This window comes from Schistocerca gregaria, chromosome 3, assembly GCF_023897955.1.
Source record: "Schistocerca gregaria isolate iqSchGreg1 chromosome 3, iqSchGreg1.2, whole genome shotgun sequence".
In the NCBI taxonomy this organism is placed as follows: domain Eukaryota; kingdom Metazoa; phylum Arthropoda; class Insecta; order Orthoptera; family Acrididae; genus Schistocerca; species Schistocerca gregaria.
In genome coordinates this window covers 103,621,569-103,686,611 of record NC_064922.1, presented here as the reverse complement: position 1 = coordinate 103,686,611, position 65,043 = coordinate 103,621,569, and the positions used below count along the sequence as shown (strand labels likewise).

Sequence of the window (65,043 nt, the reverse complement as noted above, 5' to 3'; positions counted from 1 at the left end):
ACAATGAGCAGAATAAAGGGTTGTAGTTAAATATAACATTTGGGTTGCATTCAAAAAGTATTGATATTATCAATCAACCTTAAATAGAATAAGAAGCGAAATATTGCAGTCAGTTTCGACCTGGAAGATTGGTATGTACTACCCTTATTCTTATTAATTGAAGCCAAAAAGAGGCGTATTACTGTTAATAATATAATTGAACTATAATAGTTCCAATTAAGGAAATGTAAAGCCAATATGAAAGCTGCTAACTTTTTATATTAGCGGTTAAACTCCGTTAACATTTCTAAAATTTATATAGTTTAAATAAAACATTACATTTTCACTGTAAAAATAATATATCTATATTTATAAATACTTAAAAGTAAAAATACTTCCTTAACATCTTCAGTGTCACGCTCTAATTATAAGCTATTTAAGTAAACGAAAAACAATATTACCAAAATAAATATTCAAAAAATAAAAGTTAAAAGATAAATCTTGAAATTAGAATTCATATCAACCTTGAATATAACCAATTAAATAAATAAATAATCTATATAAACCTTGACCACCAAGTAATTCACCTCAACCATAATCAAATGACTTAGATGAATAATAACCTATTTTTAAAGGAATATATCTAATAAACTTAGTTGAAAGGAAAGGTATAAATCATATAGAACCAGCAAATCTAACAAAAGAAAGTATACTTAAAGAAAATAAATTATGAGAAAAATCAAAATTAGAAATAAGATAACCTAAATAAGCACCTAAAATAACAACTGTAATAGTTAAAAACTTTAAATAATAAGGTAAAGCAATCACATGAGGAATAGGAAAAATTAATCAAGATAAAAGACTACCACCAAAAACAGCAACAAACAATAGACCAATTATTCCAAATGAAATATAATAACCCTTATCATCAAAAGAAAATCTAGAATAAAAATTATTATCACCAGATATTGAATAATAAAACAAACGAAAAGAATAAGAAGCAGTTAAACCAGTAGAAAAAAATAAAGAAAAAAAATTAAACAATTAATTCATCTTAAACAAACCATCTCAAGAATTAAATCCTTTGAATAAAATCCCGCTAAAAAAGGTATTCCACACAAAGATAAACTAGAAACATTAAAACAAACTGAAGTTAAAGGTATGAAATTAACAATTGATCCTATAAAACGAATATCCTGAGAATCCTTCAAATTATGAATTATTGAACCTGCACATATAAATAATAATGCCTTAAATAAAGCATGAGCCAATAAATGAAAAAATGCAAGCTTCGGATAACCTATAGCCAAAATTCTTATTATTAAACCAAGTTGTCTTAAAGTAGAAAGAGCAATAATCTTCTTTAAATCAAACTCAAAATTAGCGCCCAATCCAGCCATAAATATAGTTATACAACCAATTAAAAGTAAAAATCAACCACAATTATAAGTATCCAATATTGGTCTAAAACGAATTAATAAATAAACACCAGCAGTAACAAGAGTAGAAGAATGAACTAAAGCAGAAACAGGAGTAGGAGCTGCTATAGCAGCAGGAAGTCATGAAGAGAAAGGAATCTGAGCTCTCTTAGTTATAGCTGCTAAAACAATTAATATAGTAATGAGCTTTATTTCAAAAGAATTAGAAATAAAATCATAATAATAAATATAATTTCAACCACCAAAATTTAACATTCATGCAATAGAAATTAAAATAGCAACATCACCAATACGATTAGAAAGTGCAGTTAATATACCAGCACTATAAGATTTTACATTTTGATAATAAATAACTAAACAATAAGAAACTAAACCTAAACCATCTCAACCTAATAAAATTCTAATTAAATTAGGACTAATAATTAAAAAACCTATAGAAAGAATAAATATTAAAACAATAATAATAAAACGATTTATATTCTTTTCACCAGATATATAATCCTCTCTATAATAAATAACCAAAGAAGAAATATATATAACAAAAGATATAAAAATAAGAGATATTCAATCCAAAATTAAAGTTATAACAACTATAGAACCATTTAAATTGAAAAGCTCTCACTCAACAAAAACTCTATAATCAATTATTAAATAATAAATACCTAAAATAAAAATTATAGTTCTCGAAATAAACAAAGAAAAAAAACTCAAAGAACAAATAGAAAAGAAATTCACGGCCTAAGATGAAAAACTTCATATCATTGATTCTACAAAACAATATTTTTAATTAAAATACTTAAGCAATCTAAACAAAGAAATATTCACCCTTTAAACAGAGAATATTTAAAGGCAATCAATGTAAAAGTAAAAGATGATATTCACGAAAATAACCAAGAGAACAAGTATAAACACCAGAATAATAATTCCCATGCTGAGAATAAGAATATATATACAAAGTATAAACAGCTCTAAAAAAAGATAAAAAAATCAAAGCAAAGAATCTAAAAGAAGATCAAGATATAATTCTATTTAATAATCTAATTTCACCTACCAAATTTAAAGAAGGAGGAGCAGCCATATTTGATGATCTTAAAAGAAATCATCATAAAGCCATTCTTGGCATCAAATTAATTATACCCTTGTTAATTAATAATCTTTGTCTACCTAAACGTTCATAAATAATATTAGATAAACAAAATAAACCAGAAGAACATAAACCATGACCAACCATTACAGAAAGAGAACCTACACAACCTCATCAATTCATAGTCATCAATAACCATTCTTATATGAGCAACAGAAGAATATGCAATTAAAGACTTTAAATCAACCTGACGAAAACAAATAAATCTTACAATAACACCCCCAGATAAACCTAAAGACAATCAAAAATAATTAAACTTTAAACCCAAATAAGAAATAACCTTTATAACACGAAAAATACCATAACCACCTAACTTTAATAAAACACCAGCAAGAATTATTCTACCTGAAATAGGGGCCTCTACATGAGCCTTAGGAAGTCATAAATGAACCAAAAACATAGGTATCTTAACTGAAAAAGCCAAAATTATAAATACATAAAACATAAAATAATAAGAACCAAAATCAACCAATAAAGGAAAATATAAAGTATTAGAAAAATCATAAAACTAATAATAAAACTAATAATAAATGTAATCTAGCAACCAAAGTATAAAAAATTAAATAAACACCAGCCTGCAAACGCTCAGGTTGATAACCCCAACCCAAAATTAAAAGTAAAGTAGGAACTAATCTAGCCTCAAAAAAAATATAAAAAGAAAGAAGACTTAATCTAGCAAATGAACAATAAAGCATAATTATTAAAATCAAAACCATAAAAACAAAAATATTAGAATGATATGAACTTAAATAAACTGAACCTCTAGCAGTGATTATTAAAGAACAAATCCAAAAACTAAGTAAAATTAAACTAAAAGAAAAATAATCAATACCAAAATAATATCTAATTATATTCAAATCAGCATATGAATAAACACAAATTATAAAAACAAAACCCGACAGAAACATTAAAGAATGAACCAACCATCAACAATTATTTAATAAACAAAGAGGGATCAAAAAAATAGTTATAAATAAATACTTTAACATAAAGATAAACCAAAAGAATTAAAAAAATCATTACCATGAGAACGAATTATTGAAACTAAAATAGAAAGACCTAAAGCACCCTCACAAACAGAAAAAACTAAAAAAATAACAGGAAAAAAATAATCATAATCAAACTCAATAAGAAAAACAATAACTAACATAAATAAAGAAAGAACAATATATTCTAATCTCAAAAGAACCATTAATAAATGTTTACGTTTAGAAGAAAAAACATAAACACCAGCAAAATAAATCAATAAAGAAGTAAAAATAGAGAATATAAACATTAGTTTTAATAGTTTAAAAAAAACGCCGGTCTTGTAAACCGGAAATAAGTCCAGCCCCCACTTTTAAAACTTCAGAGGTGGAAAAGCTTCCATCATCGGTCCCCAAAACCGGTATTTTAAATAAACTAACCCCTGAAATGATCAAAATAATAATTATATCATTATCAAATGTAATAAATATTAATTTTATTAAATTAAGACATCCAATATCAATAATGCTTTTTATTATCCTTCAAACCTTCCTAGTTGGATTAATAACAGGAACAATAATAGAAAGATATTGATTATCATATATTTTATTTTTAACATTTCTTGGTGGTATACTAGTATTATTTATTTACATTACAAGAATTGCATCAAACGAAATATTTCAGCCTAAATCAATCACTATAATTATTACATTAATAATGTGAGTATTTATCATATTAATATTAATTATTCTAGATATATCTATATTTATAGACTTTTTCAAAAACACCGAAACTATAAATATTGATAATTCAATCAATTATCAAGAAATAACAATATCTTTAGAAAAATTATATAATAGACCAACATTCATTATTACAATAATAATAATAATTTATTTATTTTTAGCACTACTAGCAGTTGTTAAAATCACCAATATTAATCAGGGACCCATTCGTAAAATAAGATAATTACTAATGAATAAACCCTTACGATTAAGACATCCTTTAATTAAAATTATTAATAACTCTTTAATTGACTTACCTGCCCCAACAAATATTTCATTTTGATGAAATTTTGGATCCCTATTAGGGTTATGTTTGGTATTTCAAATCGTAACTGGACTATTTTTAGCTATACATTATACATCAAATATTGAAATAGCATTCAGTAGTGTAGTACACATCTGCCGAGACGTAAATAATGGTTGAATTATCCGAACCTTACACGCAAATGGAGCATCTATATTTTTTATTTGTATTTACTTACATGTAGGACGGGGAATTTACTATGGATCTTATATATATATACATACCTGAATAATTGGTACAGTGATTTTATTTTTAGTTATAGCAACTGCATTTATAGGATATGTCTTACCCTGAGGCCAAATATCTTTTTGAGGTGCAACAGTAATTACTAATTTATTATCAGCAATCCCATACTTAGGAACAGATTTAGTCCAATGAGTATGAGGAGGATTCGCTGTTGATAATGCAACATTACATCGATTCTTCACATTCCATTTTGTATTACCATTTATTATTGCTGCTATAGCCGCAATTCATTTATTTCTTCTTCACCAAACAGGATCTAATAATCCTCTTGGACTAAATGGAGATATTGAAAAAATTCCATTCCATCCATACTTTACCTTTAAGGATTCTATTACATTTGTAATAATAACATCATTATTAATTATACTATGTTTAATTAATCCTTACCTATTAGGAGATCCAGATAACTTTGTACCTGCCAACCCATTAGTAACACCAGTTCACATTCAACCAGAATGATATTTCCTATTTGCATATGCAATTCTACGACCTATCCCTAATAAGTTAGGAGGTGTTATTGCATTATTTTTATCAATTAGAATCTTAATAATTTTACCATTTTATAATAAAACACCATTCCGAGGCATTCAATTTTACCCTATTAATCAAATTTTATTCTGAATTATAGTAGTTGTTGTATGCTTACTAACGTGAATTGGTAAACGACCTGTTGAAGAACCTTATATTATAACAGGTCAAATCTTAACAATTATTTACTTCACATATTTCTTAATTAATGTCCATGTCGCAAACGCATGAGATAAATTAATTAAGGAATAAAGTTAATTAGCTTAGGAAAAGCATATGTTTTGAAAACATAAAATTAGAAGTTTAACTCTTCTATTAACTTTTCTCAAAAAATTTCACTAAACAAATGAGATAAATAAAATCTTTAAACCAACAAAGAAAATAAAAAAATTCAAAGATAAAGGTAAAAAACTTTTTCAAGCTAAGTACATTAATTTATCATAACGGAACCGTGGTAATGTTCCACGAACCCAAATAAAACCAAAAGATATAATAGCAAGCTTAATAAAAAATATAAAAGAATAAAAATCACCGCCCAAAAAAATTTAAGCCAATAACATTCTTATGAAGACAATTCTAGTATATTCAGCTAAAAAAATTAAAGTAAAACCACCCGCACCATACTCAATATTAAATCCTGAAACTAACTCAGATTGCCCTTCAGCAAAATCAAAAGGAGTACGATTAGTTTCAGCTAAGCAAGAAGCAAAACAAGCTAAAGCTAAAGGAAAAGAAATAATAATAAATCAACAATAAAGCTGATAGTTTATAAAATCAAACATATTAAAACTACCAATTAAAATAATTAAAGACAATAAAATTAAAGCTAAACTAACTTCATAAGAAATTGTTTGAGCAACAGAACGAAGAGAACCTAATAATGAATAATTTGAATTAGAAGATCAACCAGCAATTATAACAGTATAAACACCTAATCTAGTACAACATAAAAAAAAATAAAAATCCATAAGAAAAAGAACACATATAAGTTAAATAAGGAAAAATTACTCAAACGGCTAAAGAAATCATTAAATTAAAAACAGGGGAAAAATAATAAAGTAGGTAATTAGATATAATAGGAATTGGCTGCTCCTTACAAATTAACTTAATAGCATCTCTAAATGGCTGAGGAATTCCAACAAAACCTACCTTATTTGGACCCTTTCGAATCTGAATATAACCTAAAACCTTACGCTCTAATAAAGTTAAAAAGGCAACACTAATTAAAACACAAATAACCAATAAAAGAAAATTCAAAATAAATATAAATAAATCATAAAGTATCAATACTATTTGTAGAAAAAATCTACATAAATGAATTCTAAATTCAACACATTAATCTGTCAAAATAGTAAATAAATTAATATTAATCAATATAACAAAAAATATTTTAACCATTTGGTCCTTTCGTACTAATATGGATTAACAATCTTCGGATAGAAACCGACCTGGCTCACGCCGGTCTGAACTCAGATCATGTAAGAATTTAAAGGTCGAACAGACCTAATCATTGGGCTCCTGCACCCAAAATTTTTCTTAATCCAACATCGAGGTCGCAATCTGCTTTGTCGATATGAGCTCTCAAAAACAATTACGCTGTTATCCCTAAGGTAACTTAATCTTATGATCATAAATTATGGATCAAAATAACAAACATAAATAAATGATATAATAATGAAGAGTTTATCTATTCTTCATGTCACCCCAACAAAACATCATCATTAAATATAGAAAGACAAACAAAAAACTATATAAAAGTAAAATGTTAAGCTCTATAGGGTCTTCTCGTCCTAAAGAAGAATTTAAGCCTTTTGACTCAAAAGTTAAATTCAAAAATTTATTAAGAGACAGTTGATTTCTCGTCAAGCCATTCATTCCAGCCACTAATTAAGAGACTAATGACTATGCTACCTTTGCACGGTCAAAATACCGCGGCTCTTTAAAAATACGCTCAGTGAGCAGGCCAGACCTCAAAATATAAACAAGAGGACATGTTTTTGATAAACAGGCGGAAATCAATTTTGCCTAGTTCCTTATAATAAGTTCACAAGGTAAAAATTTCATACAAATAAATATACTAATTCTATCATTATTACAAAAATTTTAAAATTAAATTAATAATCTTAATAAAAAACCTAAAATATTTATAAAATCAAAATAAAAAATAATGAACTAAAACGTAATCTTAAAGATAGCTGGTTTAAAGCTTACTATTATATTTTTATAAAATAAATTATAGGTTATTAACTTCAAAGCTTATCCCTTAAAGAATAAATAAGTTAATATTTTTACTTAAAAAATTAAATAAAAACAAATAACTTGAAAAATTAAATTTTTTCTTAAGAAACTAGATATCTTGGGAAACGATTAACATCTCATTTCTATAAATAATTTAATAATAATTATGATACATTAACTATAAATTATTTATAAATCAACCCAAATCGAGACAAGTAAAATAAATACTAAAATTTTGATAAACCCTGATACAAAAGGTACAATAAATAAAATCTACTTAAAAAAATGTAAAATAATATTTCATAAAACACTTACATTACCAATAAACTATAATTTAAAAAATCAATTCTAAAAAAAAACTAAGACAAAAATACAATAAAATTATTTATATTAAATAATTAAATAAACAAAAAATTAATATAATAAAATAAATAATCAAGATATCCTGATTTGCACAGAAAAATTTTCAGTGTAAATGAAACACTTTACTAATAAGTTATATCTTGAAACTCTTCCTAGATACACTTTCCAGTACATCTACTATGTTACGACTTATCTCATCTAAATTGAAGCTACTTTAAAATAAAATAGAATAATCAATAATGAGAGCGACGGGCGATGTGTACACATCTCAGAGCCAATATCAGTTAAATTAAATAAATTAAATTACTATCAAATCCACCTTCATTAACAGTATTTCACTATCAAATCCGTTATAAACAAAAATCTATTGTAACCCACCTCCTCTTAACTATAAGCTGCACGTTGACCTGAAATATTTTATAATTATAAATCTTGAGAATTATAACTCTAAAAAGATTCTCTGATAATGGAGATATACAAACAAATAAATTAAGTAGAGTAAATCGTGTATTATCAATCATGGGGTAGGTTCCTCTGAATGGAATGAGATACCGCCAAATTCTTTGGGTTTAAAGACCTTAACTAATAGTACCCTGGTAAATATAATTAACATTTAAAATAATAGGGTATCTAATCCTAGTTTATTATTTAAATTTCACAGATTCACAAAAAGGGCCACAAATAAATTTTAACATTTCACCTTACAAATTTATATTTCAACCCTAATAATATAAACAACTGTTTTAACCAATAATATTCACTTGTACCAATCGTATAACCACGGCTGCTGGCACGAATTATGCCGATACTAAATCAATTGCTAAATCCAAAATCACTTGATAATTAAATCAAATTACTGCAAAAAGAACATTTAGTCTAACAAAACCTACATATAATACTAAGAAAAAGTGAATAAACAAGCAAGAATAAAACTTTTAAAAATAAAAAATAAGAAAATTTTAAATCTATTAATTCAGGAAAAAATAAAAGATTCAAATACTTAAAGAAAAAAAAGAAAAAAAAAACCACAAACATTAACAAAAAAAAAAGAAACGCCCCTATGTATGACCACAACAACTTCTCTATTATATATAATTAAAGATTAATATGGAACATGTATAGCAATAAATGTATTATATTCTTTCTTATTTAATCTTTCTTTTCACTAATGAATAATCGTAATCCAATTGATACAAATTATAATTATATACCTATTATATACCTATTATAATTGGTGGATTTGGTAATTGACTTGTTCCACTAATAATTGATGCACCAGATATAGCATTTCCACGAATAAATAATATAAGTTTTTGATTACTACCACCTTCACTAACCCTTCTTCTTACATCTTCTATAGTAGATAATGGTGCTGGTACAGGATGAACAGTTTACCCTCCTCTAGCAGGAGCTATTGCACACGGGGGTGCATCTGTAGATCTAGCTATTTTTTCACTGCACTTAGCAGGTGTATCATCTATTCTTGGTGCAGTGAATTTCATTACAACAGCAATTAATATACGATCAGAAAGTATAACTTTAGATCAAACACCTTTATTTTTATGATCTGTAGCTATTACAGCATTACTTCTCCTTCTTTCACTTCCAGTTTTAGCAGGAGCTATTACTATATTATTAACAGATCGAAATTTAAATACATCATTCTTTGACCCTGCAGGAGGGGGTGACCCAATTCTATATCAACATCTATTTTGATTCTTTGGACACCCAGAAGTTTATATTTTAATTCTACCGGGGTTCGGAATTATTTCACATATTGTATGTCAAGAAAGAGGAAAAATTGAATCATTTGGAACATTAGGTATAATTTATGCTATACTATCAATTGGACTAATAGGATTTATTGTATGAGCACATCATATATTTACAGTAGGAATGGATGTTGACACACGAGCATATTTTACATCAGCAACAATAATTATTGCTGTACCTACAGGAATTAAGGTATTTAGATGATTAGCTACATTATATGGAACTAAATTCAAGTTCAATCCACCATTATTATGAGCTCTAGGATTTATTTTCCTATTTACAATTGGTGGATTAACAGGATTAGTATTAGCAAATTCATCACTTGATATTGTATTACATGATACATATTATGTTGTAGCCCACTTTCATTATGTATTATCTATAGGAGCAGTATTTGCAATTATAGGAGGTGTCATTCAATGATATCCACTATTTACAGGATTAACTATAAATAATACATGATTAAAAATCCAATTTACAATTATATTCATTGGAGTAAATTTAACATTCTTTCCTCAACACTTCCTAGGATTAGCAGGAGTACCTCGACGATACTCTGACTACCCAGACGCATATACATCATGAAATGTAGTATCAAGAATTGGGTCTACAATTTCTATTGTAGGAATCATTATATTCATTGTAATTATATGAGAAAGAATGATTACAAACCGAGCAATTATATTTAGAGCTAACATAAGAAGATCAACAGAATGACAACAAAATAACCCTCCTGCAGAACATAGTTACTCAGAATTACCATTAATCTCTAGATTCTAATATGGCAGATTAGTGCAGTAGATTTAAGCTCTACAAATAAAGGTTTGACCTTTTATTAGAAAATATTTATTAATGGCATCATGATCAAATTTATCTCTTCAAGATGGAGCTTCACCATTAATGGAGCAATTATCATTCTTTCATGATCATACTATGGTCGTATTATTATTAATTACAGTAATTGTAGGTTATGCCCTAAGTTGTATATTATTTATTGCCTATACTAACCGTAATATACTTCATGGACATTTAATTGAAACAATCTGAACAGCTTTACCAGCAATTACATTAATTTTTATTGCCCTTCCATCATTACGACTATTATATTTACTTGATGATTCAGTAGATGCAATAATTACAATTAAAACCATTGGACGACAATGATATTGAAGATATGAATATTCAGACTTCATAGACGTAGAATTTGACACTTATATAACACCAGAACAAGACCTAGAAAATGATGGATTCCGACTACTAGATGTAGATAACCGAACAATCCTACCAATAAATACAGAAGTACGAGTATTAACAAGAGCATCAGATGTTCTACACTCATGAGCAGTTCCTGCATTAGGGGTTAAAATTGATGCAACGCCAGGTCGGTTAAATCAAGGAACATTCACAATAAATCGACCTGGATTATTCTTTGGACAATGCTCAGAAATCTGTGGAGCAAACCACAGATTTATACCAATTGTAATTGAAAGAACTTCAGTAAATTTATTTATTAAGTGATTATCTAAGATAATTTAAGGAGTTAGTTAAAATAAATAACATTAGAGTGTCAATCTAAAGTAACTAAAAAAAAATTTGTACACCTAAGTAATGGTCTCTTAAACCAAATAATAGTAAATTAACGACTACTTCTGATGGGGAAATTATATCCAAATCCCTCAAATATCCCCTCTTATATGATTCTCACTATTCATTATATTTTCAGCTACATTAATCTTGTTTAATCAAATAAACTTCTTCTCATTTAAACCTAACCTTATTAAAAGAGCAGAAAAAGGAACAATTGAAATAAAAAACTTAAATTGAAAATGATAACAAATCTATTCTCAACATTTGACCCATCAACTAACATCTTTAATTTATCATTAAATTGAACTAGAACATTTCTAGGACTATTATTAATCCCATCACTATTTTGACTTACACCATCACGAATTAACATTATCTGAAATAAACTAAATTTAACCTTACATAATGAATTTAAAACACTTCTTGGACCAAAATCATTTAATGGAACAACATTCATTTTCATCTCAATTTTTATTATAATATTATTTAACAATTTCATAGGATTATTCCCTTATATTTTTACTAGAACAAGACATTTAGCATTAACATTTGCAATTGCCCTACCTATATGGCTAAGATTTATATTATTTGGATGAATTAACCATACTAATCATATATTTACACACCTTGTACCACAAGGTACACCGCCTGCATTAATATCATTTATAGTACTAATTGAAACAATTAGTAATGTTATTCGACCAGGTACATTAGCAGTACGGTTGGCAGCAAATATAATTGCAGGACACTTATTATTAACCTTATTAGGAAACACAGGACCATCTATAGCAATAAACTTAATCTCATTACTAATTATTGGACAAATACTTCTATTAATTCTAGAATCAGCAGTAGCAATAATTCAAGCCTATGTTTTCTCAATTCTAAGAACTCTATATTCTAGAGAAGTATATTAAACCTATGTTAACAACTCACTCAAACCACCCATTCCACTTAGTAGACTATAGACCTTGACCATTAACAGGAGCAATTGGAGCAATAGTCCTAGTATCAGGACTAGCAAAATGATTCCACCTATTTAATATTAACTTATTCATAATTGGATTTGGAATTACCCTACTAACTATAATTCAATGATGACGAGATGTAGTACGAGAAGGAACATATCAAGGATTACATACAGGATTTGTATCAATTGGATTACGATGAGGAATAATTTTATTTATTGCATCAGAGGTATTATTTTTCGTTTCTTTTTTTTTGAGCATTCTTTAGAAGAAGATTAGCACCAACAATTGAACTAGGATTACTATGACCTCCAATAGGAATTCAACCCTTTAACCCTATACAAATTCCATTACTTAATACAGCTATTCTTTTAGCATCAGGAGTAACAGTAACATGAGCACATCATAGTTTAATGGAATCTAATCATACTCAAGCACTACAAGGATTATTCTTCACAGTGTTATTAGGACTATACTTTACAATACTTCAAGCATATGAATATTGAGAAGCACCTTTTACCATTGCAGATGCTGTTTATGGATCAACATTCTTTGTTGCAACAGGATTCCATGGTTTACACGTAATTATTGGAACAATCTTTTTATCAACATGTCTACTTCGACACTCAATAAATCAATTTTCACCAAGACATCACTTTGGATTTGAAGCAGCAGCATGATACTGACACTTCGTAGACGTAGTATGATTATTCTTATATATCTCTATTTATTGATGAGGTAGATAATTGTTTTTCTAGTATAAATATTACATTTGACTTCCAATCAGAAAGCTTGATATAAATCAAGAAAAACAATTCTAATTCTATCAACAAGAGTTTTCATTAGATTTATTATTCCAATAATTGTTATAATCCTGGCAACAACACTATCAAAAAAATTAATTAATGATCGAGAAAAAAGATCACCATTTGAATGTGGGTTTGATCCAAAAAGATCAGCACGAATACCATTCTCAATACGATTCTTCCTAATCGCAGTAATCTTTTTAATTTTTGATGTAGAAATTGCACTAATTCTACCAATTGTAATTATTTTTAAAACTTCAGACATTATAATCTGAACAGTATCAACAATATTTTTTATTCTAGTTCTATTAGGAGGACTATACCATGAATGAAACCAAGGAGCATTACAATGAGCAGAATAAAGGGTTGTAGTTAAATATAACATTTGGGTTGCATTCAAAAAGTATTGATATTATCAATCAACCTTAAATAGAATAAGAAGCGAAATATTGCAGTCAGTTTCGACCTGGAAGATTGGTATGTACTACCCTTATTCTTATTAATTGAAGCCAAAAAGAGGCGTATTACTGTTAATAATATAATTGAACTATAATAGTTCCAATTAAGGAAATGTAAAGCCAATATGAAAGCTGCTAACTTTTTATATTAGCGGTTAAACTCCGTTAACATTTCTAAAATTTATATAGTTTAAATAAAACATTACATTTTCACTGTAAAAATAATATATCTATATTTATAAATACTTAAAAGTAAAAATACTTCCTTAACATCTTCAGTGTCACGCTCTAATTATAAGCTATTTAAGTAAATGAAAAACAATATTACCAAAATAAATAATCAAAAAATAAAAGTTAAAAGATAAATCTTGAAATTAGAATCATATCAACCTTGAATATAACCAATTAAATAAATAAATAATCTATATAAACCTTGACCACCAAGTAATTCACCTCAACCATAATCAAATGACTTAGATGAATAATAACCTATTTTTAAAGGAATATATCTAATAAACTTAGTTGAAAGAAAAGGTATAAATCATATTGAACCAGCAAATCTAACAAAAGAAAATATACTTAAAGAAAATAAATTATGAGAAAAATCAAAATTAGAAATAAGATAACCTAAATAACCACCTAAAATAACAACTGTAATAGTTAAAAACTTTAAATAATAAGGTAAAGCAATCACATGAGGAATAGGAAAAATTAATCAAGATAAAAGACTACCACCAAAAACAGCAACAAACAATAGACCAATTATTCCAAATGAAATATAATAACCCTTATCATCAAAAGAAAATCTAGAATAAAAATTATTATCACCAGATATTGAATAATAAAACAAACGAAAAGAATAAGAAGCAGTTAAACCAGTAGAAAAAAAATAAAGGAAAAAAATTAAACAATTAATTCATCTTAAACAAACCATCTCAAGAATTAAATCCTTTGAATAAAATCCCGCTGAAAAAGGTATTCCACACAAAGATAAACTAGAAACATTAAAACAAACTGAAGTTAAAGGTATGAAATTAACAATTGATCCTATAAAACGAATATCCTGAGAATCCTTCAAATTATGAATTATTGAACCTGCACATATAAATAATAATGCCTTAAATAAAGCATGAGCCAATAAATGAAAAAATGCAAGCTTTGGATAACCTATAGCCAAAATTCTTATTATTAAACCAAGTTGTCTTAAAGTAGAAAGAGCAATAATCTTCTTTAAATCAAACTCAAAATTAGCGCCCAATCCAGCCATAAATATAGTTATACAACCAATTAAAAGTAAAAATCAACCACAATTATAAGTATCCAATATTGGTCTAAAACGAATAAATAAATAAACACCAGCAGTAACAAGAGTAGAAGAATGAACTAAAGCAGAAACAGGAGTAGGAGCTGCTATAGCAGCAGGAAGTCATGAAGAGAAAGGAATCTGAGCTCTCTTAGTTATAGCTGCTAAAACAATTAATATAGTAATGAGCTTTATTTCAAAAGAATTAGAAATAAAATCATAATAATAAATATAATTTCAACCACCAAAATTTAACATTCATGCAATAGAAATTAAAATAGCAACATCACCAATACGATTAGAAAGTGCAGTTAATATACCAGCACTATAAGATTTTACATTTTGATAATAAATAACTAAACAATAAGAAACTAAACCTAAACCATCTCAACCTAATAAAATTCTAATTAAATTAGGACTAATAATTAAAAAACCTATAGAAAGAATAAATATTAAAACAATAATAATAAAACGATTTATATTCTTTTCACCAGATATATAATCCTCTCTATAATAAATAACCAAAGAAGAAATATATATAACAAAAGATATAAAAATAAGAGATATTCAATCCAAAATTAAAGTTATAACAACTATAGAACCATTTAAATTGAAAAGCTCTCACTCAACAAAAACTCTATAATCAATTATTAAATAATAAATACCTAAAATAAAAATTATAGTTCTCGAAATAAACAAAGAAAAAAAACTCAAAGAACAAATAGAAAATAAATTCACGGCCTAAGATGAAAAACTTCATATCATTGATTCCACAAAACAATATTTTTAATTAAAATACTTAAGCAAACTAAACAAAGAAATATTCACCCTTTAAACAGAGAATATTTAAAGGCAATCAATGTAAAAGTAAAAGATGATATTCACGAAAATAACCAAGAGAACAAGTATAAACACCAGAATAATAATTCCCATGCTGAGAATAAGAATATATATACAAAGTATAAACAGCTCTAAAAAAAGATAAAAAAATCAAAGCAAAGAATCTAAAAGAAGATCAAGATATAATTCTATTTAATAATCTAATTTCACCTACCAAATTTAAAGAAGGAGGAGCAGCCATATTTGATGATCTTAAAAGAAATCATCATAAAGCCATTCTTGGCATCAAATTAATTATACCCTTGTTAATTAATAATCTTCGTCTACCTAAACGTTCATAAATAATATCAGATAAACAAAATAAACCAGAAGAACATAAACCATAAGAGAAAGAGAACCTACACAACCTCATCAATTCATAGTCATCAATCCACCAATAACCATTCTTATATGAGCAACAGAAGAATATGCAATTAAAGACTTTAAATCAACCTGACGAAAACAAATAAATCTTACAATAACACCCCCAGATAAACCTAAAGACAATCAAAAATAATTAAACTTTAAACCCAAATAAGAAATAACCTTTATAACACGAAAAATACCATAACCACCTAACTTTAATAAAACACCAGCAAGAATTATTCTACCTGAAATAGGGGCCTCTACATGAGCCTTAGGAAGTCATAAATGAACCAAAAACATAGGTATCTTAACTAAAAAAGCCAAAATTATAAATACATAGAACATAAAATAATAAGAACCAAAATCAACCAATAAAGGAAAATATAAAGTATTAGAAAAATCATAAACCTTAAATAAAACTAATAATAAAGGTAATCTAGCAACCAAAGTATAACAAATTAAATAAACACCAGCCTGCAAACGCTCAGGTTGATAACCCCAACCCAAAATGAAAAGTAAAGTAGGAACTAATCTAGCCTCAAAAAAATTATAAAAAGAAAGAAGACTTAATCTAGCAAATGAACAATAAAGCATAATTATTAAAATCAAAACCATAAAAACAAAAAAATTAGAATGATATGAACTTAAATAAACTGAACCTCTAGCAGTGATTATTAAAGAACAAATCCAAAAACTAAGTAAAATTAAACTAAAAGAAAAATAATCAATACCAAAATAATATCTAATTATATTCAAATCAGCATATGAATAAACACAAATTATAAAAACAAAACCCGACAGAAACATTAAAGAATGAACCAACCATCAACAATTATTTAATAAACAAAGAGGGATCAAAAAAATAGTTATAAATAAATACTTTAACATAAAGATAAACCAAAAGAATTGAAAACATCATTACCATGAGAACGAATTATTGAAACTAAAATAGAAAGACCTAAAGCACCCTCACAAACAGAAAAAACTAAAAAAATAACAGGAAAAAAATAATCATAATCAAACTCAATAAGAAAAACAATAACTAACATAAATAAAGAAAGAACAATATATTCTAATCTCAAAAGAACCATTAATAAATGTTTACGTTTAGAAGAAAAAACATAAACACCAGCAAAATAAATCAATAAAGAAGTAAAAATAGAGAATATAAACATTAGTTTTAATAGTTTAAAAAAAACGCCGGTCTTGTAAACCGGAAATAAGTCCAGCCCCCACTTTTAAAACTTCAGAGGTGGAAAAGCTTCCATCATCGGTCCCCAAAACCGGTATTTTAAATAAACTAACCCCTGAAATGATCAAAATAATAATTATATCATTATCAAATGTAATAAATATTAATTTTATTAAATTAAGACACCCAATATCAATAATGCTTTTTATTATCCTTCAAACCTTCCTAGTTGGATTAATAACAGGAACAATAATAGAAAGATATTGATTATCATATATTTTATTTTTAACATTTCTTGGTGGTATACTAGTATTATTTATTTACATTACAAGAATTGCATCAAACGAAATATTTCAGCCTAAATCAATCACTATAATTATTACATTAATAATGTGAGTATTTATCATATTAATATTAATTATTCTAGATATATCTATATTTATAGACTTTTTCAAAAACACCGAAACTATAAATATTGATAATTCAATCAATTATCAAGAAATAACAATATCTTTAGAAAAATTATATAATAGACCAACATTCATTATTACAATAATAATAATAATTTATTTATTTTTAGCACTACTAGCAGTTGTTAAAATCACCAATATTAATCAGGGACCTATTCGTAAAATACGATAATTACTAATGAATAAACCCTTACGATTAAGACATCCTTTAATTAAAATTATTAATAACTCTTTAATTGACTTACCTGCCCCAACAAATATTTCATTTTGATGAAATTTTGGATCCCTATTAGGGTTATGTTTGGTAATTCAAATCGTAACTGGACTACTTTTAGCTATACATTATACATCAAATATTGAAATAGCATTCAGTAGTGTAGTACACATCTGCCGAGACGTAAATAATGGTTGAATTATCCGAACCTTACACGCAAATGGAGCATCTATATTTTTTATTTGTATTTACTTACATGTAGGACGGGGAATTTACTATGGATCTTATATATATATACATACCTGAATAATTGGTACAGTGATTTTATTTTTAGTTATAGCAACTGCATTTATAGGATATGTCTTACCCTGAAGCCAAATATCTTTTTGAGGTGCAACAGTAATTACTAATCTATTATCAGCAATCCCATACTTAGGAACAGATTTAGTCCAATGAGTATGAGGAGGATTCGCTGTTGATAATGCAACATTAAATCGATTCTTCACATTCCATTTTGTATTACCATTTATTATTGCTGCTATAGCAGCAATTCATTTATTTTTTCTTCACCAAACAGGATCTAATAATCCTCTTGGACTAAATGGAGATATTGAAAAAATTCCATTCCATCCATACTTTACCTTTAAGGATTCTATTACATTTGTAATAATAACATCATTATTAATTATACTATGTTTAATTAATCCTTACCTATTAGGAGATCCAGATAACTTTGTACCTGCCAACCCATTAGTAACACCAGTTCACATTCAACCAGAATGATATTTCCTATTTGCATATGCAATTCTACGATCTATCCCTAATAAGTTAGGAGGTGTTATTGCATTATTTTTATCAATTAGAATCTTAATAATTTTACCATTTTATAATAAAACACCATTCCGAGGCATTCAATTTTACCCTATTAATCAAATTTTATTCTGAATTATAGTAGTTGTTGTATGCTTACTAACGTGAATTGGTAAACGACCTGTTGAAGAACCTTATATTATAACAGGTCAAATCTTAACAATTATTTACTTCACATATTTCTTAATTAATGTCCATGTCGCAAACGCATGAGATAAATTAATTAAGGAATAAAGTTAATTAGCTTAGGAAAAGCATATGTTTTGAAAACATAAAATTAGAAGTTTAACTCTTCTATTAACTTTTCTCAAAAAATTTCACTAAACAAATGAGATAAATAAAATCTTTAAACCAACAAAGAAAATAAAAAAATTCAAAGATAAAGGTAAAAAACTTTTTCAAGCTAAGTACATTAATTTATCATAACGGAACCGTGGTAATGTTCCACAAACCCAAATAAAACCAAAAGATATAATAGCAAGCTTAATAAAAAATATAAAAGAATAAAAATCACCGCCCAAAAAAATTAAAGCCAATAACATTCTTATGAAGACAATTCTAGTATATTCAGCTAAAAAAATTAAAGTAAAACCACCCGCACCATACTCAATATTAAATCCTGAAACTAACTCAGATTGCCCTTCAGCAAAATCAAAAGGAGTACGATTAGTTTCAGCTAAGCAAGAAGCAAAACAAGCTAAAGCTAAAGGAAAAGAAATAATAATAAATCAACAATAAAGCTGATAGTTTATAAAATCAAACATATTAAAACTACCAATTAAAATAATTAAAGACAATAAAATTAAAGCTAAACTAACTTCATAAGAAATTGTTTGAGCAACAGAACGAAGAGAACCTAATAATGAATAATTTGAATTAGAAGATCAACCAGCAATTATAACAGTATAAACACCTAATCTAGTACAACATAAAAAAAATAAAAATCCATAAGAAAAAGAACACATATAAGTTAAATAAGGAAAAATTACTCAAACGGCTAAAGAAATCATTAAATTAAAAACAGGGGAAAAATAATAAAGTAGGTAATTAGATATAATAGGAATTGGCTGTTCCTTACAAATTAACTTAATAGCATCTCTAAATGGCTGAGGAATTCCAACAAAACCTACCTTATTTGGACCCTTTCGAATCTGAATATAACCTAAAACCTTATGCTCTAATAAAGTTAAAAAGGCAACACTAATTAAAACACAAATAACCAATAAAAGAAAATTCAAAATAAATATAAATAAATCATAAAGTATCAATACTATTTGTAGAAAAAATCTACATAAATGAATTCTAAATTCAACACATTAATCTGTCAAAATAGTAAATAAATTAATATTAATCAATATAACAAAAAATATTTTAACCATATGGTCCTTTCGTACTAATATGGATTAACAATCTTCGGATAGAAACCGACCTGGCTCACGCCGGTCTGAACTCAGATCATGTAAGAATTTAAAGGTCGAACAGACCTAATCATTGGGCTCCTGCACCCAAAATTTTTCTTAATCCAACATCGAGGTCGCAATCTGCTTTGTCGATATGAGCTCTCAAAAACAATTACGCTGTTATCCCTAAGGTAACTTAATCTTATGATCATAAATTATGGATCAAAATAACAAACATAAATAAATGATATAATAATGAAGAGTTTATCTATTCTTCATGTCACCCCAACAAAACATCATCATTAAATATAGAAAGACAAACAAAAAACTATATAAAAGTAAAATGTCAAGCTCTATAGGGTCTTCTCGTCCTAAAGAAGAATTTAAGCCTTTTGACTCAAAAGTTAAATTCAAAAATTTATTAAGAGACAGTTGATTTCTCGTCAAGCCATTCATTCCAGCCACTAATTAAGAGACTAATGACTATGCTACCTTTGCACTGTCAAAATACCGCGGCTCTTTAAAAATACGCTCAGTGAGCAGGCCAGACCTCAAAATATAAACAAGAGGACATGTTTTTGATAAACAGGCGGAAATCAATTTTGCCTAGTTCCTTATAATAAGTTCACAAGGTAAAAATTTCATACAAATAAATATACTAATTCTATCATTATTACAAAAATTTTAAAATTAAATTAATAATCTTAATAAAAAACCTAAAATATTTATAAAATCAAAATAAAAAATAATGAACTAAAACGTAATCTTAAAGATAGCTGGTTTAAAGCTTACTATTATATTTCTATAAAATAAATTATAGGTTATTAACTTCAAAGCTTATCCCTTAAAGAATAAATAAGTTAATATTTTTACTTAAAAAATTAAATAAAAACAAATAACTTTAAAAAATTAAATTTTTTCTTAAGAAACTAGATATCTTGGGAAACGATTAACATCTCATTTCTATAAATAATTTAATAATAATTATGATACATTAACTATAAATTATTTATAAATCAACCCAAATCGAGACAAGTAAAATAAATACTAAAATTTTGATAAACCCTGATACAAAAGGTACAATAAATAAAATCTACTTAAAAAAATGTAAAATAATATTTCATAAAACACTTACATTACCAATAAACTATAATTTAAAAAATCAATTCTAAAAAAAAACTAAGACAAAAATACAATAAAATTATTTATATTAAATAATTAAATAAACAAAAAATTAATATAATAAAATAAATAATCAAGATATCCTGATTTGCACAGAAAAATTTTCAGTGTAAATGAAACACTTTACTAATAAGTTATATCTTGAAACTCTTCCTAGATACACTTTCCAGTACATCTACTATGTTACGACTTATCTCATCTAAATTGAAGCTACTTTAAAATAAAATAGAATAATCAATAATAAGAGCGACGGGCGATGTGTACACATCTCAGAGCCAATATCAGTTAAATTAAATAAATTAAATTACTATCAAATCCACCTTCATTAACAGTATTTCACTATCAAATCCGTTATAAACAAAAATCTATTGTAACCCACCTCCTCTTAACTATAAGCTGCACGTTGACCTGAAATATTTTATAATTATAAATCTTGAGAATTATAACTCTAAAAAGATTCTCTGATAATGGAGATATACAAACAAATAAATTAAGTAGAGTAAATCGTGTATTATCAATCATGGGGTAGGTTCCTCTGAATGGAATGAGATACCGCCAAATTCTTTGGGTTTAAAGACCTTAACTAATAGTACCCTGGTAAATATAATTAACATTTAAAATAATAGGGTATCTAATCCTAGTTTATTATTTAAATTTCACAGATTCACAAAAAGGGCCACAAATAAATTTTAACATTTCACCTTACAAATTTATATTTCAACCCTAATAATATAAACAACTGTTTTAACCAATAATATTCACTTGTATCAATCGTATAACCACGGCTGCTGGCACGAATTATGCCGATACTAAATCAATTGCTAAATCCAAAATCACTTGATAATTAAATCAAATTACTGCAAAAAGAACATTTAGTCTAACAAAACCTACATATAATACTAAGAAAAAGTGAATAAACAAGCAAGAATAAAACTTTTAAAAATAAAAAATAAGAAAATTTTAAATCTATTAATTCAGGAAAAAATAAAAGATTCAAATACTTAAAGAAAAAAAATGAAAAAAAAACCACAAACATTAACAAAAAAAAAAAGAAACGCCCCTATGTATGACCACAACAACTTCTCTATTATATATAATTAAAGATTAATATGGAACATGTATAGCAATAAATGTATTATATTCTTTCTTATTTAATCTTCCTTTTCACTAATGAATAATCGTAATCCAATTGATACAAATTATAATTATATACCTATTATATACCTATTATAATTTGTGGATTTGGTAATTGACTTGTTCCACTAATAATTGATGCACCAGATATAGCATTTCCACGAATAAATAATATAAGTTTTTGATTACTACCACCATCACTAACCCTTCTTCTTACATCTTCTATAGTAGATAATGGTGCTGGTACAGGATGAACAGTTTACCCTCCTCTAGCAGGAGCTATTGCACACGGGGGTGCATCTGTAGATCTAGCTATTTTTTCACTGCACTTAGCAGGTGTATCATCTATTCTTGGTGCAGTGAATTTCATTACAACAGCAATTAATATACGATCAGAAAGTATAACTTTAGATCAAACACCTTTATTTGTATGATCTGTAGCTATTACAGCATTACTTCTCCTTCTTTCACTTCCAGTTTTAGCAGGAGCTATTACTATATTATTAACAGATCGAAATTTAAATACATCATTCTTTGACCCTGCAGGAGGGGGTGACCCAATTCTATATCAACATCTATTTTGATTCTTTGGACACCCAGAAGTTTATATTTTAATTCTACCGGGGTTCGGAATTATTTCACATATTGTATGTCAAGAAAGAGGAAAAATTGAATCATTTGGAACATTAGGTATAATTTATGCTATACTATCAATTGGACTAATAGGATTTATTGTATGAGCACATCATATATTTACAGTAGGAATGGATGTTGACACACGAGCATATTTTACATCAGCAACAATAATTATTGCTGTACCTACAGGAATTAAGGTATTTAGATGATTAGCTACATTATATGGAACTAAATTCAAGTTCAATCCACCATTATTATGAGCTCTAGGATTTATTTTCCTATTTACAATTGGTGGATTAACAGGATTAGTATTAGCAAATTCATCACTTGATATTGTATTACATGATACATATTATGTTGTAGCCCACTTTCATTATGTATTATCTATAGGAGCAGTATTTGCAATTATAGGAGGTGTCATTCAATGATATCCACTATTTACAGGATTAACTATAAATAATACATGATTAAAAATCCAATTTACAATTATATTCATTGGAGTAAATTTAACATTCTTTCCTCAACACGTCCTAGGATTAGCAGGAATACCTCGACGATACTCTGACTACCCAGACGCATATACATCATGAAATGTAGTATCAAGAATTGGGTCTACAATTTCTATTGTAGGAATCATTATATTCATTGTAATTATATGAGAAAGAATGATTACAAACCGAGCAATTATATTTAGAGCTAACATAAGAAGATCAACAGAATGACTACAAAATAACCCTCCTGCAGAACATAGTTACTCAGAATTACCATTAATCTCTAGATTCTAATATGGCAGATTAGTGCAGTAGATTTAAGCTCTACAAATAAAGGTTTGACCTTTTATTAGAAAATATTTATTAATGGCATCATGATCAAATTTATCTCTTCAAGATGGAGCTTCACCATTAATGGAGCAATTATCATTCTTTCATGATCATACTATGGTCGTATTATTATTAATTACAGTAATTGTAGGTTATGCCCTAAGTTGTATATTATTTATTGCCTATACTAACCGTAATATACTTCATGGACATTTAATTGAAACAATCTGAACAGCTTTACCAGCAATTACATTAATTTTTATTGCCCTTCCATCATTACGACTATTATATTTACTTGATGATTCAGTAGATGCAATAATTACAATTAAAACCATTGGACGACAATGATATTGAAGATATGAATATTCAGACTTCATAGACGTAGAATTTGACACTTATATAACACCAGAACAAGACCTAGAAAATGATGGATTCCGACTACTAGATGTAGATAACCGAACAATCCTACCAATAAATACAGAAGTACGAGTATTAACAAGAGCATCAGATGTTCTACACTCATGAGCAGTTCCTGCATTAGGGGTTAAAATTGATGCAACGCCAGGTCGGTTAAATCAAGGAACATTCACAATAAATCGACCTGGATTATTCTTTGGACAATGCTCAGAAATCTGTGGAGCAAACCACAGATTTATACCAATTGTAATTGAAAGAACTTCAGTAAATTTATTTATTAAGTGATTATCTAAGATAATTTAAGGAGTTAGTTAAAATAAATAACATTAGAGTGTCAATCTAAAGTAACTAAAAAAAATTAGTACACCTTGAAATTCATCAGATGACTGAAAGTAAGTAATGGTCTCTTAAACCAAATAATAGTAAATTAACGACTACTTCTGATGGGGAAATTATATCCAAATCCCTCAAATATCCCCTCTTATATGATTCTCACTATTCATTATATTTTCAGCTACATTAATCTTGTTTAATCAAATAAACTTCTTCTCATTTAAACCTAACCTTATTAAAAGAGCAGAAAAAGGAACAATTGAAATAAAAAACTTAAATTGAAAATGATAACAAATCTTTTCTCAACATTTGACCCATCAACTAACATCTTTAATTTATCATTAAATTGAACTAGAACATTTCTAGGACTATTATTAATCCCATCACTATTTTGACTTACACCATCACGAATTAACATTATCTGAAATAAACTAAATTTAACCTTACATAATGAATTTAAAACACTTCTTGGACCAAAATCATTTAATGGAACAACATTCATTTTCATCTCAATTTTTATTATAATATTATTTAACAATTTCATAGGATTATTCCCTTATATTTTTACTAGAACAAGACATTTAGCATTAACATTTGCAATTGCCCTACCTATATGGCTAAGATTTATATTATTTGGATGAATTAACCATACTAATCATATATTTACACACCTTGTACCACAAGGTACACCGCCTGCATTAATATCATTTATAGTACTAATTGAAACAATTAGTAATGTTATTCGACCAGGTACATTAGCAGTACGGTTGGCAGCAAATATAATTGCAGGACACTTATTATTAACCTTATTAGGAAACACAGGACCATCTATAGCAATAAACTTAATCTCATTACTAATTATTGGACAAATACTTCTATTAATTCTAGAATCAGCAGTAGCAATAATTCAAGCCTATGTTTTCTCAATTCTAAGAACTCTATATTCTAGAGAAGTATATTAAACCTATGTTAACAACTCACTCAAACCACCCATTCCACTTAGTAGACTATAGACCTTGACCATTAACAGGAGCAATTGGAGCAATAGTCCTAGTATCAGGACTAGCAAAATGATTCCACCTATTTAATATTAACTTATTCATAATTGGATTTGGAATTACCCTACTAACTATAATTCAATGATGACGAGATGTAGTACGAGAAGGAACATATCAAGGATTACATACAGGATTTGTATCAATTGGATTACGATGAGGAATAATTTTATTTATTGCATCAGAGGTATTATTTTTCGTTTCTTTTTTTTGAGCATTCTTTAGAAGAAGATTAGCACCAACAATTGAACTAGGATTACTATGACCTCCAATAGGAATTCAACCCTTTAACCCTATACAAATTCCATTACTTAATACAGCTATTCTTTTAGCATCAGGAGTAACAGTAACATGAGCACATCATAGTTTAATGGAATCTAATCATACTCAAGCACTACAAGGATTATTCTTCACAGTGTTATTAGGACTATACTTTACAATACTTCAAGCATATGAATATTGAGAAGCACCTTTTACCATTGCAGATGCTGTTTATGGATCAACATTCTTTGTTGCAACAGGATTCCATGGTTTACACGTAATTATTGGAACAATCTTTTTATCAACATGTCTACTTCGACACTCAATAAATCAATTTTCACCAAGACATCACTTTGGATTTGAAGCAGCAGCATGATACTGACACTTCGTAGACGTAGTATGATTATTCTTATATATCTCTATTTATTGATGAGGTAGATAATTGTTTTTCTAGTATAAATATTACATTTGACTTCCAATCAGAAAGCTTGATATAAATCAAGAAAAACAATTATAATTCTATCAACAAGAGTTTTCATTAGATTTATTATTCCAATAATTGTTATAATCCTGGCAACAACACTATCAAAAAAATTAATTAATGATCGAGAAAAAAGATCACCATTTGAATGTGGGTTTGATCCAAAAAGATCAGCACGAATACCATTCTCAATACGATTCTTCCTAATCGCAGTAATCTTTTTAATTTTTGATGTAGAAATTGCACTAATTCTACCAATTGTAATTATTTTTAAAACTTCAGACATTATAATCTGAACAGTATCAACAATATTTTTTATTCTAGTTCTATTAGGAGGACTATACCATGAATGAAACCAAGGAGCATTACAATGAGCAGAATAAAGGGTTGTAGTTAAATATAACATTTGGGTTGCATTCAAAAAGTATTGATATTATCAATCAACCTTAAATAGAATAAGAAGCGAAATATTGCAGTCAGTTTCGACCTGGAAGATTGGTATGTACTACCCTTATTCTTATTAATTGAAGCCAAAAAGAGGCGTATTACTGTTAATAATATAATTGAACTATAATAGTTCCAATTAAGGAAATGTAAAGCCAATATGAAAGCTGCTAACTTTTTATATTAGCGGTTAAACTCCGTTAACATTTCTAAAATTTATATAGTTTAAATAAAACATTACATTTTGACTGTAAAAATAATATATCTATATTTATAAATACTTAAAAGTAAAAATACTTCCTTAACATCTTCAGTGTCACGCTCTAATTATAAGCTATTTAAGTAAATGAAAAACAATATTACCAAAATAAATATTCAAAAAATAAAAGTTAAAAGATAAATCTTGAAATTAGAATCATATCAACCTTGAATATAACCAATTAAATAAATAAATAATCTATATAAACCTTGACCACCAAGTAATTCACCTCAACCATAATCAAATGACTTAGATGAATAATAACCTATTTTTAAAGGAATATATCTAATAAACTTAGTTGAAAGAAAAGGTATAAATCATATTGAACCAGCAAATCTAACAAAAGAAAGTATACTTAAAGAAAATAAATTATGAGAAAAATCAAAATTAGAAATAAGATAACCTAAATAACCACCTAAAATAACAACTGTAATAGTTAAAAACTTTAAATAATAAGGTAAAGCAATCACATGAGGAATAGGAAAAATTAATCAAGATAAAAGACTACCACCAAAAACAGCAACAAACAATAGACCAATTATTCCAAATGAAATATAATAACCCTTATCATCAAAAGAAAATCTAGAATAAAAATTATTATCACCAGATATTGAATAATAAAACAAACGAAAAGAATAAGAAGCAGTTAAACCAGTAGAAAAAAAATAAAGGAAAAAAATTAAACAATTAATTCATCTTAAACAAACCATCTCAAGAATTAAATCCTTTGAATAAAATCCCGCTAAAAAAGGTATTCCACACAAAGATAAACTAGAAACATTAAAACAAACTGAAGTTAAAGGTATGAAATTAACAATTGATCCTATAAAACGAATATCCTGAGAATCCTTCAAATTATGAATTATTGAACCTGCACATATAAATAATAATGCCTTAAATAAAGCATGAGCCAATAAATGAAAAAATGCAAGCTTTGGATAACCTATAGCCAAAATTCTTATTATTAAACCAAGTTGTCTTAAAGTAGAAAGAGCAATAATCTTCTTTAAATCAAACTCAAAATTAGCGCCCAATCCAGCCATAAATATAGTTATACAACCAATTAAAAGTAAAAATCAACCACAATTATAAGTATCCAATATTGGTCTAAAACGAATTAATAAATAAACACCAGCAGTAACAAGAGTAGAAGAATGAACTAAAGCAGAAACAGGAGTAGGAGCTGCTATAGCAGCAGGAAGTCATGAAGAGAAAGGAATCTGAGCTCTCTTAGTTATAGCTGCTAAAACAATTAATATAGTAATGAGCTTTATTTCAAAAGAATTAGAAATAAAATCATAATAATAAATATAATTTCAACCACCAAAATTTAACATTCATGCAATAGAAATTAAAATAGCAACATCACCAATACGATTAGAAAGTGCAGTTAATATACCAGCACTATAAGATTTTACATTTTGATAATAAATAACTAAACAATAAGAAACTAAACCTAAACCATCTCAACCTAATAAAATTCTAATTAATTTAGGACTAATAATTAAAAAACCTATAGAAAGAATAAATATTAAAACAATAATAATAAAACGATTTATATTCTTTTCACCAGATATATAATCCTCTCTATAATAAATAACCAAAGAAGAAATATATATAACAAAAGATATAAAAATAAGAGATATTCAATCCAAAATTAAAGTTATAACAACTATAGAACCATTTAAATTGAAAAGCTCTCACTCAACAAAAACTCTATAATCAATTATTAAATAATAAATACCTAAAATAAAAATTATAGTTCTCGAAATAAACAAAGAAAAAAAACTCAAAGAACAAATAGAAAATAAATTCACGGCCTAAGATGAAAAACTTCATATCATTGATTCCACAAAACAATATTTTTAATTAAAATACTTAAGCAAACTAAACAAAGAAATATTCACCCTTTAAACAGAGAATATTTAAAGGCAATCAATGTAAAAGTAAAAGATGATATTCACGAAAATAACCAAGAGAACAAGTATAAACACCAGAATAATAATTCCCATGCTGAGAATAAGAATATATATACAAAGTATAAACAGCTCTAAAAAAAGATAAAAAAATCAAAGCAAAGAATCTAAAAGAAGATCAAGATATAATTCTATTTAATAATCTAATTTCACCTACCAAATTTAAAGAAGGAGGAGCAGCCATATTTGATGATCTTAAAAGAAATCATCATAAAGCCATTCTTGGCATCAAATTAATTATACCCTTGTTAATTAATAATCTTCGTCTACCTAAACGTTCATAAATAATATTAGATAAACAAAATAAACCAGAAGAACATAAACCATTAGAGAAAGAGAACCTACACAACCTCATCAATTCATAGTCATCAATCCACCAATAACCATTCTTATATGAGCAACAGAAGAATATGCAATTAAAGACTTTAAATCAACCTGACGAAAACAAATAAATCTTACAATAACACCCCCAGATAAACCTAAAGACAATCAAAAATAATTAAACTTTAAACCCAAATAAGAAATAACCTTTATAACACGAAAAATACCATAACCACCTAACTTTAATAAAACACCAGCAAGAATTATTCTATCTGAAATAGGGGCCTCTACATGAGCCTTAGGAAGTCATAAATGAACCAAAAACATAGGTATCTTAACTAAAAAAGCCAAAATTATAAATACATAAAACATAAAATAATAAGAACCAAAATCAACCAATAAAGGAAAATATAAAGTATTAGAAAAATCATAAACCTTAAATAAAACTAATAATAAAGGTAATCTAGCAACCAAAGTATAAAAATTAAATAAACACCAGCCTGCAAACGCTCAGGTTGATAACCCCAACCCAAAATTAAAAGTAAAGTAGGAACTAATCTAGCCTCAAAAAAATTATAAAAAGAAAGAAGACTTAATCTAGCAAATGAACAATAAAGCATAATTATTAAAATCAAAACCATAAAAACAAAAAAATTAGAATGATATGAACTTAAATAAACTGAACCTCTAGCAGTGATTATTAAAGAACAAATCCAAAAACTAAGTAAAATTAAACTAAAAGAAAAATAATCAATACCAAAATAATATCTAATTATATTCAAATCAGCATATGAATAAACACAAATTATAAAAACAAAACCCGACAGAAACATTAAAGAATGAACCAACCATCAACAATTATTTAATAAACAAAGAGGGATCAAAAAAATAGTTATAAATAAATACTTTAACATAAAGATAAACCAATAGAATTAAAAAAATCATTACCATGAGAACGAATTATTGAAACTAAAATAGAAAGACCTAAAGCACCCTCACAAACAGAAAAAACTAAAAAAATAACAGGAAAAAAATAATCATAATCAAACTCAATAAGAAAAACAATAACTAACATAAATAAAGAAAGAACAATATATTCTAATCTCAAAAGAACCATTAATAAATGTTTACGTTTAGAAGAAAAAACATAAACACCAGCAAAATAAATCAATAAAGAAGTAAAAATAGAGAATATAAACATTAGTTTTAATAGTTTAAAAAAAACGCCGGTCTTGTAAACCGGAAATAAGTCCAGCCCCCACTTTTAAAACTTCAGAGGTGGAAAAGCTTCCATCATCGGTCCCCAAAACCGGTATTTTAAATAAACTAACCCCTGAAATGATCAAAATAATAATTATATCATTATCAAATGTAATAAATATTAATTTTATTAAATTAAGACACCCAATATCAATAATGCTTTTTATTATCCTTCAAACCTTCCTAGTTGGATTAATAACAGGAACAATAATAGAAAGATATTGATTATCATATATTTTATTTTTAACATTTCTTGGTGGTATACTAGTATTATTTATTTACATTACAAGAATTGCATCAAACGAAATATTTCAGCCTAAATCAATCACTATAATTATTACATTAATAATGTGAGTATTTATCATATTAATATTAATTATTCTAGATATATCTATATTTATAGACTTTTTCAAAAACACCGAAACTATAAATATTGATAATTCAATCAATTATCAAGAAATAACAATATCTTTAGAAAAATTATATAATAGACCAACATTCATTATTACAATAATAATAATAATTTATTTATTTTTAGCACTACTAGCAGTTGTTAAAATCACCAATATTAATCAGGGACCTATTCGTAAAATACGATAATTACTAATGAATAAACCCTTACGATTAAGACATCCTTTAATTAAAATTATTAATAACTCTTTAATTGACTTACCTGCCCCAACAAATATTTCATTTTGATGAAATTTTGGATCCCTATTAGGGTTATGTTTGGTAATTCAAATAGTAACTGGACTACTTTTAGCTATACATTATACATCAAATATTGAAATAGCATTCAGTAGTGTAGTACACATCTGCCGAGACGTAAATAATGGTTGAATTATCCGAACCTTACACGCAAATGGAGCATCTATATTTTTTATTTGTATTTACTTACATGTAGGACGGGGAATTTACTATGGATCTTATATATATATACATACCTGAATAATTGGTACAGTGATTTTATTTTTAGTTATAGCAACTGCATTTATAGGATATGTCTTACCCTGAGGCCAAATATCTTTTTGAGGTGCAACAGTAATTACTAATTTATTATCAGCAATCCCATACTTAGGAACAGATTTAGTCCAATGAGTATGAGGAGGATTCGCTGTTGATAATGCAACATTAAATCGATTCTTCACATTCCATTTTGTATTACCATTTATTATTGCTGCTATAGCAGCAATTCATTTATTTTTTCTTCACCAAACAGGATCTAATAATCCTCTTGGACTAAATGGAGATATTGAAAAAATTCCATTCCATCCATACTTTACCTTTAAGGATTCTATTACATTTGTAATAATAACATCATTATTAATTATACTATGTTTAATTAATCCTTACCTATTAGGAGATCCAGATAACTTTGTACCTGCCAACCCATTAGTAACACCAGTTCACATTCAACCAGAATGATATTTCCTATTTGCATATGCAATTCTACGATCTATCCCTAATAAGTTAGGAGGTGTTATTGCATTATTTTTATCAATTAGAATCTTAATAATTTTACCATTTTATAATAAAACACCATTCCGAGGCATTCAATTTTACCCTATTAATCAAATTTTATTCTGAATTATAGTAGTTGTTGTATGCTTACTAACGTGAATTGGTAAACGACCTGTTGAAGAACCTTATATTATAACAGGTCAAATCTTAACAATTATTTACTTCACATATTTCTTAATTAATGTCCATGTCGCAAACGCATGAGATAAATTAATTAAGGAATAAAGTTAATTAGCTTAGGAAAAGCATATGTTTTGAAAACATAAAATTAGAAGTTTAACTCTTCTATTAACTTTTCTCAAAAAATTTCACTAAACAAATGAGATAAATAAAATCTTTAAACCAACAAAGAAAATAAAAAAATTCAAAGATAAAGGTAAAAAACTTTTTCAAGCTAAGTACATTAATTTATCATAACGGAACCGTGGTAATGTTCCACGAACCCAAATAAAACCAAAAGATATAATAGCAAGCTTAATAAAAAATATAAAAGAATAAAAATCACCGCCCAAAAAAATTAAAGCCAATAACATTCTTATGAAGACAATTCTAGTATATTCAGCTAAAAAAATTAAAGTAAAACCACCCGCACCATACTCAATATTAAATCCTGAAACTAACTCAGATTGCCCTTCAGCAAAATCAAAAGGAGTACGATTAGTTTCAGCTAAGCAAGAAGCAAAACAAGCTAAAGCTAAAGGAAAAGAAATAATAATAAATCAACAATAAAGCTGATAGTTTATAAAATCAAACATATTAAAACTACCAATTAAAATAATTAAAGACAATAAAATTAAAGCTAAACTAACTTCATAAGAAATTGTTTGAGCAACAGAACGAAGAGAACCTAATAATGAATAATTTGAATTAGAAGATCAACCAGCAATTATAACAGTATAAACACCTAATCTAGTACAACATAAAAAAAATAAAAATCCATAAGAAAAAGAACACATATAAGTTAAATAAGGAAAAATTACTCAAACGGCTAAAGAAATCATTAAATTAAAAACAGGGGAAAAATAATAAAGTAGGTAATTAGATATAATAGGAATTGGCTGCTCCTTACAAATTAACTTAATAGCATCTCTAAATGGCTGAGGAATTCCAACAAAACCTACCTTATTTGGACCCTTTCGAATCTGAATATAACCTAAAACCTTACGCTCTAATAAAGTTAAAAAGGCAACACTAATTAAAACACAAATAACCAATAAAAGAAAATTCAAAATAAATATAAATAAATCATAAAGTATCAATACTATTTGTAGAAAAAATCTACATAAATGAATTCTAAATTCAACACATTAATCTGTCAAAATAGTAAATAAATTAATATTAATCAATATAACAAAAAATATTTTAACCATATGGTCCTTTCGTACTAATATGGATTAACAATCTTAGGATAGAAACCGACCTGGCTCACGCCGGTCTGAACTCAGATCATGTAAGAATTTAAAGGTCGAACAGACCTAATCATTGGGCTCCTGCACCCAAAATTTTTCTTAATCCAACATCGAGGTCGCAATCTGCTTTGTCGATATGAGCTCTCAAAAACAATTACGCTGTTATCCCTAAGGTAACTTAATCTGATGATCATAAATTATGGATCAAAATAACAAACATAAATAAATGATATAATAATGAAGAGTTTATCTATTCTTCATGTCACCCCAACAAAACATCATCATTAAATATAGAAAGACAAACAAAAAAACTATATAAAAGTAAAATGTCAAGCTCTATAGGGTCTTCTCGTCCTAAAGAAGAATTTAAGCCTTTTGACTCAAAAGTTAAATTCAAAAATTTATTAAGAGACAGTTGATTTCTCGTCAAGCCATTCATTCCAGCCACTAATTAAGAGACTAATGATTATGCTACCTTTGCACGGTCAAAATACCGCGGCTCTTTAAAAATACGCTCAGTGAGCAGGCCAGACCTCAAAATATAAACAAGAGGACATGTTTTTGATAAACAGGCGGAAATCAATTTTGCCTAGTTCCTTATAATAAGTTCACAAGGTAAAAATTTCATACAAATAAATATACTAATTCTATCATTATTACAAAAATTTTAAAATTAAATTAATAATCTAAATAAAAAACCTAAAATATTTATAAAATCAAAATAAAAAATAATGAACTAAAACGTAATCTTAAAGATAGCTGGTTTAAAGCTTACTATTATATTTCTATAAAATAAATTATAGGTTATTAACTTCAAAGCTTATCCCTTAAAGAATAAATAAGTTAATATTTTTACTTAAAAAATTAAATAAAAACAAATAACTTTAAAAAATTAAATTTTTTCTTAAGATATCTTGGGAAACGATTAACATCTCATTTCTATAAATAATTTAATAATAATTATGATACATTAACTATAAATTATTTATAAATCAACCCAAATCGAGACAAGTAAAATAAATACTAAAATTTTGATAAACCCTGATACAAAAGGTACAATAAATAAAATCTACTTAAAAAAATTTAAAATAATATTTCATAAAACACTTACATTACCAATAAACTATAATTTAAAAAATCAATTCTATAAAATATACTAAGACAAAAATACAATAAAATTATTTATATTAAATAATTAAATAAACAAAAAAGAAATATAATAAAATAAATAATCAAGATATCCTGATTTGCACAGAAAAATTTTCAGTGTAAATGAAACACTTTACTAATAAGTTATATCTTGAAACTCTTCCTAGATACACTTTCCAGTACATCTACTATGTTTCGACTTATCTCATCTAAATTGAAGCTACTTTAAAATAAAATAGAATAATCAATAATGAGAGCGACGGGCGATGTGTACACATCTCAGAGCCAATATCAGTTAAATTAAATAAATTAAATTACTATCAAATCCACCTTCATTAACAGTACTTCACTATCAAATCCGTTATAAACAAAAATCTATTGTAACCCACCTCCTCTTAACTATAAGCTGCACCTTGACCTGAAATATTTTATAATTATAAATCTTGAGAATTATAACTCTAAAAAGATTCTCTGATAACGGAGATATACAAACAAATAAATTAAGTAGAGTAAATCGTGTATTATCAATCATGGGGTAGGTTCCTCTGAATGGAATGAGATACCGCCAAATTCTTTGGGTTTAAAGACCTTAACTAATAGTACCCTGGTAAATATAATTAACATTTAAAATAATAGGGTATCTAATCCTAGTTTATTATTTAAATTTCACAGATTCATAAAAAGGGCCACAAATAAATTTTAACATTTCACCTTACAAATTTATATTTCAACCCTAATAATATAAACAACTGTTTTAACCAATAATATTCACTTTTATCAATCGTATAACCGCGGCTGCTGGCACGAATTATGCCGATACTAAATCAATTGCTAAATCCAAAATCACTTGATAATTAAATCAAATTACTGCAAAAAGAACATTTAGTCTAACAAAACTTACATATAATACAAAGAAAAAGTGAATAAACAAGCAAGAATAAAACTTTTAAAAATAAAAAATAAGAAAATTTTAAATCTATTAATTCAGGAAAAAAAAAAGATTCAAATATTTAAAGAAAAAAAAAGAAAAAAACCACAAACATTAACAAAAAAAAAGAAACGCCCCTATGTATGACCACAACAACTTCTCTATTATATATAATTAAAGATTAATACAGTTATAATAGTTGTTATATTGTTTTCTATTAATGATTGTATTACAATTCATTTTGGTAAGAATCCAAGGAATGGTGGTAGTCCACCTAAAGATAATAAAGATAAGAATATTATGAATTTAGAATTCATTTATGTAGATTTTTTTCTACAAATAGTATTGATACTTTATGATTTATTTATATTTATTTTGAATTTTCTTTTATTGGTTATTTGTGTTTTAATTAGTGTTGCCTTTTTAACTTTATTAGAGCGTAAGGTTTTAGGTTATATTCAGATTCGAAAGGGTCCAAATAAGGTAGGTTTTGTTGGAATTCCTCAGCCATTTAGAGATGCTATTAAGTTAATTTGTAAGGAGCAGCCAATTCCTATTATATCTAATTACCTACTTTATTATTTTTCCCCTGTTTTTAATTTAATGATTTCTTTAGCCGTTTGAGTAATTTTTCCTTATTTAACTTATATGTGTTCTTTTTCTTATGGATTTTTATTTTTTTTATGTTGTACTAGATTAGGTGTTTATACTGTTATAATTGCTGGTTGATCTTCTAATTCAAATTATTCATTATTAGGTTCTCTTCGTTCTGTTGCTCAAACAATTTCTTATGAAGTTAGTTTAGCTTTAATTTTATTGTCTTTAATTATTTTAATTGGTAGTTTTAATATGTTTGATTTTATAAACTATCAGCTTTATTGTTGATTTATTATTATTTCTTTTCCTTTAGCTTTAGCTTGTTTTGCTTCTTGCTTAGCTGAAACTAATCGTACTCCTTTTGATTTTGCTGAAGGGGAATCTGAGTTAGTTTCAGGATTTAATATTGAGTATGGTGCGGGTGGTTTTACTTTAATTTTTTTAGCTGAATATACTAGAATTGTCTTCATAAGAATGTTATTGGCTTTAATTTTTTTGGGCGGTGATTTTTATTCTTTTATATTTTTTATTAAGCTTGCTATTATATCTTTTGGTTTTATTTGGGTTCGTGGAACATTACCAAGGTTCTGTTATGATAAATTAATGTACTTAGCTTGAAAAAGTTTTTTACCTTTATCTTTGAATTTTTTTATTTTCTTTGTTGGTTTAAAGATTTTATTTATCTCATTTGTTTAGTGAAATTTTTTGAGAAAAGTTAATAGAAGAGTTAAACTTCTAATTTTATGTTTTCAAAACATATGCTTTTCCTAAGCTAATTAACTTTATTCCTTAATTAATTTATCTCATGCGTTTGCGACATGGACATTAATTAAGAAATATGTGAAGTAAATAATTGTTAAGATTTGACCTGTTATAATATAAGGTTCTTCAACAGGTCGTTTACCAATTCACGTTAGTAAGCATACAACAACTACTATAATTCAGAATAAAATTTGATTAATAGGGTAAAATTGAATGCCTCGGAATGGTGTTTTATTATAAAATGGTAAAATTATTAAGATTCTAATTGATAAAAATAATGCAATAACACCTCCTAACTTATTAGGGATAGATCGTAGAATTGCATATGCAAATAGGAAATATCATTCTGGTTGAATGTGAACTGGTGTTACTAATGGGTTGGCAGGTACAAAGTTATCTGGATCTCCTAATAGGTAAGGATTAATTAAACATAGTATAATTAATAATGATGTTATTATTACAAATGTAATAGAATCCTTAAAGGTAAAGTATGGATGGAATGGAATTTTTTCAATATCTCCATTTAGTCCAAGAGGATTATTAGATCCTGTTTGGTGAAGACAAAATAAATGAATTGCTGCTATAGCAGCAATAATAAATGGTAATACAAAATGGAATGTGAAGAATCGATTTAATGTTGCATTATCAACAGCGAATCCTCCTCATACTCATTGGACTAAATCTGTTCCTAAGTATGGGATTGCTGATAATAAATTAGTAATTACTGTTGCACCTCAAAAAGATATTTGGCCTCAGGGTAAGACATATCCTATAAATGCAGTTGCTATAACTAAAAATAAAATCACTGTACCAATTATTCAGGTATGTATATATATATATATAAGATCCATAGTAAATTCCCCGTCCTACATGTAAGTAAATACAAATAAAAAATATAGATGCACCATTTGCGTGTAAGGTTCGGATAATTCAACCATTATTTACGTCTCGGCAGATGTGTACTACACTACTGAATGCTATTTCAATATTTGATGTATAATGTATAGCTAAAAGTAGTCCAGTTACGATTTGAATTACCAAACATAACCCTAATAGGGATCCAAAATTTCATCAAAATGAAATATTTGTTGGGGCAGGTAAGTCAATTAAAGAGTTATTAATAATTTTAATTAAAGGATGTCTTAATCGTAAGGGTTTATTCATTAGTAATTATCGTATTTTACGAATAGGTCCCTGATTAATATTGGTGATTTTAACAACTGCTAGTAGTGCTAAAAATTAATAAATTATTATTATTATTGTAATAATGAATGTTGGTCTATTATATAATTTTTCTAAAGATATTGTTATTTCTTGATAATTGATTGAATTATCAATATTTATAGTTTCGGTGTTTTTGACAAAGTCTATAAATATAGATATATCTAGAATAATTAATATTAATATGATAAATACTCACATTATTAATGTAATAATTATAGTGATTGATTTAGGCTGAAATATTTCGTTTGATGCAATTCTTGTAATGTAAATAAATAATACTAGTATACCACCAAGAAATGTTAAAAATAAAATATATGATAATCAATATCTTTCTATTATTGTTCCTGTTATTAATCCAACTAGGAAGGTTTGAAGGATAATAAAAAGCATTATTGATATTGGGTGTCTTAATTTAATAAAATTAATATTTATTACATTTGATAATGATATAATTATTATTTTGATCATTTCAGGGGTTAGTTTATTTAAAATACCGGTTTTGGGGACCGATGATGGAAGCTTTTCCACCTCTGAAGTTTTAAAAGTGGGGGCTGGACTTATTTCCGGTTTACAAGACCGGCGTTTTTTTTAAACTATTAAAACTAATGTTTATATTCTCTATTTTTACTTCTTTATTGATTTATTTTGCTGGTGTTTATGTTTTTTCTTCTAAACGTAAACATTTATTAATGGTTCTTTTGAGATTAGAATATATTGTTCTTTCTTTATTTATGTTAGTTATTGTTTTTCTTATTGAGTTTGATTATGATTATTTTTTTCCTGTTATTTTTTTAGTTTTTTCTGTTTGTGAGGGTGCTTTAGGTCTTTCTATTTTAGTTTCAATAATTCGTTCTCATGGTAATGATTTTTTTAATTCTATTGGTTTATCTTTATGTTAAAGTATTTATTTATAACTATTTTTTGATCCCTCTTTGTTTATTAAATAATTGTTGATGGTTGGTTCATTCTTTAATGTTTCTGTCGGGTTTTGTTTTTATAATTTGTGTTTATTCATATGCTGATTTGAATATAATTAGATATTATTTTGGTATTGATTATTTTTCTTTTAGTTTAATTTTACTTAGTTTTTGGATTTGTTCTTTAATAATCACTACTAGAGGTTCAGTTTATTTAAGTTCATATCATTCTAATTTTTTTGTTTTTATGGTTTTGATTTTAGTAATTATGCTTTATTGTTCATTTGCTAGATTAAGTCTTCTTTCTTTTTATATTTTTTTTGAGGCTAGATTAGTTCCTACTTTACTTTTAATTTTGGGTTGGGGTTATCAACCTGAGCGTTTGCAGGCTGGTGTTTATTTAATTTTTTATACTTTGGTTCCTAGATTACCTTTATTATTAGTTTTATTTAAGGTTTATGATTTTTCTAATACTTTATATTTTCCTTTATTGGTTGATTTTGGTTCTTATTATTTTATGTTTTATGTATTTATAATTTTGGCTTTTTTAGTTAAGATACCTATGTTTTTGGTTCATTTATGACTTCCTAAGGCTCATGTAGAGGTCCCTATTTCAGGTAGAATAATTCTTGCTGGTGTTTTATTAAAGTTAGGTGGTTATGGTATTTTTCGTGTTATAAAGGTTATTTCTTATTTGGGTTTAAAGTTTAATATTTTTGATTGTCTTTAGGTTTATCTGGGGGTGTTATTGTAAGATTTATTTGTTTTCGTCAGGTTGATTTAAAGTCTTTAATTGCATATTCTTCTGTTGCTCATATAAGAATGGTTATTGGTGGATTGATGACTATGAATTGATGAGGTTGTGTAGGTTCTCTTTCTCTAATGGTTGGTCATGGTTTATGTTCTTCTGGTTTATTTTGTTTATCTAATATTATTTATGAACGTTTAGGTAGACGAAGATTATTAATTAACAAGGGTATAATTAATTTGATGCCAAGAATGGCTTTATGATGATTTCTTTTAAGATCATCAAATATGGCTACTCCTCCTTCTTTAAATTTGGTAGGTGAAATTAGATTATTAAATAGAATTATATCTTGATCTTCTTTTAGATTCTTTGCTTTGATTTTTTTATCTTTTTTTAGAGCTGTTTATACTTTGTATATATATTCTTATTCTCAGCATGGGAATTATTATTCTGGTGTTTATACTTGTTCTCTAGGTTATTTTCGTGAATATCATCCTTTACTTTTACATTGATTGCCTTTAAATATTCTCTGTTTAAAGGGTGAATATTTCTTTGTTTAGTTTGCTTAAGTATTTTAATTAAAAATATTGTTTTGTGGAATCAATGATATGAAGTTTTTCATCTTAGGCCGTGAATTTATTTTCTATTTGTTCTTTGAGTTTTTTTTTCTTTGTTTATTTCGAGAACTATAATTTTTATTTTAGGTATTTATTATTTAATAATTGATTATAGAGTTTTTGTTGAGTGAGAGCTTTTCAATTTAAATGGTTCTATAGTTGTTATAACTTTAATTTTGGATTGAATATCTCTTATTTTTATATCTTTTGTTATATATATTTCTTCTTTGGTTATTTATTATAGAGAGGATTATATATCTGGTGAAAAGAATATAAATCGTTTTATTATTATTGTATTAATATTTATTCTTTCTATAGGTTTTTTAATTATTAGTCCTAATTTAATTAGAATTTTATTAGGTTAAGATGGTTTAGGTTTAGTTTCTTATTGTTTAGTTATTTATTATCAAAATGTAAAATCTTATAGTGCTGGTATATTAACTGCACTTTCTAATCGTATTGGTGATGTTGCTATTTTAATTTCTATTGCATGAATGTTAAATTTTGGTGGTTGAAATTATATTTATTATTATGATTTTATTTCTAATTCTTTTGAAATAAAGCTCATTACTATATTAATTGTTTTAGCAGCTATAACTAAGAGAGCTCAGATTCCTTTCTCTTCATGACTTCCTGCTGCTATAGCAGCTCCTACTCCTGTTTCTGCTTTAGTTCATTCTTCTACTCTTGTTACTGCTGGTGTTTATTTATTAATTCGTTTTAGACCAATATTGGATACTTATAATTGTGGTTGATTTTTACTTTTAATTGGTTGTATAACTATATTTATGGCTGGATTGGGCGCTAATTTTGAGTTTGATTTAAAGAAGATTATTGCTCTTTCTACTTTAAGACAACTTGGTTTAATAATAAGAATTTTGGCTATAGGTTATCCAAAGCTTGCATTTTTTCATTTATTGGCTCATGCTTTATTTAAGGCATTATTATTTATATGTGCAGGTTCAATAATTCATAATTTGAAGGATTCTCAGGATGTTCGTTTTATAGGATCAATTGTTAATTTCATACCTTTAACTTCAGTTTGTTTTAATGTTTCTAGTTTATCTTTGTGTGGAATACCTTTTTTAGCGGGATTTTATTCAAAGGATTTAATTCTTGAGATGGTTTGTTTAAGATGAATTAATTGTTTAATTTTTTTTCTTTATTTTTTTTCTACTGGTTTAACTGCTTCTTATTCTTTTCGTTTGTTTTATTATTCAATATCTGGTGATAATAATTTTTATTCTAGATTTTCTTTTGATGATAAGGGTTATTATATTTCATTTGGAATAATTGGTCTATTGTTTGTTGCTGTTTTTGGTGGTAGTCTTTTATCTTGATTAATTTTTCCTATTCCCCATGTGATTGCTTTACCTTATTATTTAAAGTTTTTAACTATTACAGTTGTTATTTTAGGTGGTTATTTAGGTTATCTTATTTCTAATTTTGATTTTTCTCATAATTTATTTTCTTTAAGTATACTTTCTTTTATTTTTTGAATATTTATTTTGGTAATATTGTTTTTCGTTTACTTAAATAGCTTATAATTAGAGCGTGACACTGAAGATGTTAAGGAAGTATTTTTACTTTTAAGTATTTATAAATATAGATATATTATTTTTACAGTGAAAATGTAATGTTTTATTTAAACTATATAAATTTTAGAAATGTTAACGGAGTTTAACCGCTAATATAAAAAGTTAGCAGCTTTCATATTGGCTTTACATTTCCTTAATTGGAACTATTATAGTTCAATTATATTATTAACAGTAATACGCCTCTTTTTGGCTTCAATTAATAAGAATAAGGGTAGCACATACCAATCTTCCAGGTCGAAACTGACTGCAATATTTCGCTTTTTATTCTATTTAAGGTTGATTGATAATATCAATACTTTTTGAATGCAACCCAAATGTTATATTTAACTACAACCCTTTATTCTGCTCATTGTAATGCTCCTTGGTTTCATTCATGGTATAGTCCTCCTAATAGAACTAGAATAAAAAATATTGTTGATACTGTTCAGATTATAATGTCTGAAGTTTTAAAAATAATTACAATTGGTAGAATTAGTGCAATTTCTACATCAAAAATTAAAAAGATTACTGCGATTAGGAAGAATCGTATTGAGAATGGTATTCGTGTTGATCTTTTTGGATCAAACCCACATTCAAATGGTGATCTTTTTTCTCGATCATTAATTAATTTTTTTGATAGTGTTGTTGCCAGGATTATAACAATTATTGGAATAATAAATCTAATGAAAACTCTTGTTGATAGAATTAGAATTGTTTTTCTTGATTTATATCAAGCTTTCTGATTGGAAGTCAAATGTACTATTTATACTAGAAAAACAATTATCTACCTCATCAATAAATAGAGATATATAAGAATAATCATACTACGTCTACGAAGTGTCAGTATCATTCTGCTGCTTCAAATCCAAAGTGATGTCTTGGTGAAAATTGATTTATTGAGTGTCGAAGTAGACATGTTGATAAAAAGATTGTTCCAATAATTACGTGTAAACCATGGAATCCTGTTGCAACAAAGAATGTTGATCCATAAACTGCATCTGCAATGGTAAAAGGTGCTTCTCAATATTCATATGCTTGAAGTATTGTAAAGTATAGTCCTAATAACACTGTGAAGAATAATCCTTGTAGTGCTTGAGTATGATTAGATTCCATTAAACTATGATGTGCTCATGTTACTGTTACTCCTGATGCTAAAAGAATAGCTGTATTAAGTAATGGAATTTGTATAGGGTTAAAGGGTTGAATTCCTATTGGAGGTCATAGTATTCCTAGTTCAATTGTTGGTGCTAATCTTCTTCTAAAGAATGCTCAAAAAAAAGAAACGAAAAATAATACCTCTGATGCAATAAATAAAATTATTCCTCATCGTAATCCAATTGATACAAATCCTGTATGTAATCCTTGATATGTTCCTTCTCGTACTACATCTCGTCATCATTGAATTATAGTTAGTAGGGTAATTCCAAATCCAATTATGAATAAGTTAATATTAAATAGGTGGAATCATTTTGCTAGTCCTGATACTAGGACTATTGCTCCAATTGCTCCTGTTAATGGTCAAGGTCTATAGTCTACTAAGTGGAATGGGTGGTTTGAGTGAGTTGTTAACATAGGTTTAATATACTTCTCTAGAATATAGAGTTATTAGAATTGAGAAAACATAGGCTTGAATTATTGCTACTGCTGATTCTAGAATTAATAGAAGTATTTGTCCAATAATTAGTAATGAGATTAAGTTTATTGCTATAGATGGTCCTGTGTTTCCTAATAAGGTTAATAATAAGTGTCCTGCAATTATATTTGCTGCCAACCGTACTGCTAATGTACCTGGTCGAATAACATTACTAATTGTTTCAATTAGTACTATAAATGATATTAATGCAGGCGGTGTACCTTGTGGTACAAGGTGTGTAAATATATGATTAGTATGGTTAATTCATCCAAATAATATAAATCTTAGCCATATAGGTAGGGCAATTGCAAATGTTAATGCTAAATGTCTTGTTCTAGTAAAAATATAAGGGAATAATCCTATGAAATTGTTAAATAATATTATAATAAAAATTGAGATGAAAATGAATGTTGTTCCATTAAATGATTTTGGTCCAAGAAGTGTTTTAAATTCATTATGTAAGGTTAAATTTAGTTTATTTCAGATAATGTTAATTCGTGATGGTGTAAGTCAAAATAGTGATGGGATTAAAAATAGTCCTAGAAATGTTCTAGTTCAATTTAACGATAAATTAAAGATGTTAGTTGATGGGTCAAATGTTGAGAATAGATTTGTTATCATTTTCAATTTAAGTTTTTTATTTCAATTGTTCCTTTTTCTGCTCTTTTAATAAGGTTAGGTTTAAATGAGAAGAAGTTTATTTGATTAAACAAGATTAATGTAGCTGAAAATATAATGAATAGTGAGAATCATATAAGAGGGGATATTTGAGGGATTTGGATATAATTTCCCCATCAGAAGTAGTCGTTAATTTACTATTATTTGGTTTAAGAGACCATTACTTACTTTCAGTCATCTGATGAATTTCAAGGTGTACTAATTTTTTTTAGTTACTTTAGATTGACACTCTAATGTTATTTATTTTAACGAACTCCTTAAATTATCTTAGATAATCACTTAATAAATAAATTTACTGAAGTTCTTTCAATTACAATTGGTATAAATCTGTGGTTTGCTCCACAGATTTCTGAGCATTGTCCAAAGAATAATCCAGGTCGATTTATTGTGAATGTTCCTTGATTTAACCGACCTGGCGTTGCATCAATTTTAACCCCTAGTGCACGAACTGCTCATGAGTGTAGAACATCTGATGCTCTTGTTAATACTCGTGCTTCTGTATTTATTGGTAGGATTGTTCGGTTATCTACATCTAGTAGTCGGAATCCATCATTTTCTAGGTCTTGTTTTGGTGTTATATAAGTGTCACATTCTACGTCTATGAAGTCTGAATATTCATATCTTCAATATCATTGTCGTCCAATGGTTTTAATTGTAATTATTGCATCTACTGAATCATCAAGTAAATATAATAGTCGTAATGATGGAAGGGCAATAAAAATTAATGTAATTGCTGGTAAAGCTGTTCAGATTGTTTCAATTAAATGTCCATGAAGTATATTACGGTTAGTATAGGCAATAAATAATATATAACTTAGGGCAAAACCTACAATTACTGTAATTAATAATAATACGACCATAGTATGATCATGAGAGAATGATAATTGCTCCATTAATGGTGAAGCTCCATCTTGAAGAGATAAATTTGATCATGTTGCCATTAATAAATATTTTCTAATAAAAGGTCAAACCTTTATTTGTAGAGCTTAAATCTACTGCACTAATCTGCCATATTAGAATCTAGAGATTAATGGTAATTCTGAGTAACTATGTTCTGCAGGAGGGTTATTTTGTAGTCATTCTGTTGATCTTCTTATGTTAGCTCTAAATATAATTGCTCGGTTTGTAATCATTCTTTCTCATATAATTACAATGAATATAATGATTCCTACAATAGAAATTGTAGACCCAATTCTTGATACTACGTTTCATGATGTATATGCGTCTGGGTAGTCAGAGTATCGTCGAGGTATTCCTGCTAATCCTAGGAAGTGTTGAGGAAAGAATGTTAAATTTACTCCAATGAATATAATTGTAAATTGGATTTTTAATCATGTATTATTTATAGTTAATCCTGTAAATAGTGGATATCATTGAATGACACCTCCTATAATTGCAAATACTGCTCCTATAGATAATAACATAATGAAAGTGGGCTACAACATAATATGTATCATGTAATACAATATCAAGTGATGAATTTGCTAATACTAATCCTGTTAATCCACCAATTGTAAATAGGAAAATAAATCCTAGAGCTCATAATAATGGTGGATTGAACTTGAATTTAGTTCCATATAATGTAGCTAATCATCTAAATACCTTAATTCCCGTAGGTACAGCAATAATTATTGTTGCTGATGTAAAATATGCTCGTGTGTCAACATCCATTCCTACTGTAAATATATGATGTGCTCATACAATAAATCCTATTAGTCCAATTGATAGTATAGCATAAATTATACCTAATGTTCCAAATGATTCAATTTTTCCTCTTTCTTGACATACAATATGTGAAATAATTCCGAACCCCGGTAGAATTAAAATATAAACTTCTGGGTGTCCAAAGAATCTAAATAGATGTTGATATAGAATTGGGTCACCCCCTCCTGCAGGGTCAAAGAATGATGTATTTAAATTTCGATCTGTTAATAATATAGTAATAGCTCCTGCTAAAACTGGAAGTGAAAGAAGGAGAAGTAATGCTGTAATAGCTACAGATCATACAAATAAAGGTGTTTGATCTAAAGTTATACTTTCTGATCGTATATTAATTGCTGTTGTAATGAAATTCACTGCACCAAGAATAGATGATACACCTGCTAAGTGCAGTGAAAAAATAGTTAGATCTACAGATGCACCCCCGTGTGCAATAGCTCCTGCTAGAGGAGGGTAAACTGTTCATCCTGTACCAGCACCATTATCTACTATAGAAGATGTAAGAAGAAGGGTTAGTGAAGGTGGTAGTAATCAAAAAACTTATATTATTTATTCGTGGAAATGCTATATCTGGTGCACCAATTATTAGTGGAACAAGTCAATTACCAAATCCACCAATTATAATAGGTATTACTATAAAGAAAATTATTACGAATGCGTGAGCTGTAATAATAACATTATAATTCTGGTCATCCCCAATTAGAGATCCGGGTTGGCCAAGTTCAGCACGAATAAGTATTCTTATTCCTACTATTCCTGCTCATGCTCCAAATATGAAGTATAAAGTACCAATGTCCTTATGGTTTGTTGAGAATAATCATTTTTGCGGTAAGATGGCTGAATTTTAGGTGGTAGACTGTAAATCTACTTATGAGATGTTTTCTCTCTTATCATATTTAGGTCTTATATTCAATTATGATTCTAGACTGCAATTCTAGAGGTGTAAAATTTTACTAAGGCCTAAAAGATTATTCTTTTAATTATAACTTTGAAGGTTATTAGTTTGATTAACTTAAGTCCTTAGTATAATGAAATTAAGGTTGATGTTGAAATCAATCCTATTGTTGAAATTATTACTGTTATAGGAAGAATGATTCTTGATTTTTGGGACTTTATCTTTATAGATCACGAATTTTCTGTGTATGATATAATTAGAGCTGAGAATCTAATACGTATATAGTAGTAGAGTGTAATTGTAGTTAATACAACTATAATAGTTATAATAGTTGTTATATTGTTTTCTATTAATGATTGTATTACAATTCATTTTGGTAAGAATCCAAGGAATGGTGGTAGTCCACCTAAAGATAATAAAGATAAGAATATTATGAATTTAATTTCGGTTTATATATTTCTGGCTGAATAAATTTGATTTATGAAAAATAAATTTATTTGCTTAAATAATAAAACTATAATTAATCTTAATAGTGAGTAAATAATGAAGTATAGTTCTCAGATGTTTTCTCTGACTGTTAATGATCTAATTATTCAACCTAGATGTCTGATTGATGAATATGCTAAAAGTTGTCGTAAGGATGTTTGATTTAAACCTCCTATTGCCCCAATAATAATTCATAAGATAATAATTGTTCAAATAAAAGTTCTTAATTGAATACAATAAGATAAGACCATTATTGGGGCGATTTTTTGTCATGTTATTAATGTTAAACAATTATTTCATCTTGATGCTCCTATAACTTCTGGAAATCAGAAATGGAAAGGTGCAGCTCCAATCTTTAATAATAGTCTAGATCTAATTATTATTGATGGGATAAATTCTGTTACCCATCCCATGGGATATTTTATTTGAATCAGCAAAATTGAAAATAATAATATTGTCGATGCTATTGCTTGGACAATAAAATATTTAATTGATGATTCATTTATTATTATATTTTTATTTCTTGTTAGGAGCGGAATAAATGAAAGTAAGTTGATCTCAAGTCCTATTCAAACCCCAAATCAGGAATTTGATGAAATGGACAGGATCGTTCCTATCATTAATGTTGATAGGAAGAGAAGTTTTGTAGAGTTGTTGGTCATTAAAAAGGAGAGGATTGATACCTCTATAAATGGGGTATGAACCCATTAGCTTGTTTAGCTTACCTTTTTACATTAAGGTGTATGATGCACATTAGTTTTTGATACTAAAGGAGGTAGTTTAATTCTATCTTATGTAATTTTAATGAAGGTAATTTTATTTACTTTATTTACCCTATCAAGGTAACCCTTTAATCAGGCACTTCATTTATTTAATATATAAATCGAAAGTTTTTTTTGAAATTCTTTTATGTATTATTTTGTTTAATTAGGATTAATTTATCCTGCTCATTTTATTTTTATATATATATATATATATAATAAATAATTTATATTAATATATTACATTTAATTGAAATTAAAATATTATAAGTTCAACTTACCATTATCAATTGATTATTTTAGTGCAATTATTTACCTAGGATTATAGCTACTTATGTTTTTAGCTTAAAATAGGTTATTATAATATAATATATATAATAATATGTGATTTAATATTTAATATTATTACAATTGGTTATAATAAATAAAATTATTAATTTAAATATAAAATATTATAATTAATATAAATAATTATATTAATTATAATAATATAATTATGTAAATTATCTATAATTAGATTATTTAACTAATATATATGAAAGTTAACTTAATATAAAAAAGAATTCATATTAATAACATATTATATTAAATTACATAATTGTATAAAATATATTTATTATATTATTTAATCTTTCTTTATTTATTAGTGAAAAGAAAGATTAAATAAGAAAGAATATAATACATTTATTGCTATACATGTTCCATATTAATCTTTAATTATATATAATAGAGAAGTTGTTGTGGTCATACATAGGGGCGTTTCTTTTTTTTTTGTTAATGTTTGTGGTTTTTTTTCTTTTTTTTTCTTTAAATATTTGAATCTTTTATTTTTTCCTGAATTAATAGATTTAAAATTTTCTTATTTTTTATTTTTAAAAGTTTTATTCTTGCTTGTTTATTCACTTTTTCTTTGTATTATATGTAAGTTTTGTTAGACTAAATGTTCTTTTTGCAGTAATTTGATTTAATTATCAAGTGATTTTGGATTTAGCAATTGATTTAGTATTGGCATAATTCGTGCCAGCAGCCGCGGTTATACGATTGATAAAAGTGAATATTATTGGTTAAAACAGTTGTTTATATTATTAGGGTTGAAATATAAATTTGTAAGGTGAAATGTTAAAATTTATTTGTGGCCCTTTTTATGAATCTGTGAAATTTAAATAATAAACTAGGATTAGATACCCTATTATTTTAAATGTTAATTATATTTACCAGGGTACTATTAGTTAAGGTCTTTAAACCCAAAGAATTTGGCGGTATCTCATTCCATTCAGAGGAACCTACCCCATGATTGATAATACACGATTTACTCTACTTAATTTATTTGTTTGTATATCTCCGTTATCAGAGAATCTTTTTAGAGTTATAATTCTCAAGATTTATAATTATAAAATATTTCAGGTCAAGGTGCAGCTTATAGTTAAGAGGAGGTGGGTTACAATAGATTTTTGTTTATAACGGATTTGATAGTGAAATACTGTTAATGAAGGTGGATTTGATAGTAATTTAATTTATTTAATTTAACTGATATTGGCTCTGAGATGTGTACACATCGCCCGTCACTCTCTTTATTGATTATTCTATTTTATTTTAAAGTAGCTTCAATTTAGATGAGATAAGTCGTAACATAGTAGATGTACTGGAAAGTGTATCTAGGAAGAGTTTCAAGATATAACTTATTAGTAAAGTGTTTCATTTACACTGAAAATTTTTCTGTGCAAATCAGGATATCTTGATTATTTATTTTATTATATTAATTTTTTGTTTATTTAATTATTTAATATAAATAATTTTATTGTATTTTTGTCTTAGTATATTTTATAGAATTGATTTTTTAAATTATAGTTTATTGGTAATGTAAGTGTTTTATGAAATATTATTTTACATTTTTTTAAGTAGATTTTATTTATTGTACCTTTTGTATCAGGGTTTATCAAAATTTTAGTATTTATTTTACTTGTCTCGATTTGGGTTGATTTATAAATAATTTATAGTTAATGTATCATAATTATTATTAAATTATTTATAGAAATGAGATGTTAATCGTTTCCCAAGATATCTAGTTTCTTAAGAAAAAATTTAATTTTTTAAAGTTATTTGTTTTTATTTAATTTTTTAAGTAAAAATATTAACTTATTTATTCTTTAAGGGATAAGCTTTGAAGTTAATAACCTATAATTTATTTTATAGAAATATAATAGTAAGCTTTAAACCAGCTATCTTTAAGATTACGTTTTAGTTCATTATTTTTTATTTTGTTTTATAAAAATTTTAGGTTTTTTATTAAGATTATTAATTTAATTTTAAAATTTTTGTAATAATGATAGAATTAGTATATTTATTTGTATGAAATTTTTACCTTGTGAACTTATTATAAGGAACTAGGCAAAATTGATTTCCGCCTGTTTATCAAAAACATGTCCTCTTGTTTATATTTTGAGGTCTGGCCTACTCACTGAGCGTATTTTTAAAGAGCCGCGGTATTTTGACCGTGCAAAGGTAGCATAATCATTAGTCTCTTAATTAGTGGCTGGAATGAATGGCTTGACAAGAAATCAACTGTCTCTTAATAAATTTTTGAATTTAACTTTTGAGTCAAAAGGCTTAAATTCTTCTTTAGGACGAGAAGACCCTATAGAGCTTGACATTTTACTTTTATATAGTTTTTTGTTTGTCTTTCTATATTTAATGATGATGTTTTGTTGGGGTGACATGAAGAATAGATAAACTCTTCATTATTATATCATTTATTTATGTTTGTTATTTTGATCCATAATTTATGATCATAAGATTAAGTTACCTTAGGGATAACAGCGTAATTGTTTTTGAGAGCTCATATCGACAAAGCAGATTGCGACCTCGATGTTGGATTAAGAAAAATTTTGGGTGCAGGAGCCCAATGATTAGGTCTGTTCGACCTTTAAATTCTTACATGATCTGAGTTCAGACCGGCGTGAGCCAGGTCGGTTTCTATCCTAAGATTGTTAATCCATATTAGTACGAAAGGACCATATGGTTAAAATATTTTTTGTTATATTGATTAATATTAATTTATTTACTATTTTGACAGATTAATGTGTTGAATTTAGAATTCATTTATGTAGATTTTTTCTACAAATAGTATTGATACTTTATGATTTATTTATATTTATTTTGAATTTTCTTTTATTGGTTATTTGTGTTTTAATTAGTGTTGCCTTTTTAACTTTATTAGAACGTAAGGTTGTTGGTTATATTCAGATTCGAAAGGGTCCAAATAAGGTAGGTTTTGTTGGAATTCCTCAGCCATTTAGAGATGCTATTAAGTTAATTTGTAAGGAGCAGCCAATTCCTATTATATCTAATTACCTACTTTATTATTTTTCCCCTGTTTTTAATTTAATGATTTCTTTAGCCGTTTGAGTAATTTTTCCTTATTTAACTTATATGTGTTCTTTTTCTTATGGATTTTTATTTTTTTTATGTTGTACTAGATTAGGTGTTTATACTGTTATAATTGCTGGTTGATCTTCTAATTCAAATTATTCATTATTAGGTTCTCTTCGTTCTGTTGCTCAAACAATTTCTTATGAAGTTAGTTTAGCTTTAATTTTATTGTCTTTAATTATTTTAATTGGTAGTTTTAATATGTTTGATTTTATAAACTATCAGCTTTATTGTTGATTTATTATTATTTCTTTTCCTTTAGCTTTAGCTTGTTTTGCTTCTTGCTTAGCTGAAACTAATCGTACTCCTTTTGATTTTGCTGAAGGGGAATCTGAGTTAGTTTCAGGATTTAATATTGAGTATGGTGCGGGTGGTTTTACTTTAATTTTTTTAGCTGAATATACTAGAATTGTCTTCATAAGAATGTTATTGGCTTTAATTTTTTTGGGCGGTGATTTTTATTCTTTTATATTTTTTATTAAGCTTGCTATTATATCTTTTGGTTTTATTTGGGTTCGTGGAACATTACCACGGTTCCGTTATGATAAATTAATGTACTTAGCTTGAAAAAGTTTTTTACCTTTATCTTTGAATTTTTTTATTTTCTTTGTTGGTTTAAAGATTTTATTTATCTCATTTGTTTAGTGAAATTTTTTGAGAAAAGTTAATAGAAGAGTTAAACTTCTAATTTTATGTTTTCAAAACATATGCTTTTCCTAAGCTAATTAACTTTATTCCTTAATTAATTTATCTCATGTGTTTGCGACATGGACATTAATTAAGAAATATGTGAAGTAAATAATTGTTAAGATTTGACCTGTTATAATATAAGGTTCTTCAACAGGTCGTTTACCAATTCACGTTAGTAAGCATACAACAACTACTATAATTCAGAATAAAATTTGATTAATAGGGTAAAATTGAATGCCTCGGAATGGTGTTTTATTATAAAATGGTAAAATTATTAAGATTCTAATTGATAAAAATAATGCAATAACGCCTCCTAACTTATTAGGGATAGATCGTAGAATTGCATATGCAAATAGGAAATATCATTCTGGTTGAATGTGAACTGGTGTTACTAATGGGTTGGCAGGTACAAAGTTATCTGGATCTCCTAATAGGTAAGGATTAATTAAACATAGTATAATTAATAATGATGTTATTATTACAAATGTAATAGAATCCTTAAAGGTAAAGTATGGATGGAATGGAATTTTTTCAATATCTCCATTTAGTCCAAGAGGATTATTAGATCCTGTTTGGTGAAGAAAAAAATAAATGAATTGCTGCTATAGCAGCAATAATAAATGGTAATACAAAATGGAATGTGAAGAATCGATTTAATGTTGCATTATCAACAGCGAATCCTCCTCATACTCATTGGACTAAATCTGTTCCTAAGTATGGGATTGCTGATAATAAATTAGTAATTACTGTTGCACCTCAAAAAGATATTTGGCCTCAGGGTAAGACATATCCTATAAATGCAGTTGCTATAACTAAAAATAAAATCACTGTACCAATTATTCAGGTATGTATATATATATAAGATCCATAGTAAATTCCCCGTCCTACATGTAAGTAAATACAAATAAAAAATATAGATGCTCCATTTGCGTGTAAGGTTCGGATAATTCAACCATTATTTACGTCTCGGCAGATGTGTACTACACTACTGAATGCTATTTCAATATTTGATGTATAATGTATAGCTAAAAATAGTCCAGTTACGATTTGAATTACCAAACATAACCCTAATAGGGATCCAAAATTTCATCAAAATGAAATATTTGTTGGGGCAGGTAAGTCAATTAAAGAGTTATTAATAATTTTAATTAAAGGATGTCTTAATCGTAAGGGTTTATTCATTAGTAATTATCTTATTTTACGAATAGGTCCCTGATTAATATTGGTGATTTTAACAACTGCTAGTAGTGCTAAAAATAAATAAATTATTATTATTATTGTAATAATGAATGTTGGTCTATTATATAATTTTTCTAAAGATATTGTTATTTCTTGATAATTGATTGAATTATCAATATTTATAGTTTCGGTGTTTTTGAAAAAGTCTATAAATATAGATATATCTAGAATAATTAATATTAATATGATAAATACTCACATTATTAATGTAATAATTATAGTGATTGATTTAGGGTGAAATATTTCGTTTGATGCAATTCTTGTAATGTAAATAAATAATACTAATATACCACCAAGAAATGTTAAAAATAAAATATATGATAATCAATATCTTTCTATTATTGTTCCTGTTATTAATCCAACTAGGAAGGTTTGAAGGATAATAAAAAGCATTATTGATATTGGGTGTCTTAATTTAATAAAATTAATATTTATTACATTTGATAATGATATAATTATTATTTTGATCATTTCAGGGGTTAGTTTATTTAAAATACCGGTTTTGGGGACCGATGATGGAAGCTTTTCCACCTCTGAAGTTTTAAAAGTGGGGGCTGGACTTATTTCCGGTTTACAAGACCTGCGTTTTTTTTAAACTATTAAAACTAATGTTTATATTCTCTATTTTTACTTCTTTATTGATTTATTTTGCTGGTGTTTATGTTTTTTCTTCTAAACGTAAACATTTATTAATGGTTCTTTTGAGATTAGAATATATTGTTCTTTCTTTATTTATGTTAGTTATTGTTTTTCTTATTGAGTTTGATTATGATTATTTTTTTCCTGTTATTTTTTTAGTTTTTTCTGTTTGTGAGGGTGCTTTAGGTCTTTCTATTTTAGTTTCAATAATTCGTTCTCATGGTAATGATTTTTTTAATTCTTTTGGTTTATCTTTATGTTAAAGTATTTATTTATAACTATTTTTTTGATCCCTCTTTGTTTATTAAATAATTGTTGATGGTTGGTTCATTCTTTAATGTTTCTGTCGGGTTTTGTTTTTATAACTTGTGTTTATTCATATGCTGATTTGAATATAATTAGATATTATTTTGGTATTGATTATTTTTCTTTTAGTTTAATTTTACTTAGTTTTTGGATTTGTTCTTTAATAATCACTGCTAGAGGTTCAGTTTATTTAAGTTCATGTCATTCTAATTTTATTGTTTTTATGGTTTTGATTTTAATAATTATGCTTTATTGTTCATTTGCTAGATTAAGTCTTCTTTCTTTTTATATTTTTTTTGAGGCTAGATTAGTTCCTACTTTACTTTTAATTTTGGGTTGGGGTTATCAACCTGAGCGTTTGCAGGCTGGTGTTTATTTAATTTTTTATACTTTGGTTGCTAGATTACCTTTATTATTAGTTTTATTTAAGGTTTATGATTTTTCTAATACTTTATATTTTCCTTTATTGGTTGATTTTGGTTCTTATTATTTTATGTTTTATGTATTTATAATTTTGGCTTTTTTAGTTAAGATACCTATGTTTTTGGTTCATTTATATCTTCCTAAGGCTCATGTAGAGGCCCCTATTTCAGGTAGAATAATTCTTGCTGGTGTTTTATTAAAGTTAGGTGGTTATGGTATTTTTCGTGTTATAAAGGTTATTTCTTATTTGGGTTTAAAGTTTAATTATTTTTGATTGTCTTTAGGTTTATCTGGGGGTGTTATTGTAAGATTTATTTGTTTTCGTCAGGTTGATTTGAAGTCTTTAATTGCATATTCTTCTGTTGCTCATATAAGAATGGTTATTGGTGGATTGATGACTATGAATTGATGAGGGTGTGTAGGTTCTCTTTCTCTAATGGTTGGTCATGGTTTATGTTCTTCTGGTTTATTTTGTTTATCTAATATTATTTATGAACGTTTAGGTAGATGAAGATTATTAATTAACAAGGGTATAATTAATTTGATGCCAAGAATGGCTTTATGATGATTTCTTTTAAGATCATCAAATATGGCTGCTCCTCCTTCTTTAAATTTGGTAGGTGAAATTAGATTATTAAATAGAATTATATCTTGATCTTCTTTTAGATTCTTACCAAAATGAATTGTAATACAATCATTAATAGAAAACAATATAACAACTATTATAACTATTATAGTTGTATTAACTACAATTACACTCTACTACTATATACGTATTAGATTCTCAGCTCTAATTATATCATACACAGAAAATTCGTGATCTATAAAGATAAAGTCCCAAAAATCAAGAATCATTCTTCCTATAACAGTAATAATTTCAACAATAGGATTGATTTCAACATCAACCTTAATTTCATTATACTAAGGACTTAAGTTAATCAAACTAATAACCTTCAAAGTTATAATTAAAAGAATAATCTTTTAGGCCTTAGTAAAATTTTACACCTCTAGAATTGCAGTCTAGAATCATAATTGAATATAAGACCTAAATATGATAAGAGAGAAAACATCTCATAAGTAGATTTACAGTCTACCACCTAAAATTCAGCCATCTTACCGCAAAAATGATTATTCTCAACAAACCATAAGGACATTGGTACTTTATACTTCATATTTGGAGCATGAGCAGGAATAGTAGGAACATCAATAAGAATACTTATTCGTGCTGAACTTGGCCAACCCGGATCTCTAATTGGGGATGACCAGATTTATAATGTTATTATTACAGTTCACGCATTCGTAATAATTTTCTTTATAGTAATACCTATTATAATTGGTGGATTTGGTAATTGACTTGTTCCACTAATAATTGGTGCACCAGATATAGCATTTCCACGAATAAATAATATAAGTTTTTGATTACTACCACCTTCACTAACCCTTCTTCTTACATCTTCTATAGTAGATAATGGTGCTGGTACAGGATGAACAGTTTACCCTCCTCTAGCAGGAGCTATTGCACACGGGGGTGCATCTGTAGATCTAGCTATTTTTTCACTGCACTTAGCAGGTGTATCATCTATTCTTGGTGCAGTGAATTTCATTACAACAGCAATTAATATACGATCAGAAAGTATAACTTTAGATCAAACACCTTTATTTGTATGATCTGTAGCTATTACAGCATTACTTCTCCTTCTTTCACTTCCAGTTTTAGCAGGAGCTATTACTATATTATTAACAGATCGAAATTTAAATACATCATTCTTTGACCCTGCAGGAGGGGGTGACCCAATTCTATATCAACATCTATTTTGATTCTTTGGACACCCAGAAGTTTATATTTTAATTCTACCGGGGTTCGGAATTATTTCACATATTGTATGTCAAGAAAGAGGAAAAATTGAATCATTTGGAACATTAGGTATAATTTATGCTATACTATCAATTGGACTAATAGGATTTATTGTATGAGCACATCATATATTTACAGTAGGAATGGATGTTGACACACGAGCATATTTTACATCAGCAACAATAATTATTGGTGTACCTACAGGAATTAAGGTATTTAGATGATTAGCTACATTATATGGAACTAAATTCAAGTTCAATCCACCATTATTATGAGCTCTAGGATTTATTTTCCTATTTACAATTGGTGGATTAACAGGATTAGTATTAGCAAATTCATCACTTGATATTGTATTACATGATACATATTATGTAGTAGCCCACTTTCATTATGTATTATCTATAGGAGCAGTATTTGCAATTATAGGAGGTGTCATTCAATGATATCCACTATTTACAGGATTAACTATAAATAATACATGATTAAAAATCCAATTTACAATTATATTCATTGGAGTAAATTTAACATTCTTTCCTCAACACTTCCTAGGATTAGCAGGAATACCTCGACGATACTCTGACTACCCAGACGCATATACATCATGAAACGTAGTATCAAGAATTGGGTCTACAATTTCTATTGTAGGAATCATTATATTCATTGTAATTATATGAGAAAGAATGATTACAAACCGAGCAATTATATTTAGAGCTAACATAAGAAGATCAACAGTATGACTACAAAATAACCCTCCTGCAGAACATAGTTACTAAGAATTACCATTAATCTCTAGATTCTAATATGGCAGATTAGTGCAGTAGATTTAAGCTCTACAAATAAAGGTTTGACCTTTTATTAGAAAATATTTATTAATGGCAACATGATCAAATTTATCTCTTCAAGATGGAGCTTCACCATTAATGGAGCAATTATCATTCTTTCATGATCATACTATGGTCGTATTATTATTAATTACAGTAATTGTAGGTTATGCCCCAAGTTATATATTATTTATTGTCTATACTAACCGTAATATACTTCTTGGACATTTAATTGAAACAATCTGAACAGCTTTACCAGCAATTACATTAATTTTTATTGCCCTTCCAGCATTACGACTATTATATTTACTTGATGATTCAGTAGATGCAATAATTACAATTAAAACCATTGGACGACAATGATATTGAAGATATGAATATTCAGACTTCATAGACGTAGAATTTGACACTTATATAACACCAGAACAAGACCTAGAAAATGATGGATTCCGACTACTAGATGTAGATAACCGAACAATCCTACCAATAAATACAGAAGTACGAGTATTAACAAGAGCATCAGATGTTCTACACTCATGAGCAGTTCCTGCATTAGGGGTTAAAATTGATGCAACGCCAGGTCGGTTAAATCAAGGAACATTCACAATAAATCGACCTGGATTATTCTTTGGACAATGCTCAGAAATCTGTGGAGCAAACCACAGATTTATACCAATTGTAATTGAAAGAACTTCAGTAAATTTATTTATTAAGTGATTATCTAAGATAATTTAAGGAGTTAGTTAAAATAAATAACATTAGAGTGTCAATCTAAAGTAACTAAAAAAAATTAGTACACCTTGAAATTCATCAGAAGACTGAAAGTAAGTAATGGTCTCTTAAACCAAATAATAGTAAATTAACGACTACTTCTGATGGGGAAATTATATCCAAATCCCTCAAATATCCCCTCTTATATGATTCTCACTATTCATTATATTTTCAGCTACATTAATCTTGTTTAATCAAATAAACTTCTTCTCATTTAAACCTAACCTTATTAAAAGAGCAGAAAAAGGAACAATTGAAATAAAAAACTTAAATTGAAAATGATAACAAATCTATTCTCAACATTTGACCCATCAACTAACATCTTTAATTTATCATTAAATTGAACTAGAACATTTCTAGGACTATTATTAATCCCATCACTATTTTGACTTACACCATCACGAATTAACATTATCTGAAATAAACTAAATTTAACCTTACATAATGAATTTAAAACACTTCTTGGACCAAAATCATTTAATGGAACAACATTCATTTTCATCTCAACTTTTATTATAATATTATTTAACAATTTCATTGGATTATTCCCTTATATTTTTACTAGAACAAGACATTTAGCATTAACATTTGCAATTGCCCTACCTATATGGCTAAGATTTATATTATTTGGATGAATTAACCATACTAATCATATATTTACACACCTTGTACCACAAGGTACACCGCCTGCATTAATATCATTTATAGTACTAATTGAAACAATTAGTAATGTTATTCGACCAGGTACATTAGCAGTACGGTTGGCAGCAAATATAGTTGCAGGACACTTATTATTAACCTTATTAGGAAACACAGGACCATCTATAGCAATAAACTTAATCTCATTACTAATTATTGGACAAATACTTCTATTAATTCTAGAATCAGCAGTAGCAATAATTCAGGCCTATGTTTTCTCAATTCTAAGAACTCTATATTCTAGAGAAGTATATTAAACCTATGTTAACAACTCACTCAAACCACCCATTCCACTTAGTAGACTATAGACCGTGACCATTAACAGGAGCAATTGGAGCAATAGTCCTAGTATCAGGAGTAGCAAAATGATTCCACCTATTTAATATTAACTTATTCATAATTGGATTTGGAATTACCCTACTAACTATAATTCAATGATGACGAGATGTAGTACGAGAAGGAACATATCAAGGATTACATACAGGATTTGTATCAATTGGATTACGATGAGGAATAATTTTATTTATTGCATCAGAGGTATTATTTTTCGTTTCTTTTTTTTGAGCATTCTTTAGAAGAAGATTAGCACCAACAATTGAACTAGGAATACTATGACCTCCAATAGGAATTCAACCCTTTAACCCTATACAAATTCCATTACTTAATACAGCTATTCTTTTAGCATCAGGAGTAACATGTACATGAGCACATCATAGTTTAATGGAATCTAATCATACTCAAGCACTACAAGGATTATTCTTCACAGTGTTATTAGGACTATACTTTACAATACTTCAAGCATATGAATATAGAGAAGCACCTTTTACCATTGCAGATGCAGTTTATGGATCAACATTCTTTGTTGCAACAGGATTCCATGGTTTACACGTAATTATTGGAACAATCTTTTTATCAACATGTCTACTTCGACACTCAATAAATCAATTTTCACCAAGACATCACTTTGGATTTGAAGCAGCAGCATGATACTGACACTTCGTAGACGTAGTATGATTATTCTTATATATCTCTATTTATTGATGAGGTAGATAATTGTTTTTCTAGTATAAATAGTACATTTGACTTCCAATCAGAAAGCTTGATATAAATCAAGAAAAACAATTCTAATTCTATCAACAAGAGTTTTCATTAGATTTATTATTCCAATAATTGTTATAATCCTGGCAACAACACTATCAAAAAAATTAATTAATGATCGAGAAAAAAGATCACCATTTGAATGTGGGTTTGATCCAAAAAGATCAGCACGAATACCATTCTCAATACGATTCTTCCTAATCGCAGTAATCTTTTTAATTTTTGATGTAGAAATTGCACTAATTCAACAAATTGTAATTATTTTTAAAACTTCAGACATTATAATCTGAACAGTATCAACAATATTTTTTATTCTAGTTCTATTAGGAGGACTATACCATGAATGAAACCAAGGAGCATTACAATGAGCAGAATAAAGGGTTGTAGTTAAATATAACATTTGGGTTGCATTCAAAAAGTATTGATATTATCAATCAACCTTAAATAGAATAAGAAGCGAAATATTGCAGTCAGTTTCGACCTGGAAGATTGGTATGTACTACCCTTATTCTTATTAATTGAAGCCAAAAAGAGGCGTATTACTGTTAATAATATAATTGAACTATAATAGTTCCAATTAAGGAAATGTAAAGCCAATATGAAAGCTGCTAACTTTTTATACTAGCGGTTAAACTCCGTTAACATTTCTAAAATTTATATAGTTTAAATAAAACATTACATTTTCACTGTAAAAATAATATATCTATATTTATAAATACTTAAAAGTAAAAATACTTCCTTAACATCTTCAGTGTCACGCTCTAATTATAAGCTATTTAAGTAAACGAAAAACAATATTACCAAAATAAATATTCAAAAAATAAAAGTTAAAAGATAAATCTTGAAATTAGAATCATATCAACCTTGAATATAACCAATTAAATAAATAAATAATCTATATAAACCTTGACCACCAAGTAATTCACCTCAACCATAATCAAATGACTTAGATGAATAATAACCTATTTTTAAAGGAATATATCTAATAAACTTAGTTGAAAGAAAAGGTATAAATCATATAGAACCAGCAAATCTAACAAAAGAAAGTATACTTAAAGAAAATAAATTATGAGAAAAATCAAAATTAGAAATAAGATAACCTAAATAAGCACCTAAAATAACAACTGTAAAGGTTAAAAACTTTAAATAATAAGGTAAAGCAATCACATGAGGAATAGGAAAAATTAATCAAGATAAAAGACTACCACCAAAAACAGCAACAAACAATAGACCAATTATTCCAAATGAAATATAATAACCCTTATCATCAAAAGAAAATCTAGAATAAAAATTATTATCACCAGATATTGAATAATAAAACAAACGAAAAGAATAAGAAGCAGTTAAACCAGTAGAAAAAAAATAAAGAAAAAAAATTAAACAATTAATTCATCTTAAACAAACCATCTCAAGAATTAAATCCTTTGAATAAAATCCCGCTAAAAAAGGTATTCCACACAAAGATAAACTAGAAACATTAAAACAAACTGAAGTTAAAGGTATGAAATTAACAATTGATCCTATAAAACGAATATCCTGAGAATCCTTCAAATTATGAATTATTGAACCTGCACATATAAATAATAATGCCTTAAATAAAGCATGAGCCAATAAATGAAAAAATGCAAGCTTTGGATAACCTATAGCCAAAATTCTTATTATTAAACCAAGTTGTCTTAAAGTAGAAAGAGCAATAATCTTCTTTAAATCAAACTCAAAATTAGCGCCCAATCCAGCCATAAATATAGTTATACAACCAATTAAAAGTAAAAATCAACCACAATTATAAGTATCCAATATTGGTCTAAAACGAATTAATAAATAAACACCAGCAGTAACAAGAGTAGAAGAATGAACTAAAGCAGAAACAGGAGTAGGAGCTGCTATAGCAGCAGGAAGTCATGAAGAGAAAGGAATCTGAGCTCTCTTAGTTATAGCTGCTAAAACAATTAATATAGTAATGAGCTTTATTTCAAAAGAATTAGAAATAAAATCATAATAATAAATATAATTTCAACCACCAAAATTTAACATTCATGCAATAGAAATTAAAATAGCAACATCACCAATACGATTAGAAAGTGCAGTTAATATACCAGCACTATAAGATTTTACATTTTGATAATAAATAACTAAACAATAAGAAACTAAACCTAAACCATCTCAACCTAATAAAATTCTAATTAAATTAGGACTAATAATTAAAAAACCTATAGAAAGAATAAATATTAAAACAATAATAATAAAACGATTTATATTCTTTTCACCAGATATATAATCCTCTCTATAATAAATAACCAAAGAAGAAATATATATAACAAAAGATATAAAAATAAGAGATATTCAATCCAAAATTAAAGTTATAACAACTATAGAACCATTTAAATTGAAAAGCTCTCACTCAACAAAAACTCTATAATCAATTATTAAATAATAAATACCTAAAATAAAAATTATAGTTCTCGAAATAAACAAAGAAAAAAAAAACTCAAAGAACAAATAGAAAATAAATTCACGGCCTAAGATGAAAAACTTCATATCATTGATTCCACAAAACAATATTTTTAATTAAAATACTTAAGAAAACTAAACAAAGAAATATTCACCCTTTAAACAGAGAATATTTAAAGGCAATCAATGTAAAAGTAAAAGATGATATTCACGAAAATAACCAAGAGAACAAGTATAAACACCAGAATAATAATTCCCATGCTGAGAATAAGAATATATATACAAAGTATAAACAGCTCTAAAAAAAGATAAAAAAATCAAAGCAAAGAATCTAAAAGAAGATCAAGATATAATTCTATTTAATAATCTAATTTCACCTACCAAATTTAAAGAAGGAGGAGCAGCCATATTTGATGATCTTAAAAGAAATCATCATAAAGCCATTCTTGGCATCAAATTAATTATACCCTTGTTAATTAATAATCTTCGTCTACCTAAACGTTCATAAATAATATTAGATAAACAAAATAAACCAGAAGAACATAAACCATGACCAACCATTAGAGAAAGAGAACCTACACAACCTCATCAATTCATAGTCATCAATCCACCAATAACCATTCTTATATGAGCAACAGAAGAATATGCAATTAAAGACTTTAAATCAACCTGACGAAAACAAATAAATCTTACAATAACACCCCCAGATAAACCTAAAGACAATCAAAAATAATTAAACTTTAAACCCAAATAAGAAATAACCTTTATAACACGAAAAATACCATAACCACCTAACTTTAATAAAACACCAGCAAGAATTATTCTACCTGAAATAGGGGCCTCTACATGAGCCTTAGGAAGTCATAAATGAACCAAAAACATAGGTATCTTAACTAAAAAAGCCAAAATTATAAATACATAAAACATAAAATAATAAGAACCAAAATCAACCAATAAAGGAAAATATAAAGTATTAGAAAAATCATAAACCTTAAATAAAACTAATAATAAAGGTAATCTAGCAACCAAAGTATAAAAAATTAAATAAACACCAGCCTGCAAACGCTCAGGTTGATAACCCCAACCCAAAATTAAAAGTAAAGTAGGAACTAATCTAGCCTCAAAAAAAATATAAAAAGAAAGAAGACTTAATCTAGCAAATGAACAATAAAGCATAATTATTAAAATCAAAACCATAAAAACAAAAAAATTAGAATGATATGAACTTAAATAAACTGAACCTCTAGCAGTGATTATTAAAGAACAAATCCAAAAACTAAGTAAAATTAAACTAAAAGAAAAATAATCAATACCAAAATAATATCTAATTATATTCAAATCAGCATATGAATAAACACAAATTATAAAAACAAAACCCGACAGAAACATTAAAGAATGAACCAACCATCAACAATTATTTAATAAACAAAGAGGGATCAAAAAAATTGTTATAAATAAATACTTTAACATAAAGATAAACCAAAAGAATTAAAAAAATCATTACCATGAGAACGAATTATTGAAACTAAAATAGAAAGACCTAAAGCACCCTCACAAACAGAAAAAACTAAAAAAATAACAGGAAAAAAATAATCATAATCAAACTCAATAAGAAAAACAATAACTAACATAAATACAGAAAGAACAATATATTCTAATCTCAAAAGAACCATTAATAAATGTTTACGTTTAGAAGAAAAAACATAAACACCAGCAAAATAAATCAATAAAGAAGTAAAAATAGAGAATATAAACATTAGTTTTAATAGTTTAAAAAAAACGCCGGTCTTGTAAACCGGAAATAAGTCCAGCTTCCAACATCGGTCCCCAAAACCGGTATTTTAAATAAACTAACCCCTGAAATGATCAAAATAATAATTATATCATTATCAAATGTAATAAATATTAATTTTATTAAATTAAGACACCCAATATCAATAATACTTTTTATTATCCTTCAAACCTTTCTAGTTGGATTGATAACAGGAACAATAATAGAAAGATATTGTTTATCATATATTTTATTTTTAACATTTCTTGGTGGTATACTAGTATTATTTATTTACATTACAAGAATTGCATCAAACGAAATATTTCACCCTAAATCAATCACTATAATTATTACATTAATAATGTGAGTATT

General features: G+C 26.9%; 3 long non-coding RNA genes across 3 annotated transcripts; 1 reads left to right on the top strand and 2 right to left on the bottom strand.

The window, feature by feature from the left end:
• The first annotated feature begins 4,497 nt into the window (after nucleotides 1-4,497).
• Nucleotides 4,498-18,490, top strand: LOC126353838 (uncharacterized). Its single transcript, XR_007565219.1, has 2 exons — nucleotides 4,498-4,930; nucleotides 18,400-18,490. It is a non-coding gene; the product is annotated as an uncharacterized LOC126353838 (long non-coding RNA).
• Nucleotides 8,139-35,867, bottom strand: LOC126353839 (uncharacterized). Its single transcript, XR_007565220.1, has 2 exons — nucleotides 35,356-35,867; nucleotides 8,139-8,399 (listed from the first exon to the last, which is right to left on the bottom strand). It is a non-coding gene; the product is annotated as an uncharacterized LOC126353839 (long non-coding RNA).
• Nucleotides 20,212-34,697, bottom strand: LOC126353837 (uncharacterized). The gene is made up of 2 exons (XR_007565218.1): nucleotides 34,264-34,697; nucleotides 20,212-20,770 (listed from the first exon to the last, which is right to left on the bottom strand). It is a non-coding gene; the product is annotated as an uncharacterized LOC126353837 (long non-coding RNA).
• Nucleotides 35,868-65,043: the final 29,176 nt, after the last annotated feature.